General features: G+C 29.4%; 2 protein-coding genes across 2 annotated transcripts; one reads left to right on the plus strand and one right to left on the minus strand.

Moving 5' to 3' along the window:
• The first annotated feature begins 25,371 nt into the window (after positions 1–25,371).
• Positions 25,372–27,117, plus strand: LOC105138883 (transcription factor TCP14-like). Its single transcript, XM_011045106.1, has one exon. The coding sequence runs from the start codon at positions 25,613–25,615 to the stop codon at positions 26,798–26,800; it is 1,188 nt and encodes a 395-aa protein (XP_011043408.1). The 5' UTR covers positions 25,372–25,612; the 3' UTR covers positions 26,801–27,117.
• Positions 27,118–51,587: 24,470 nt separating this feature from the next.
• On the minus strand, positions 51,588–53,728 carry LOC105138884 (dof zinc finger protein DOF1.4-like). Its single transcript, XM_011045107.1, has 2 exons — positions 53,592–53,728; positions 51,588–53,397 (listed from the first exon to the last, which is right to left on the minus strand). Exons 1-2 carry the CDS (start codon positions 53,670–53,672, stop codon positions 52,402–52,404), a joined length of 1,077 nt encoding a protein of 358 aa, XP_011043409.1. The 5' UTR covers positions 53,673–53,728; the 3' UTR covers positions 51,588–52,401.
• Positions 53,729–58,821: the final 5,093 nt, after the last annotated feature.

Here is a 58,821-nt window from a genome sequence, read left to right on the forward strand (position 1 = left end):
AAGTCATCAATCAATCCTTTTATTTATGTGATAGGTCTGTATTTAAAATGAATATTTACCACAAATTAAAGGTATCTTAGGTTATTAGATATATTATTATAAAACATGTTTTAGTTAAGGAGTTATTGATACTTCAAGTGCAAAATGATGATATAAAACCATGATAAAAATGCACTTTTAAGTACTAATCAGTAGTGCTGTTATTTCACTGTTTTTACTAAGTTTGGGCACTGAAAGAAAAGTCAAGTGCTATAACGACTATTTTGTCAATTGATATGTCTTTCATATTGAAAAATATGGGTATGGTAGAAAGACATATAACAGTGGTGTTTATATTAAGGGATCGACTTCTAGGGAGTTTGAAGTTGACTGCTATGGAAAATTAGAAGATGTCATCAAACGGACGAGTTCCGTTGGTATTTTACTGGGAGTTGCAAAAAAATTACCACCACGCCATAATCATCAACGGCTATATTGACAGGCTTTGGTCATTAGTATTTTACTAAGAGTTACAAAAAATTACTTAGAAGATGTCATCAAACGGACGAGTTCCGTTGGTATTTTACTGGGAGTTGCAAAAAAATTACCACCACGCCATAATCATCAACGGCTATATTAACAGGCTTTGGCCGTTAGTATTTTACTAAGAGTTACAAAAAATTACTGCACATGCCATAATCACCACCTGTTCCTGACAAAAGGTGCAAATTCCAATACATGTGACTATCAGAGCGCTAGGTCAGTCAGACTTTTTATTGACGAAAGCTGTAAATTCAATGTGCGCGTACTCTGACACCTATTTATTGATGGACGTGCCGATAGACTTAAAAATGTTTAGAGGGATTTTGAAAATCTTGGTGCAAATTCAAAAAATACCAATGAAAATTACCAATGGAAATTTAATGTGCAGCCCAAGAAAATATTATTCTATGTTCCGTCGGTAAATTCATTGGTAATATTGCAATATAAAATGTAGCACCCCCCCTCGGTGGTTTATTTTTTCTCTGATCCTTCTCATTCATCTTCTCTTCTTAAATCGTGTTTCTCATTTTAATTGTAATTTTCAACATATTTAAAGGAATGATTCTCCTCTCTTCATCTTTGTATTTTTTTTTTACTTTTTTAAAATTGTGATTATTTTTGTTGTGTTTTTTTGTTGGGTGTATTGTTTGTAGATAAAATCTTGAAATTAACACACTACTAAGGCAAATGTTTTTCATTCCTAAAGCCTTTAATTTTTTCTTTTTATTTGGTCAATTTATTTTATTGTTTGTATTGACATAATAATTAAAAATTTTGTTAAATTTGAATTGTTATTGTTGAATTTACCTTTAAAATGTTAATTGAAATATAGAATTAAATTTAATTATTTTATCTTAATTTTATTAGATTATTGCTTGTTATGTTTTATATTATTTTCATTAATTTTAATTGTTATTTATGAATTTGTATAGATGTTAGTTGAAAATATATGGATGTTAAATTTTTATAAATGTTAGATTATATATGAGATTTTGCAATGGAGTTAATTGGCTTATGGATATTATCAATATTTGTAGGTATGAAAACTTTTAGTTGTCTCTAATATATAAGAGGTACTAGTGAATTTTTTTAAATTAATTGAATTTAATTATTTAATTATTCATATAAATTTATGTAGATGTGTACAATGAAAATTTAATTATTTTATTTTTGTATTATAATAATTATTTGAAAAGTTTACTGAATTTTAATTGTTATTATTGAATTGACCATGGAAATGGTAATTAAAAATCAAGAATTAAATTTTATTATTTTATTTCAATTTTATTCTATTATTGCTTATTTTGTTTTTCTATTATTTCTATTAATTTTAATTGTCATCTATGTATTTCTATAGATGTTAGTTAAAAATATATAGATGTTAAATTTCTATAGATGTTAAGTTATATATAATATTTTTCAATTAAGTCAATTGGTTTGTGGTTATTGTAAAGGTTTACAGGTCTGAAAATTGTGTGTAGTCTCTAGTATAGGGAAGGTGTTGCTAATTTTTTTGTAATTATATAATTATTCATATAAATTTATATAGATGCGTAGAATGAAATTAACAGCACGTCGTCAGGAGACGGTTGCTGCTAATTCTTCTAGCAGTGAGGATGACTTATTCTTAGATGCTGATTACAAAGAGGCACCGTGCCAATTTGTGATGCTGCCTCTTCTACCACGGATTCACAGCGTAGAGGCTATATGTCGTCAACAGATAGTTGCAGCTAATTTTTCTAGTAGCGAGGATGACTTATCCTTAGGTGTTGATTACGAAGAGGTACTTGTGCCAACTTGTGATGCTATCTCTTCTAGTGTGATTTCATAGTGTAGAGGCGGTGTGCCTTCACAGCGGGGTCAATTCACCTGCATGTTTCAGGCACAATGAAAGGATGACCTTTCAATGTTAGATTTGTTTCAGGCATAATGAAAGGATGACCTTTCAATGTTAGATTGTTTAGGTTTTAGTTTTTTTTAATACTTATAATATAATTTATTAACAACTAATTAATATTTTATTAATTTTATTTAATTTCAGGTTCACAAACATTAAGACTTCTTAAAAAATAACATCGTCATTTAAATCATTGATGGAGATTCTATTATTTCAATGGATTCAGGTTTCCAGAAATTCTGAGTGAAGACTGAATATCAATGCATTGTTTCAACGATTTCAGATGGGTGTTAACTTTTAACTTTCAACTTATTTTTAATATCAGATGGGTGATAACTTTTAACTTTCAACTTATTTTTAATAAATTATTTTTATAATTTTATATCTTGTACTATTTTTATTTTAAATACATTATTTATACACAACACAAATTTAAGAGGGATAACGCGGACAATAATGTTGTGAGTAGGGTATAAGAGAATGATACGACAACTAGGTAATATTGAAAATAATATAATTTTTTGTTTTATAATTTTATGTTCTAAATTCTAATTTGTTACTATAGAAGTAGGTTGCGTGATTTTTGGCTTGACACACAAAAAAAAGAAAGATATGTGAGAGATAACGATCTACAAGGCTTAAATGAGATAACGGTTTGGCGGGAATTCAAACTACCATTCATCTTGGGGGATAGATGGATGCAATATATTGAGCACGTAATATCTGAGTGGTTCACACGACACTTATAGTGTGGTGCCGACAACTAAAACCAGCAAATTCATAATTCGATGACCAAGCATACTAACAGCTCCATCCCGTTCAGTGCACATTCGAAGCGGATGGTAAGATTACTTTTAAAAAAAGTTAGGAGATCTATAATAGATGGTTGAAGGAGAGATATGAGGATGATCCTTCGACCCATCTGGATTTTGATCTAGATTTATGGATGGAGGTATGATTATCTAGTGGACTCGATAAAAATCAGGTATACAGGCTCTCCAATATTATGGTTGAAAACATGTTGGCATCTCGTAGTGTCTTAACCGTAGAGAGCTCTCCATCAATACCGAGTACCCAGTCTGAGGAGTTCATGGCTTTGAAACAACAATATGAATGAATCTCAATGAATTATGATCAGATCCATCAAATGAACATGGACATTAGATTAAGGATAGGTGATTATACATGTGCAGCCCTATTTTGGCAGTACGATCCCAGGAACAACCAGCCTCTTCCTCCTCCTACAGCTCTGCTGTTAATCTAGTTTAATTTTGTTTTTGAACACATTAAATTTGTAATGAATATTTTGATGAATATTATTTAACATTATTTTTATATTTTTAATGTTTAATACAATTTTATTTGGTTCATTATTTTTTTTACTATTAATAAATATTTTTTAAAATATTTTTAAATAAATACTAACGGCCTTACAGACAAAACAAAGCCATCAATATTTTACCAAGAATTGCACAAAAATTACTACCTATGCCACAATCACTGACAAAGTCATTCTGTAGGTCTTGATTGTTGACATTACTGACAATATATTTCGTTGGTATTTTATAGAGAGTTTTGAAAAATTTACTGTCTATGCCACAATCATCGACAGACAGTTTGTCGGTGATTTACCACTGGAAGTACAAACAGAATAAGTTTGTCAGTAAGGTTCTCATGAGAAATTTTTTTGGCACACTTTCCCTCTCTGTAAGACCATCGGTGTTTGGATTTTGTTTCTTTTGCCGACAAAAATAGTGACGAAAAATAAAAATTACCGATGATTAATATTCTGATAGACTAATTCCATCGGCAAAGTTATTAATAAAAATGTTATCAATGAATTGTGTTTTACATCGACAGAATAAATCTATTGATAAAACTGTTTAATAATGTAGTGCATATACAGTAACAATTCTTCTGATTATCAAATAAAAAGCATTTCTACTAATAAACAATCTTTGAGGAATTATCAAATATAAATGATAAAAATGTTACCAATGAATTGTGTTTTACATCGACAAAATGAATCTATTGATAAAACTGTTTAATAATATAGTGCATATACAGTAACAATTCTTCTGATTATCAAATAAAAAGCATTTATACTAATAAACAACCTTTGAGGAATTATCAAATATAAATAAATTCTTTTGTTGATTAAATTTAAAAATTGTAAAATAATAATATCACTATCAAAAAAAATTAATCTAGCCCTCCTATAGTTTAATTATTATATTTATTCTTTCATAAATTATAGTTCACATCCTATAATTTATAATTTGAGCACTTATATGCAAGTCAAAAAACATTAATAAAAAAATCAAATTATTTATCAGTTTGTCATTATATTTCAATTAATAATTAAAAAGCCTTTGTAGTGTTAAAATTACAAAATTTCCATGCAATTGAATTCACTAATTCTGAATTTTTTAGTTCTAGAACTTGTTGATTCTAGATTTCTAGATTCATAATATCTAATTGTAAATCCAAAAGCGAGAAATATTAAAAACAAAATAAATCTAAAAAAGAAAACCTAAAAAACCACAAGGAAAGAACGCAAGTCTCCAATCATCAACTGCTCCTTTTTCTAGTGCACCATAACAGTAATGTTATTCATATCCTATTAATCAATGATCCTGGAAATCAAAAACACCAAGAACAATATTGTCTCTTAACCATTCACCATCCACACCATGATCTCTTTCTCTAGTCAAGCAAACACAACCCTTTTTCCTCTCAAAACCAATCTTCTTCCTCAATTCATAGCCATCATCTTCATCAAACAACGTTAGCCTCCTTTTTCATTTTCCCTTCACCATGTTCAGCCTCAATTGTCTTTTCATAACACAATATGTGACCATTGTTAAGAGGAGACAAAAATCCACACAAAATTAAAAAAAAAATTCAATCTTCCATAATTTTGCACACCAAAAAAATAGCTCATCGACCTTCTCTCTTTAGTTTTCCCGCGCTTGTTTGCTTTGTTTTTCCTTTCAATTTTGAGCTTAAGATATGATGAAAGATTTTGAGTCATTGCACCTACAATTCATGGATTTTATTTAGTAGTGCAATTAATCAAATTGATGTTATTGAAATATGATTGATTGTAATTATTTTATTTGCACTAAAAGATGTGTAATTTAACTACTATAAATTTTTATTAAATTAGATTCTAAGTACTACAGTTATTAACTATTAGTAAGTGAGTCTTGCAACGTTCCTCTTTTCGGGTCTAAGTCAGCAAGAAGAAGAAAGGCAGACCCCATCAATCAAGGGGTGGGATTGAAAACCCGGAAAGATACGATCCACGAATAGATAGGTTCCCACGTCCCAGGTAGCGCTTAGAAGGCAGTGAAGGAAAGCGTTTCAATTCTTTCGGAGTCCCGCTCAGGGCGAAAAAGACCGAGGGAAAGGGAAATGGCTATCAGTTCTGACTCTATTCCCGAGGGGGAATCAATTGTTTCAGCTCGAGTGAATATGTCGAAAGGTAAATGCTTGTTTGTTGCAATTTCGTTAAGGCATAGGCATGCTCTTTTTTTAGTTAGACAAAACAAGCAACTAATCTGAATTAACAATAAATTCTATCATTTAGATCACGAAGTAATTCTATAACACATTGTCTATGATGCTTACCATCCAGTTGATGAACTTTAGCACAATTGATAATATTTCTGATGTTTGTTTTCTCTATTATTCACCTAATTATGGGCTTTAGTTTGAGCACTTGCTGCTCATGCTGGTCTTGCCTTTTCTTTTGATTTTTCTTTCATCATTCTATGTCTTTGTTTCTGCTTGTGGATGATGCCATACACTATCTAACATACCGCTTTTCTGTTTATTACTTACCAATTCAGTTATCGTCACGGAATCTTTCTTATTTTAGTAATCTGCATTGCTGCGATGATGACCACTTTAGAACTGTTAATTGGAATTGGGCTTGCTTGATTGTTCGCCTCAATTTGAGAGCTTTACACATATTGCTGGGTCTATCAGTGGTCTTTTGATGCCTGCAACAGGTCTGTTTACTGTTTTATTTCAGTCTTTGATCGCTCAGATAAATTCATGCACCATGATTTGTGCTCCCATCATTGATTTATTAAAGGAATGGACAGAATGCTGCTTTGAAGTCTACTTGAACGGAAATTTGAGTAAAAGTATGTGTGAAGTGGTGAAATGTAAGCGAAGAAGAGAAGGGGTAAGTGCTGCAATCAAGATAAAATCACTTTGGCAAATAGATGGATCAGGTTCAATAAGAATTTGTGCTACATGACCGGAAGAAAACAATTTAAATTTTGAGATTGGTAATTGAATGAAGATTATGAGGGCCCAATACACAGAAAATATAACATGAGAAAGATCAAGAAATTGAAAAATGCTATAAAAAAAACCATGATAGATTAGTTCAAGTGATCAAACTAAGGAGCTAATGTATGAAAGAGATGGGAATATAAAGAGTGAACTTTTACTGGAAAAGCAGGTTGGAATATAAAGAAGGTCATGGTTTAATGATTCCAAAAACCGATTGCTTTTTATTTTCCTTTATGTTCTGTCTATATCACCCTTCAAATTTTCTTCAGCTGTCAGCAATCCAGAGGCATATCTTTCGAGCAATACCGTTGTTATGACATTTTCTTTCTCGAATCTCTAGCATGCAGGTACTTTATGCATGATCCCTTGCCTTGTCAAAAGCTGGCGCCAGTTATGAAAGCTAGAGGATGCAAGTTGTGGAAAAACAACGACCATTCCTCTGGACATTTAGCTTTTGTCCATGTTGTCCATGGCTTTGGATATCGGTCCTTTCTAAAAAGAAAAGAATAATTGCATCTCTTGTTTTCTTCCCTCTGGGAGACCTCTCTCCCTGATTAGATTTTGGATTTTGGCCCGTTTGGTTTTGTCTGGATAAGTCATTAACTTCGTAATAAATTAGACTTGCTTTATGGCTGCTAGGCTGTTCTTGTGCTATGCACTTTGTATCATATGTTAACCAATAGTATTTAGCTTGGTTAATTTATTTTGCTACACAGAATCCCTGTTGGAACATGAGTACTTTTCGCAAGCGTTGATACTAGTTTACTACTAGTGATGATTGCGAGGGAGGGAGGGAAATTGTAGTGGTTCTTGGATGGCAACTACGCATGCACAAGTACCTGGTTTTACATCGTGTACATTAGTAGATCCTTAGAAGCCAAAAGCAGACACATTTAGTTCCCTCGCTCGACACCAGCCCTCTCTACAGTCTCGTTTCCTCAAAACCAAATGCATGCACTAAAAAACCAATATAACCCTTTCTATCACTCAATATGTTCATAGCGAAATCAACTAAGGATTACAATTTTACCGTTATGCAAAAAGAGATGCAGCAAGATAGAGGAGGGAGTGAAGATGTGAAGCCAAATGAAAGGAGATTGAAACCGGCGCAAGGACATGATCAACAGAAACACCACAAGAGGGCCACTCACACTCGCTGTGGCGGTAAGTTGTAGAAGGTACTGGACTCTTGGTGGTAACCTGAGGAATGTTCCTGTACGAGGTGATTGCCGCAGAGGGAAGCGCTCAAAAAGACCACTCCTAGTCCTGGTGAGAATTAACCGTTTTAGTGATGGCTGTAGCCACAACCATAACCTTTCGTACATAATTTGGCTACCTCTCAGATCGTTTAAGTTTTGCTTTGAGGACAAAAGAATCGAGGAATTTGGTTTGACCTCTTCTTGGGATGTCTTCGATGGAATTCTTGCGAGGAATGGAATTTGGATTCTTTTACGAAACTCACCCCATTGGACCTTCTCGTAACTATGGGCTCTGTTATAATAGTCTTATGGCCACTTGACTCCTCAACATGCTAAGGACATGGACAACATCACTACATTTCCCACTGTATAAAAGGGTTCTCTCCTTCATTTTACCATCTTCAGGAACTCCACCAACAGAAACAAACAAATACGGAGCCATCTCCCCTCTCCTCCTTTCTCATTCTCTGCATAATTTACCCATATATTTTACTCACATAACGTTCAAATATCACATACTAAATTGATCAATGAGGACACCTCTCGACTCCTCTAACCTCAGGTGTTTGAGCTTCATGTGTGCAGGTCTTAGGAGGACACCAATACTATTTTCCATACCTTTCAAGAATGTTTTATGTTGGAGAAAGCAGTGAGTTTTGAAAAACTTTAAATTGTAGCTTCTGAAAATAAAATATATAAAAAAAATTTAATATTAGCTTTTAAAGTATTTCGGAACACCTGAAAGTTGTAGCCACAATTAAAATTGCTTAATATTTTAATCATGGTTTTTTGTTACAAAAACCATTAATTCAAGATTTATTTTTAGAAAATAATTAGTATGAATTGAATAACAATTTATTATTAATCTTTAATTTGGTATTATTGTAGTTCTCGTGTACCTTTTAACTAGGCATGTCTTATTCAATAAATTTTTTACATTATATTATAAAAGTATTTGAAAATGTAGTAGTTGGTACTTTTTAAAATACTTCTTATTTAAAAGTTTATTAAAATAATATTTTTTATTTTTTAAAATTTATTTTTGATATCAATACATTAAATTAATTTAAAAATATTAAAAATATATTAATTTTTAAAAAATTTAAATTTTTTAAAATACTTTCCAACTACATTTTCAAATACCGCTTAGCTCTAGGAAGATGGGTCCAAATTTCCAACTTTTTCCATTCTGATTTTGTTTCATGTCGTTGATGGTATTTTATTATTTTATTTTATTTTATCTTTTTGCCCTTTCTCGTCGTGTCCTTTAATTAATATTAAATGCTAAGTGTTTTTTTCAGTCCTCGTTAGGTTACTGATAACATTACATGGCCTATCATATGAAGCAAGTGTTGTTATCAATAATCAAAGTGACTTGTAGAGTTGTGCTTTTTAAAAATTTTAGATTTTTATCTAAATTAATTTTTTAATTTTTTTTGAATTATTTTGATATACTAATATTAAAAATAAAATTAAAAAAAAATATTTATATATATTTTCAAATAAAAAATATTTTAAAAAATTAACCTAAATTCAAGTCTTGCTATTATGAACATTTAACGGGGCGTTAGAAGTTAGAATGGATTTAAAAGGAAAAAATGGATACCAAAAAGGAAAATTGTTCATTACTTTTTGGTATACATATCTAATACAAAAAAGCAATATTATCACTTCTCCGTGGAATATTTTAATTGGCTTAAAACTATGTTTGTTGACAAGGTATAACGTCCGACGCACCTAGTAAATAAGCAGAGTTCAAGTATGTGTGGAGGTATTATTCAGTTTGGAAAGTCTTACGACGCAAAATTTAACTAATATATTCCAAAAGTTTGATTACCAGCTATATGTTACATGCTTATTTTCACATTTACATGCATTTAATTTTTTATATATATATTTTTATTTCTCAAATTTGCAACCATATGCTTTGACTGTATCTGCACCTCATGTCCAAGTGTCATTTTACATATATATATATATAGAATATGTTGTATTATTTTGATATTTTGATTGAGTAGAAGTTTTTATATCATTAAATTATTTTTTTGGCACTATATAGTTTTTGTTTTTAAATTGATTTTTACCTGAAAAAAAATTAAATTAATGTATTTTTAGGTGTTTTTCAATTATTAAAATCTAAAAAAAATTATTTTAATATATTTTTTATTTGCAAAAACTTTTGAATTAAAAGCATCCCACATCATATTACCAAACAAATAATAACCTAAAAAAATCCATTTTTTTTTAATTGGAGACATAGATACAATTAAGACCCTAAAGAGAAAAACTAGATTTGCTTCATGCATGAGAAGAGTTCATTTATATTGACCTTATATTTGACTATCTTGCCTGTTTTACATTTAATGAATTAGTTATAAGCTTAAAATATATGTATGTAAAATAGTTACAAGTTGATGAGGTGCTATTGCTATGAGATCTTTTTTTTTTGTGATATTCTAACTTGTAACTTAGCTAAGAGGGTGTCATGTTTTCTTGTGACTTTCTAAGTGTAACTTGCATGTTAAAGTGTAAAGAATAGAGAGAGGTTTCATACATAACTTATACATGAACATTGAAAAGTGTATGTTAGAACCAAAAAAGCCATGCATTGACATTTCTATAAGTTGTTTAAATGTCATGAAGCAAACCAAAAAAGTTGGAGCATAACAAGTAGGAACAGAAGGTGGAGCATAGTTAGTATTTATGGTTTAACAGCGTATGCAAAAGAAATATTCATGTGAGATCAAAGTTCTTGATGCAAGAGATACCGGAAAGTAAGTGAGCCTACAAGTAGACAACAATGAAAAAAAGGTGTTAGAGAAATGAAGACATTGATAGTAGAAAAGGCCTTATAAGAAGGCAGATGAATAATTGTGAAGATAGAAGGACAGATCAATTTTTTTAAAAAGGTTAAGTCATAAGCTTGTAATGTCTAGAAAATTAAGCAAAGTTAAAGTAGACTGTTGTTAGCAACAATTTGTTTGCAAGTTAAAAGAAAAGATTTACAAGAACATCATAAAAAGCATGAATCATGAACCAATTAAAAATATAAATGAAAGAGTAATTCTTTGTAAGGATAAACAATAGTATAAGTAATATAATAAAGCTAAAAATAAGATGAACTTAAATGTTGGATGATTGAGAGTCTCGTTATCTTTTTTTGTAAGAAAAGATCATTCTTGAGTATATGGAGTTAAATCTTAGATGTTGATTTCTTCAACAATAATAGGCTCATTAGTGTGAGATGCACCAATTTAGCTATAAAAAGCAAAACAAACAACTTGGTGGAAAAAAGAATTATGACTGCAATTGAGAAACATCAAACCATATTAAAAATTTTAATGGTAACATGATGGAGTTGTGTTTGAGTGTGCAAACCTATATGGTGCTCTTAAGTTTAGAATTCAAGTTTTCTTTTAGTTCCAAGAGTAGAGATATGACCAATACTTGACAGTTTATATAAGAAAGTTTATAAAGAAACAAAAGTTATGATTACATGTGGTATGCTTTCTAGTGTAACACGAATGGGCTGTTGTTCTGCCAAAGAGTATGAAAAGCAAGAATGCAAATTAGTATCATTGATGTTGTTATTGTCGAAAACGTTTGTTGCAATTATGTCATAATGGTTAGTCCTAACTTTGAAAGCACCAAAAAATAGCTAGAAAATCTAGTTTTTGTCTAGTTTGGCTACCATTGGAGGCATAATGATGCTTAGGTCACTAAATTGCTTATTATAGACATAATTGTTTGCAAACTACCCAAATAAATTTTTAGCTATCTTACCAGCCAACATAAAATCAACAACATTTGCTCCATCAATAACAATGCAAATGACTTTAAATCTTTACATAAAAATAACATCTCAGCAAAGCAGAATGTAAGAAAAAACTCAAGAAACAAAAAGCCAATACACATGTTTAAATATAAGAGAAGAAAGTCTAATCAAGGATGGAGACCAAGCAAACAATATTAAAGAGCACTGTATATATAAGGGCATCAACTGACAAATGTGTTAACATTGTATAATATGCAAGTATAGGAACGAACATAGTGAAAGCATATGATAAAAGATATTTAAATGAGTACTAATGCTGAAGTAAAAAAAAAATATAGCAAGGAATTAATATTTTTCTAAGCAGAAGGGTGATGGCAACAAAAAGCCAAAAGCCATAGCAAAAATAGCAAAAACAAGGAGAAAAAAGAGAGACTGAGTACTCTCATATAATTAATTCTCTCAACGTAAATATACAGACCCCCCCAACACCATTGATGTAAGATCAAATCAGGAAGGAGTAATATACAAGAAACCTTAAAATAAGACAAAGCAACAATAACAAATAACACAAAATAGAATAGGAATGGTGCAACCTAAGTAAACAAAAAGCATAGCCCACATGACATAATAAAAAGACAACAAATATAGAGATAATTTGTAACTAATAATAACATAGAAGAAATAGAATATAGGCAGCAAAACAGGAAAAATCATAATAACATAACTAATAACTAGAAGCACAAAGGGAAAGCTGCGGAAAAAAAAAAGACACTGAAATAATAGTGTTAAGGCCTCAAATAAGACACAAAAATAAAAGAAAACAGTGCAAATAAGCCTAGACCCAAACCAAGCCCAAGCAAAGTCCATCAACCTTTTCTATCTCAAAATGCCAAAGCAAAATGAACAAAACAATATGCTAAAAAAAAAAAGCAATAAAAACTACCAAAGCAAATTGTTGTCATGATGAATATCGTCCAAAATAAACCTAACTACAACAGTTTCTATAGAGAAATAGCCAACAATCATAACCAAATACATATAGTCAAAAGAAAACAAAACCCAAACTCTAGAAAAGACATCAAACCTTGCAAAGTGTGGCTGTGTTTAATGCAACATCATTAGCAAAGTTAAAAGCTTCAGCAAAAAGGACATATATGCAGACTAGGAATTTAGTGATAAGGGGACCATACTTGTAAAACTAATGGAAGACCACACTAAACACCACACACTTCCAAGGATCAATTATTAGTATTTAAAAATGTATTTTTATCAAGGTTTTATATCATCATTTACACTTGAAGTATCAATAACTCCTTAATTGTAGCATGTTTTATAATAACAAATATGATAATATAAGATAACTTTAATTTATAGAAAATACTTATTTTAAATGCAGGCATATCTCACAATTTAAAGGATTAATTGATGTGATTAACTATTGAAAATGAAAGGACAAAGAAAAGGCTAAGTTTAGAAAAGAGATGCTGATTCAATTCAAATTGGAATACTATTCAGTCATTAGGTCATATATGGAGCTATAGATCTTGGATTTTTTTTTGGTTTATATAGCTAGAAAGTTAAGACATAGGCCTAAAACATTCATGAAAAGTCCAAGACTCATTTCTATCGTTTGGAAGTCCAAATCTTAGCATAAAAAAAAAGTCCAAATCTGTTCGACAACCCAAACATTATTCAGTTTTCAGCCCATATCACAAGTTCTAGAAGTTCAAATGCATCGATTCTTTTTTTTATTGGAAAACTGAGATAATTTTCCAGAACTTTCATAAAGACTATTTATTCAAATTTTGATGTTAGTAATGATGTTTTCTACATACAAGAAGATAAAAATTGTTACCAAGTCAAGAGGTGGTCACTTACTCAATAATTAGTCAAATTTTAGCCTATAAAATGAGACATTTGCCATACATTTATGCATCTTGGTTTTCAGATCAAGATCATATTTTTGTTCTTTTTTTTATATATATATATATTTTTGTAATGTTTAAGTTTTACTTTCATTAATATCTTGTTTATGCCTTTCATTTCATTTACTATACTTATATAATCATGTTCTCCTTTTGTTTATTTATGTTTCTCTTCTTCATTATGTTTAGCTAAGTTTATTATGTCAAAGTGAAAAGGTTTCACTAATAGTGTTAGGATAAATATAATATAAACTCAATATAGACTTTAATGATTGCACCCTAAAAAACTTGTTATTAATATATCTTATCATTTTTATCTTATTAATTCTTAATACCTTACTTGTTAAATGATTAATCTAAATTTGTATTGTATAATACTTGGTACAACAAATACTTGGTACTTTCACAGCTAATCGTATGGTATAACCTGCATCTGTGCTATGCAAAGAACTTGATTTGTTGTTAACATGAATTCCTGATAATATTTAAAATTTTAGAGTTACTTAAATAAGATAATTAATATGATCATATTAATAATTTATAATGAGTTATTAATGACAAATCATCCGATTGAAACCTTCTTTATGTGTGGTTTCTAGCTGAGTAATAAAAAGAGTTTATATTATACTTATTTGAAATATCATTAGTGAATCCTCTAAACTTGACAACTATTTTTATCATTGTTTAATTTTCACATTAATCTTACATCTCAAAATCCTCTTTAGCTCATCATCATCATCATTATTTATTTATATCATTAACCTCATTGCGGTTCGATCCTGGTTTTGCTGAGTTATTTATTACTTCGACACTCCTGCACTTGGTATAGGACATTAATTTTATGGTCGTGTCAAGTTTTTGATGTAGCTGCCGGGAGGTAAATTTTTGTATAAATTATAATATTTATTTCATTTTCTTTTTTCACTTTTATTGTATCTAACTTTTTTTTTCTTTTTTTTTCATCCTTTTATTCTCTTCCTAGATGTGCATGAGAGTTTGGTCACATACATGAAGTGGTGGACTTTGTGAGACATCCTTATTATTTTTAAAAAATATGATCGAAGATGATAACCAGTCACTTTATAATGAGAATAATCGAGTTAGCAAGCTATGGAAAGAGCCATTAAAGTCCAAGAGAAAACCAAACATTCAACCCGCCATCACAACACATATTCAATTGCCTTTGAAACTCCCATTGAAATCAATGTACATTAGAAAAAATGTCATGCAATCCCACTGTTACAATCCACAGTGGATTGTATCTGTGTGGTAGTAATTTCAATAACACCTTTAGGTTTTTTGTTCAAGCAATCCACATTTCAAAAGACACGAAGATGAAGAGGTGCCATAGACAGAGCCACTAAAGCCCAAGAGAAAACCAAACATTTTCAGCCCATCACCATATCACATATTTAATTATCTCTGTAGCTCCCATTGAAATCACTATGCATCAGAAAACATTACTCACAATCAATTATTACAATCCATAGTGGATTGTATTTATGTGCAAAATAATTTCAATAGGAACTTTAGTTTTTTTATTAATGATCACCAATTAAAAATTCATCAAAATTAATGATAATATACATGAACTTTTATGTGTAAAGGGCAATTTTGTCATACATGAATAATTAGTTGCATTACATATAGAAGTAATTATAAATTGTTAAGTCATGGTGGATTGACGAAGTCATTTAAACTTTAAATAAATTTTGGATTTTTTATTACTACATATAGGCTAAATTTAGACATGATTAATGGGCAAAGATATCTAGGCTTAATTGTTTTGTATTATTTTTCAAACAAATCTCTTATGCATTAGGAAATCTTTCAATGTTTAAGTTAGTAAAATGAAGAGAAGAGAATAGAGATAAACTAAAAAATTGATGAATAGAGAGTAAATTTAGAATAATATGTTAATTGATGAAGAATGATAATTTAACCAATAAAGAGTAAAGAGAGAACGAGAGTAAGAGAGTAAATTTAGAATAATATGTTAATTGATGAATAGAGAGTAAATTTAGAATAATATGTTAATTGATGAAGAATGATAATTTAACCAATAAAGAGTAAAGAGAGTGGCTTACTAGTATTTTTAGAGGAGAAATCATGATGAGAAGTTGTGTTGCCTTTATATTCCATTTTTCTAGCCAATAAAAATAACAAAGACCACTTAGCTTAAGTTAGAAAAGTGGAGATAAAAGAGGTTAACTAAAAAAAAAATAAGGGTAAAAGAGTAAATTTTGAATAATAGTTGTGTATGTATTTTTTTAGTGGATCTCTTGTGAGGGTGGCCTCGGGTATTTATACATTTTAGACATCAAGATCATATAGCTTACGTAATAAAAAGTAGGGTAGCTTACTTGACAAGGAATAGGGTGAGTGACTTACTTACAATTCTATGGATAAATCATGATGGGAAATTACATTATTGTTATGTACTGTTTTTCTAGCTTATAAAAATAACAAAGACCACATAAATTAATTATTAAAATAATTTAATTACATAAGTTATAACAGGTAACTAGAAGAATACTTTTATAATTGAGATGAAAACTAATAAAATGATTTGTACATAAGTTACCTAGTGAAAATTTTATAAACTCTAATGGCTTTTAAATCGGCAATGAGTTGCCGCCATTCTAACTTTTTAAAAGTTATAATAATTTATATATAAATATTGTTTTTCAAGTGAGTGATTCATTTGAGTTTGTTAGGCTTATGATCTAATATTGGATTTCATATTAGTATTGAGTTTTAACCCACCAATCTACTTAATAGATTTGTAGTAGGGTTGTGACTCAAACAAAACTATTTTAGGTTTAGCCAAGACCTAACACATGTGACTTGTTATATAGTCTTGTGATTTTTAATGGTATTATCACATGTTTTTTATTAAAAAAAAAGCATTTATAGTAAAGAAAAGAAAACACTTGTATTATTGTAATTCATGATCTTGAATCTATTGAATCCCATTAAAATAAGATTTGATATTTATAAAATCATTTCTTAAAAATTCATCAAATCTCAAAATATAAAATTTTATAGAAAAAATGCAACAATACATGGTATGCAAATTGTATAATGCAAATAAGAGAGTGAAAATGAGTTGAAAAATAAATTCATGACACATGAATAAAATAGAAATACAACCTCATAATTTAAATTATTAAAATATTTATTTTAAAATTTATATCAAATCATATCAAGTCAATATTGGACTCCATTACAGGAGTCCCATCATTTCAAGCGCAAGTTTATGAGGTGCATTAGAGTGCACAGTTTATAATTTTCATTATAAACATCATGTATTAATTATCAAATCACCTCAAGTTGATATCGGACTCCAATATAGAATTGATGTCATTTTAAGCACAGTTTGTTTTCTAGTTGCACTAAGCCACTCACCTTTAAACAAATAGTAGAATCCATTTTTATAATTTATAACATTAACATCATGTATGAGAGAAAAAATACCACAAGTGAAAATATTTAAATTTAAAGGAAAACTATATTTGTTAATATTAAATATGTATTTTATATTGTGATAGTTTTTATAATTACAATTTTAAAAAAATTGATATGAAAAAATATTCTTAATTGTAATTTTTTTAAAAATAGATTTAAAAAAATATATGATTTGTTAAAATTATTAGGAAATAAACTTATGAATGTGAAATAAATAAAAAAATAAGTATTTATAAGTAAAAAAATATATTATTTTAACTTATACAAAACTAAGATTTTTCTTTGTTATTGAATAAAAAAATAAAAACTACCAAAATAACAAACACCAAACACGGTCACAAAATAAGCATGGAAATCAAAGTGATAATTATTTTTGTGCGCCAATGCAAATTGCAAAGTTTAGCAGTCCAATCCATGCTGAAAGGCAAAACAGTAAAGCAGAGGTTCTTTCATCTTTGGAGAACAGGTGGTCATCTATGTAGGCATAAAGCACAAACAACATCAACAAGTGACAGATCCAACTAGACAGTGAAGGAATAAATTAACTTTGGCGAAGGCACTCTTCTCTCTCTCTCTCTCTCTCTCTATATATATATATATATAATTAACTAATTTGTTGCTTATACACAGTATTATTATATTTATATAATATATATTTATTATTAATAAAAACTTAATTTATCTTTATTATTCATAAACTATTGAATTAATTATTCATAATATATTTAATTAATGAATCTAATATTTAATTTATAAATTTAAAGTAAAAATAAAGTTCATAAGATAAAAATATTTTGTAAAAAAAATTATAAAATTATTATAATTATAAGATTTTTATTGCATCAAAATATTATTTTAAAAATATTATTTTTAAAATGTTTATTATTAAAATTCTCTTAAATACTGAATATTTATTAGAGTTGTAAAAACTAATATATATTATATTATTTCCTTTGTGAAAAAAAAAAAATAGTTGGTCTTAAAAGATAAGATATAATAGATACCTGAAACTAATATGCAGTGTTTTTCATAGTGTTTTTCATAAAATATGTATATTGAACTAATCTGTATGAGAATTTTATATAAATGGAATGATTAAAACCATTAATTAAAAATTAAAATGAAATAATTTAATTAAGTATAATTTGATTGCAATGTACTTTAGAAATTAAAAACTTAAATATAATTAATATATAAATTAAAATTGAGTTAATTTTTAAAATTATTCTGAATTAACATATATATTTTAGAAATTAAAAACTTAAATATAATTAATATATAGATTAAAATTGAGTTAATTTTTTAAATTATTTTGAATTAATATATATATTATTCAGATAATAAATTGATATTTTATTAATTTATAAAGTTTTTTAAATTTTCTTATAAATAATAAATTATATACCTTTTATTCTTTGTATTACCAATTAAATATTTAAGAAACTATATAAATCCATGTAGCGATTTTTGAACTGTTTTTGGGCCGCTCGGGAGACTCCCTTTTAGTCCCTTTGAATTTCTCGAGTGACCTCCTGTCAAAGATTACAGATGCCCCTCCCTAACCCTTTTACCATGCTCAAACTCTTGCCCTTTTCTCCTATCTTGCCCTCAGAGAAAGCTCTAGAAATTCACCATTGTCCCCTCGTTCTTTCCCTCAACTGGTCACCCTTCATTCATCTCGTTGAACAGCCTACAACTCACTTCGAGTTTGATTCGTGTAGTGTAGGACAAGGCACGTGGTTTTGTCCGAGCTTGGTAGATATCAGGGATATGTTGTTGGCGTGATGTGTTGCAGCAGAATACATACAGCTAGCTTGAGAGTACATCTCTATGAAGAGCTTGTCTCAATTGGTAGGAGCGGACTAGCATGAGAGTTTTACCCATCTGAGACAAGAGAGAGAGAAGTACTGGGTTGTCTGCTTCATTTTTCATTTGGGGAGGTAGCAGACGAATGGAGGAGAGAAAGAAGGGAGAATCAATTAATTAGGACTTGGATTAAACGACGAAGTTTCATCCGATCCCCTCTTGTCCTCAATTTTTTTTTTCATAAACACCCATAAAAAAATATAAATAAATTAGTAACAGATGGAAAAAATAAAATAAAGTTATAAAGTTTAATGAAATCAAAATAAATATTTAATATGTCATTGTATACTTATATCTATAATTGATTGCGGCTAAAATATCGTGTTGCCTTTGCAAACTAACTTCTTCTTCTTTTTTTTATCATATTTCACAACTTTTGAGATAATTATTTTATTAACTAATTATTTCTACAAAAAATTGGGAAGATTATTTTATCGTTGGTGGAGGTTTTTGACCTTTATTTTGCTTAAAGACATAGATTAAGGCTTGGGAAGATTCGTGATGTTAGGTTAATTTCTTGATTTTTGTCTATTTTAAGGATATAAATGGATTTATTAAGGTTTTTAGAGTGTTGCTTAGATGTTATTATGTAAAAAAATGTTTGAAATGAATTATTTAATCTAAAATAGGCAATTTGATTTCATGCCCAGTTTCCAGCAACTTTCACTATCAAAAATTGGGCAAATGGTCAATAAGTCATCTACATTAATTTTTTTTCAAGAAAATTAGTGGTAGATAATATATCATCTTTTCCCTTTATAAAAAAATAATTAAAGCTAGGCTTGGCCTCTATGCTTGGGTGCTAATAGGCCTAGCACTGGGCATGACTGCTTTCTTTCTTTCCCTTGCTCTTTGTTTTTTTTTTTTGTACTAAAACAATTAACATGTTAATTCATTTACTCTAAAATTTTAACAAGGTTTTTAAATAATATTATAAATTTTTATTTGTAAATGGACTTACTCTTTCCTTTCATCTAACCCTTGGTACTCTAAAAAGTATAATGAATTTTCTTGCAAGAAAGGATGGAGACTCTATGCATCAATGTGGGTCATGATTTTAACTTGTGTTGCATTTTGATCATGTTAAGACTAAGAGGTCACAATTCTTGAAAACAAACCTATCCCTATTAATCCATAACTTCCTTTGTTTGATATCGAGATCATCGATTAAGTTATAACTTGATTGGGATAGCCAAATTTCTAAACTAGAAGGAAAAGTTTATTCCCATCTGAAGGTCCATGTCTAAGAGAACATTTTTTTTTTTTTCGCTTAGTTATGAAAAGAGCTCTTAAACCTAATCTAAGAGAACATTTTTTTTTTTGCTTAGTTATGAAAAGAGCTCTTAAACCTAAGGGCATTCATCTTATGTTAACCTCTTATTGAGTGAAAATGCTTATTGAGACAATTGCTTTTAGCTTTTATTATGATTTTTCTTATCCCACAAATGATTGATAGAGATTGAGATAAGTATCAAAACTTTTTTTTTTTTATTCTTTGACATTGTTATTCTCCATATCTGATTCTATACTTAATTTTATAGCACCTACCTGAATAGATAGATCGTCAAATCGTAATATATATAAAGAAGTTGACAATTCCTTGTAAATTGTATTCCTTTCTTAAGAATAATTTGATAACATTTATGATTTTTTTAATCTTCCAATCACATCTAAAATATGGACATGCTATTTTAATATTTTTTAACTTCCTTTAACAATCATGATTTTTTTAACAAAAATAATGATTCAAGTTAAAAACAAAAATGCTTTTGCTAAGATAAAGAAGAGATATATTAATAAGAAAATTGATTTTAGACTTGTGAAATTTATGTTATGTACTTATTTGAAAAAGCTTACATTTTTACCTAAAAGAAAAAAACTATTGTTCCATAATTAAATAAAAGAGTTTGAAGAGTTACACACCACAAAAGGTCATATATTATATACATCTTTATCTCAAATTTCTTAATCAATTTTTATTTAAATAAATAGATTTATTATCATTTGTTGATACATTTAATTCTTGATTGATTTTATTAAATCCACATATAATTTTTTAATTTTTGTCTTGATGAGAAAAAAAATTTACCGATCGTGTTTTTAGTTTTAATAAACAATACCAAAAAACTCCCCATGACCTAAACCATTTTTTTTTTAAATTAAAAAGCCTTTTGTTCAACTACGCTAGCAATGGTTGGGTAGCCGAGTTCAAAGCTTTATTGAATGAGTTATACTATGGAAGCCGTGCACTTGTAGAGAAAGATTTCAATTGAACAAATGGGCGGATCACTGCACTCTCGCAGAGTAGAGCGAACATGCAAAGTAGTGTAATGTATACATATAGTCCCTTTAACCTCATAGGTTTGGTACTGTTTATTAATGTTTATATTGAGTAAAACGCAACATTAAATAATAAAATAAATTAAATTAAATTAAAATAAAATAAATTCAATTAAATAAAAATTAAATATAAAAAAGACCTAAATTAACCCGTCAAACTAACGATCTAGATCATAAGATTAAGATAATCTTATAGAAAAAAAATAAATTATAAAGTTTAATCCCTAATAAACTTAATGTAGAAAGATGAAGTTGAAAAACATAAAAAAAAAAATCTCAATTAACTCAATGTTCAAGAATGAAATTGAAAGGAAAATCAATTAAAAAACAAAAACAAAAAAATACATGAGTGAATCCAAATTAACTCATCAACTTAGAAACCTTGGTCTTGAGATCGAGATAACCCAATAAAAAATAAATTAAAATAAGTTATAAAGCTTAATCTCCAGTAAATACAATTTAAAAATTTAAAATTGAAAAATAGTAAAAATAACCAAAACAATGATGTAGTGAATTCCACTCCTTGAAATTAAAAATAAATTAGAACTCAAAAAAACAAAGCATTGTTCAAGTAAATAATATTTTGTGAAGAAGGAACATAGAATTTCACTCCCCGTTCAATATAATAATAATTTGGATTGTAAATAGAAAAAAGATATGAGTATATGTTTTTATAGAAAAAATTATATTTTCTATTAAAATTCTTGTTAGATGACAACATAAAACAATAAAAGAAAAAGAGAAAGGAGATTTTCAATTACATGGTAAAAAAAAAAACTTTATTGACATGAAAAAAAATAATAATAAAAAAGGAGATCTCAAGGGGGCACAATATATCATGCATTCATTTATTGTGGTGGCCTACCATTTAAATTGGATGAATTGTTCTTGTTTTAGTTTTAACCATTAAAATTTGTTATTAACCACTTTAAAATATCATTTTATTTACTAAACAATTCCACTAAATCACTAAAATTATCCTTAAAACAAATTTAATAAAAAAACAGCTTAACATCAACAAACCATCAATTTAAACACAAAATTAAATTCAAAATTTAAAAATTAAAGTTTTAAGATAGTAAAAAACCAACAATTTTAACAGTAAATAATAAAAATGTCTAAGAAATGATAAAGAACAATTCTTTATAACTTCTTGTATTTTTTAATAATACTTTGTCCAGTCACAAAGAATAAATTTTGATGACGCATTTTATATTTTCATTTTCTTTTTTTTTTCTTTTGTTTAATATCCTAGGGACATGAAAGATAGAGACAATAAAAATAAAAACATGTTTAGATCAAAATATAAAAATATAAATATAAATATATCTCTAGAATAATTTAAGAGTGAATTTTTATCTTCAGAGATATAAAAAAGAACATAAACAATAGGTACTAAGAAAATATGTCTTTAGAGACAATATTTATTACTTTTTACTTCTAAAATATTATTGTAAAAAATTCTCAACTAAAAAATTATCCAACCAAAACATATAAGAAAAAAAAGAATTATTACCATAATTTTAAAAACCAACTCAAGGTTCAATACGAGGTAAAGCCCAAATCATTAGTTGAGACCAGAGTCATGAGTTAATTAGGTTAACCTAAATTGATCTAATAACAAAAATAATTTATTATCATAGTCTTAAAATTTGATTTGGGGGTTAAGTTAGGTAAGGCCTAGGTCAAGAGTGGGGTTGAATGTTGATTCAAGTCATTACAAGAATAAAAATGATTATTATTATATGTTTAAAATTCAACTTTAAAATCGACATAGACTAAGAAAATGTCAACTTGGATCAACATAAAATAAAACTGGTTATTATTATAGTCTTAAAACTTGATTCAAGGGTCATTTTGGGGCAAGACTTATTATTATAGTTTTAAAACTTGATTCAGGGGTCATTTTGGGGCAAGGCCCAAGTCAAGGGTAAAGAGGGTCAATATATAAATAAAAATAGTTATTATTATAGTTTTAAAATTCTATTAAGAAGTTAGCGTGGGGAAAGGATCATGACACAAGTCCTTCGGCTAACCTAAAACATTTTTACAAAATGAAAAGAATTTTTTTAAAAAATAAATGGGTTTTTTATCTATTTTTTTTTTTATCATGGGTTGAACTAGGTTTTTGATTCGGTCAAGTCAATTTAATCATTTCTCTATTTTTTTTTTTTAAATTCAGACAAGTTCAACCTCAAGTCAATCTATCAAGTCGGCTTTGATTTTATAACTAATGTTATTATAGTATTATTAATTTTAACACTTAATATAAACTAAAATAAAAAATATCTAATTAGTATTTTAAAAATATAAGTTAGATAACAATACATATTAATACATATTAAGAGTAAAATAAATTTTTCATTTTTTAATTTATTTTATTCTCTATAACCAAATAACCAAATAAGATACATCCATAAATAACTATTTTATCTTATCATTACTGCTAAATATAATTTTATCTTCATTTTCTTTTCTAACTTGTCTTTGTTACCTTTGTTTTTCATCTTGGTACAATAATCAAACATTACCTTATATTCTGAATGATTTTCAAGATTGTTTCCTGAAACAAGAAAAAGAGTAGGTTCATATGAGAAAAAACATATTCTAAAATCAATAATTGAAAATGTTAGTTGAGTATTTTTTATAAACGGCCACAGCTGATCTAAAATTTTTATGTGAATTATGATGCTAGCGACCGCAGTAGATCATGCATTGTGATCTCACGCCACGTGTCAGAATCCTAATGTAGAGTCCACCTATCAGGGTCCTCGGTTGAATGTTATGGGACCCACCTAATAATAAGTCTCTCAAATTTTTGACTTGGGATTGGACCCACCTCTGGCCACCATTGTCTTTAAAAATTGAATGATAAAAAGAGCACCTCACGTGGAGTCTGAACCAAAGGGGCTGTCCAACCACAATAAAAAGGGACCTCGCTGCCTTGATTCACAAAAATAAAATAAAAATTAACTACAAATCAGTCCCCAACTTACATTTTATTTCCCATATCACTCTTCGATTTTCAAAACCTTACTAAACATTGACTCAGCGTTTCAACAATAAAAGTGATTGATCCTATATTTTCATTAAGAATTCTTAAAAATAATGTTTTTTTAACTAATAATAAAACATGTTATATATATATATATATATATAACAAATATCTATTTCACAAGTTTGACAGGATTTTGGTATACTACAATACATGTTTTTAAAATAATATATTTAAGATTTCTATTAAATTTAAATAAGAATTGACTCAAATTTGATCACCAAATTAAACTTAAAAAATAAAATCAAATTACTTAAAAATCTTTTTTATTACTGTGAAAATTCAAATCCATGAGACATAATGTTAAAAACGAACGTAAGCAACAAAATCAAAGACATCTTTTTTTTTCTTTAAAAAACCAAAAAAGAGATTTAAAATTACTGCAAAGCATCTAGAAAAATCTTATTCTTCATCACAAGATGATGTGCAATAAGTCCATTAATGCAAAGCTCTAGCCATTACAAACTACAAGCAAACACATCAAAACTTTCCTCCATGCTCCCTTTCTTTTATCATTGAATCCTGGAATTTAAAGAAACATCTTTTTTTTTTTAAGAAAAATCTTATCGAGGGTTTTTGCATGCATAATTAACTAACGCCATCTTTCGAATGAATATCAATCAAAGCAATAAGCACTTGTCTTTAATCGAGTGAAGTAAGAATCCAAATTACACAGTCGATACAAAATAGTCACTATAAAATCAAATTAGGAAACTAATGGAGCTTGTTGCACAACGATACAACAGTTTCAACGTTGGTGGAGACTAAAAAGGAAGGCGATACACGGTAGGAACCCATAATTTATAACTTTTATTGTGAAAGGTTGAGCCATATTTGTCCAAGTTCTGAAGAATGGTGATTGATATGGGAAGAACATCGTAGGCTGGGGCCTGAATTTTTTTCCCAAAAAAAATAAAGAAAACAAAAAGCTTCTCGACACATCAACAAAGCAATTTTTTCTTTTTGTTAAAAAAATTGCTTTTTAAAGCTTACCCCATATAATTCCCACTCATTATGTTTGTTGCTTAAAGCTCGTCCAGCTCTTCCTCTATTATCCTCTCTCTAACATTAATTCTCGAGGGAGGGAATTCCAGGCACCCAAAAGAGACGCGAGGAATCAAAAAAGGGTCTCTCTCTCTCTCTCTCCACCTCTCTTAATACAGACTCTTCTAGTAAAAATTCAATCTTTTCTCATAGAAAATAAAGAGGGGGGAAAGAAAAGCCATTGGAGAAATTCCCACATATTTTCATGCCATCATGGAAGGAGGTGATGATCAGTTCCACCATCAGCACCACCACCAGCACCACCACCGTCCAACCTTCCCATTCCAATTGCTGGAAAAGAAAGAAGACGAGCCTTGCTCTTCCTCTTCTCCTTACCCTTCTCTTCCCATCTCCACTACCGAACCTAACAGCAACAGCAACAGTACGAACACAAATCACTCTTCCTCGAATCTCCAAATTGAGGTTGCTGAACCATCAAAGAAACCCCCTCCAAAACGAACATCAACAAAAGACAGACACACGAAGGTGGATGGACGTGGTCGTAGAATTCGCATGCCAGCTCTCTGCGCTGCTAGGGTTTTCCAGCTCACTCGAGAACTTGGCCACAAATCAGATGGTGAAACCATCGAGTGGTTACTTCAACAAGCTGAACCAGCGGTGATCGCTGCCACAGGCACGGGCACAATCCCTGCTAATTTCACTTCACTCAACATATCCTTGCGTAGCTCAGGTTCAAGCATGTCAATTCCTTCTCACCTAAGATCAGGGAGTTTCAATCCAAACTTTTCACTGCAGCAACGTAGTCGGAGTTTGTTCCCTGGAATTGGGCTAGAAACCCCACAACCACCGACATTCCTAAGTTTTCAATCTAGTAACAATCTGAATGCAGTGCTTCAAGCGAAGCAAGAATTGCGAGACAATTCTTCACTGGAATTATCAACGGAGACAGAAGAGAGTTTAAGCAGGAAACGAAGGTCCGAGCAAGATTTATCACCATCGCAACAGCATCAGGTGGGGAATTACTTGTTACAATCCAGTACAGGGGCAATCCCAGCTAGTCATGGTCAAATTCCAGCAAATTTTTGGATGCTGGCTAATTCCAATAACAATCAAGTCATGAGCGGAGACCCTATATGGACATTTCCTTCTGCCAACAACAGTAGTGTGTACAGAGGCAGCATGTCAAGTGGGTTGCATTTTATGAATTTTCCTGCTCCTGTTACCTTATTGCCTAGCCAGCAACTGGGGTCTACTAGCATTGGTGGTGCCAGTGCTGGTAATAGTGGGATAAGTGAAGGGCATTTGAACATGCTAGCTGGATTGAATCCCTACCGACCTTCAGGTCTATCAGAATCACAGGCGAGTGGGTCTCACTCACATCATGGTGGCGGTGGTGGAGGAAGCGATGATCGGCATGATACAACGAGTCATCACTCATAAAGATGGAGCAAGCAAAGCAAGAGCATCATCATGATCATCATCCCTCCACTTGTGTAGTTTTTATGTGTAACACACGTGAGGTTTGATTGTTCTTGAAATACTGGAGTTTTGTTTCCCTTTTCCTTTGCGTTTCTTTTCCCTAATTATTATTCCAATTTTTTTTTGAGTGTGATTAAAATGGGGTTTTAGCTAGGGTTTGAAGGAAAGACAGTACTATTTTAACGGGTGTTGGGTGGTTTTGATAAAGGACCTCATTTAGGTTTTTCATTTCATTATTGCTCAGTCCTACGGAACATCTCATCATCATTGTTTGTGCAGTTTCTTCTTTCTGGCCAAAGCTGCTGCTGCCTGTAATTTACATATATATATATATATAAACACACACATACACATGTGCGCGCGCGCGCTGATATATGGATGGTAGTTTCCCACCTTACTGGCAATTGAAATCCCTCTCCCTCTCTCTCTCTCTCCCCATCTAGTCTCTATGGATTGGTGATGAAAAGCGGACATGAATTAATAAACTTTGTCAAAGTTAAAGCAAGAGATAAAACAATGTTACTGCATTGCAGTGTTGCTTTTCTCACATTCTGATTCTAAATCTCTGCCATGAATCTCAAGGTTTACTGCGTCAATGATTAAGATATTTTTTTCAGAGAAATGGGGGAGGGACCCAGACCTTATCAGTTCCAGCTGTTGGTTCAGGTGGTGGGCCTAGATGCTGGTCATTGCCCGAACCAATGTACAATGTCACGAACACGAACAAAGAGGTGGATCATTCCTCTCTCTTTTTTTGTGGCAAATTCTACAATGCCGCAGGCCATCAAGAACTTGACGCGTGCTCTTTGGTTTTAAAATACACAGCACGCAACATATCAGTTGGCCAAATAGGTAGAGTCCACCCAACACCGGTGGTGCTCCCCAGCTAGTTGGCATGCATGCATGCCTGCCTCCCTGCCTTCATAATTAGTGACTGGGCTTCCACGTGGTTGCAGAAAATTCTACAATAACCTTGATCATCTTTCAAAGAAAGAAAAATCATCTCCAAATCTAAAACATGACTGATTTAACTCTATAGATCAATTTTCAAAACTTCAACTGATAGTTATAACATGTAGCCTGAACTCATCTTGACACAAAAACACACACACATCTCTAGTCATGAAATACAAGCAGTCTTTACCCTAATCTGCAAGCATGTGAAGGAGAAGGACCGCCCAAGAGAACCTAGACGAGAAGCAAATGTAATGCGAGGTAAATAATTGCCAGTAATTCCTTGTGTGCTAACCATGTGTTTGTTTTATTATCTTGTAGTATGTTTAAGTAAGTTTGAATCGTGAGGCTACAGTTTGTTTTCCTAATTAAAAGCAAATGTTGTGGTCTTGCAGTGGTGGTGGCGAAGGAAAACCGGCCAAAGGCAAAAGAATTGTCGAAGTTGGCAAAGGTTTAGGTTGTCGAAATTAAGAGGTAACAGGTTGCTTTGTTTTCTTTTGACTGTATACGATGAAATGATAAGTTGTGAAAGATGGAGTTGATTTCTATGTTTTGAAATCCAAGTTTATGCATCTGGACACATGAATAGAGTTGATAGATGGGACGGTTGGATTGAGAAATAAAATTAATGGTTATTCGAACTAGATGGAATTTTATATCTGTAAATGAATGAATTAGTTTTATCTTAATTAATTCGTAGTTAATTGGGAAGAATTTAGCCTCTTGTACCTAGCTATTGTGTTGAGGGAATGTCTCTGAATATTAAGGAAACTAGGAAGATACATGGATGTTAGAAAATAAACCAAGCTTACTTGGAATCAAGTCAATGGCAACCTAGGATATCTAAGTAGCTTTAATCATAATTAACTTGTTGCTTTGTGAATCGTTATGTCCTTAGTCTTTTAGGACTCAAGTTTTCGGCTATCAACTTTTATAAATAAATACAAGGGATTGGGTCTTCATTTGTGTGTGATTGAAAAAAACTCAAGGCAAGTGCATGGTGAGTGATGAAAATAACCAGGGTCATGGCCATTGCTATTAATAAATTATAAAGGATATCTGGGGTTGCTATGGTGATTTATAACCACAGGTTGTTATAGCGTTTGAAAATGTTCTTAGATGAGTTTTATAAGCAAATTTGATATTAAAAAATATAAAATTAATTTTTTAAATATTTTATAATAATTTTGATATGTTGATATAAAAAATAAAAAAATTTCTAAAAAATACTTGCTTTGTGTAGTAACTTGCTTTGCGTTGGTCTACATTTGATGAAATGATTGTTTGTGTTTGGAAGTTGTCTATGACATATTTATGGAATCATACATTGTGATATACTATATGTGATGGCGAAAAATGGGTCTTCCAATTATGTGCATAAAACGGTGGCTATGGGTGAAAACAAGGCCATTAATTGTCAAAGATTAGAATTTGTAAAGTTTCTATCCGTTTTCTATTAATGTGGTGTGTTCAATAATTCTTACCACAAATCCCCATGAAATCAACATAATTTTCTAGCACCTATACAACACATTCAAAATCAACATGAAATTTTCAACAAAGGATCATCTAGATGTGTAGAAATTTGTGAGAGCTCTTGACAAGCTACATGCGGCAGTTCGTGGCTTCCATACAGGTTTCCACTCTATGCATATTGATGCAGACAATAAAGAGGGGAAGTGTTTGATGGATTTTAAGATAGATTTTTGTTGACTTATACTTCATTTTGGGAACGCGGTTGAAACGTCCATCCTTTAAATTTTAATTTTTTTATTAAAAATTATTTTTTTATATTTTCAAATTATTTTGATATGTCATTTTTTAAAAATTAAAAAAATATTATTTTAATATATTTATAAATAAAAAGTAATTTAAGTTGTAACTACTGCTAAAATTCCAAACAATCACTTATTATATTAAGAACTTGAAAAAAGGTTTCAGTTGGCTGAAGAATGTTGAATGGATGATTAACACATAAGAAGAGGTCGAAATGCTTGAAATGGACTAATGTAGGGATCAACAGAAACGTATCAATTGATGATGGGTTTGGTATGTAGAGATTGTGTATGGTTAACAATGTATCTGCGTCTAGTTTCTATGTGATGTAGGAGTTTTTAAGAATGAATATATATATATATATATATGGTTTAATTAGAAAATTAAATAATATGCTTAATAATTTTATTTTTTCTAGTTTGTTTAGGTTAATTTTAGGTTTGTTTAAGGAATTGCAAACAAAAGACATGCTACTTTATTATAAATATTCAATAATAAAATTAAAAATTAAAATTTCTGTAATTTCTTCGATTAAATTTTTTGTATTTTTAACTCTAACTAAATCTGATGCATCATATAGATAGTTGTATGATGAGATATGAAGAAATTGGTGGAAAGTGGACTGACTGCCAAACATGCAGCAACACTGAGGGTTAGTTTCAAAATTAATTAAGAAACACGAGGAGAGAATTAATGAACGAGCCTTATGTGGTTGGAAAGATGGTGAAGGCTAAGAAAAAGAAATATAGTATTATTATTGCCCATCGTAATATGGTGTTATTTATTTTTACAATTGAAATTATATTTTATGATTATAATTATTTTTTTATCTTTAAATTATTTTGATGTGCTAATATTAAAAACACTTTTTTGAAATAAAAAATATTATTTTTATATATTTCTAAATGAAAAGGCACTTTAAAAATTAAACAATAACTACTACACACATTTAAACACTATCCTAATTTCTCCATCACAGCCACATCTACCACCTTTACCGACATTTATATCATTTTTCTTCTCCCACCATTTTTTTTCAACTATCACCTCCTTTGATGGTGGTATTAAATTTTTTAAATATATTATTATTATTACTATACTACTATACTTCTTCTTCATTGCTACTATCATCACAATCACATTTATATTTTTCCTATCACCATTTATTATAATCTTATTTTTGTAATTATTATTTCTTTTCATTCCAATTTCTTGTTACTATTTCAAACAATTTTTTTTTAATTTTTTATTTCAATTTTTCATCTTGTTACTATTTCAAACAATTTTTTTTTTTCAATTTTTTATTTCAATTTTTCCTTTCTCATTTCGGATCCTTGGTTCCCCGTGGTAGTAGTAAAAAAAAAACTCATACACTAACATTGTGAATTTTCTTTGGTAAAGAACAAAGAACATGTAAGGATAAAACAAAGTAGATAACAAAAGTAGAATAGAAGTAGGTAACCAAAAAATAAAAATTAAAGTTCTTATAATGGACTGAGAAAGTGTCATCACCACATATGAAAATACCATGTAAAATATAAATGTAAATGTAACTTTGTTATGTAGTCTACAAGCAAGGGTTTTTAAGATATGGGTTTGCACTGTGGAACTTGAAAAGATTTCTCGTGTCCGTATACTAATTAATGGGGATTGTTTTATGGATTATGAATAATGATTGCAAATACGTGTAAATAACTTTTCTATTCTTAAAAAAAAAAAATCTATCAATTAATTAAAATTAATTTTTTTATTTTAGAATATATAAAAAAGAACCCCTTATATTGATCTCGTTATTCCTCCATCAAAATTATTTTCTATTCTTGAGCGAAAACCGTGGTTGCCTTCGTTTTTCTTTCTTTCTTGGGATCCAATGGACCTATCAACATATAGAATGCAACCACCAACACATCAGCCCAGCGCCTTATGAACACACACCCATGCTAACTAGTGAAATCCATAACGATGACGACTAATGCAAATATATAGTCTTTAGCAACAATTAAGTCTCGAAATTATAAATTGATCATTAGGAAGATGATGAGGAATGCTAATTAACCAGGGTTGTCAAATTAAGACAGTTGTTTCCCTTTCATTCCTTTCCATGTATAAAACTCAAAGAATTCAAATTGTAATCTCTTAATAGATATCAAGAGGTCCAATAAGCTATAGATTCATTAATATAATCTTAAGAGTTTGGTAGTGGTCATAAGGAGATCTCTTATTTTATTTGGAAGTTAATATATAGAAGATTTGGTCTTCTTAAATGCAAGACCGATACTAGAGGACAGGACAAAAATGCCAAAAAAAGAAAGATATGTAATATATTTTTTTATTTTTATATCATTTTAATTTATTAATATTAGAAATAATTTTTTTAAATAAAACAAAATATTATTTTAATATATTTCTAAATAAAAAATATTTTAAAAAACAATCACTACTATATTTTTTACCACCCTCTTCGTATTAATATTAGTTGATGCATATTCGGTTATAGCTTTTATTACTGGAAGAAACTTGCATTAAAGGATTCTTTGGTAAACCATTAATTTGCTAACTGTTTCTATATTAATGAAGAAATGACATCTCGGTGGGCAACGACAAAGTTCACGGCAGCCATTAAAGCTAGTATGAATTACATCAACTTAATCATACTTCCAAACTAACAAGATAGGGCCCAATAAAATGCATGCATTAGATTATTTGGACGTTAGTAAATTGTAGCTGCTGCATCTAGTTGGTAAGATGTTTTCTCTCATGATTATTCGTCATGAAGTTCTTTGAGCAAAGGCATTGTTCCTAGTCCCATATCACCGAAAGTTTCTCTCGAATAGGCATTACAAATCACCGGCTTTTGTAAATATGATCTCCGAAGAAAATAATACTTAAATACTTGCATAGAATTCTGTGGCAGGAACGTTGGAAATGGTATTCAATATAGCCTTGAATTTAAAATATAGTTTAACGTCTATTAGGTTATCGTTGACGAATGGATTACAAGCATGGTATTTTATAATTTGAATTAATGGGGGTAAACTATATATTAGCTTAATTGAAATTAATTTTATCATGTTTTTAATTTGATTTTGGCGTTACATTCTAAAACATACGCATTGGAACCATGGAAAGCTATATAGCATGCCTCAAATATAAACCTGGGGTTATATAAAATGCTTTTAGGCCTATTATTTGGGATAGTTTTATTTCTTAACCTAACAGGGATCCAATAAAATATCATCTTGCGATGAAGGTAGGTACGTAAGACATTTTTTTTTCATTCCAGGGATATGAATGAAAACGAGGAACATGGTCTCTGTATAAGATAAGAAAGTTATGTGTGAGTGTACTTGTTTACAAAAGGTTGTCTGATATAGTTGTGTGCCTTGTCTTCCATCATTAGAATTTTCTGTTGTATTTGCAAATGAAGGAAAACTTGTTTTCTTGTTCTCACAGAAATTTTTGGATTAAAAGTATAAAGGGTCCGGAGAAGATGAACCTAGATGGACATGCTACAAAGGCCTAGAAAGATAGGCCTAATAAAAAAAGAATAAAACTAAAAATGAGCCATAAATATTTTGTTTTTAAAAACTCTTTTTTTTTACACACACATGTATATAAGCAAAAATATTTAGGGTTTTTGTACAGGAGAGAGAAAGTTAAAACAATCATTTATTTATTTTTTTATTTTTTACGCCTATTATAAATTCTAAAGATAAAAAGGAAATATAGTCATTTCACTTTAAATCACTTTCTAAGAACTACTTGATGATTTCAAAATACTCAACTTTGGATTTTGTTACAACAATAAAGGCTAAAGCATGGGATTTTTTGGCTAAGAACCCAATTTGAGGATTTTAGTCATTAATCTTAGCTTTTTGATTTTATTTTAACCATTGTAACATTGCAGGTTTGAGTTTTTATATTCTATTGCAAATTAGTTTTACTATTTAACTTTGAATTTTTTGATGAGAATCGGGAATTCTTGTTAAGTATTCTTGTTAAGTATTGTAATGAGAATCGGGAATTCTTGTTAAGTATTGTAATCAAAATATCATAAAAAGATCCATGAAACAAAGAATTTTGAACACAAGTGGAGAAGTGGTAGAAATCTTTTTCCACTTTATGTGGATTTATAATTTTATTTAAAAAAGATGTAATTATCTTCACCATAAGATGAGGTTGAAAAAAATCATATAAATGATCAAAATACTCCCAACATAGACAACACTATTTTGATAAGTTTTAAGTGATTATAGAGTTGTTGAAGTAGAATAACCAAGAATGACTATACTTGGAGTTTTGAGAAGGAAAGTATTAAACTATGTATATTAGTAATTCCAATAGGTATAAGAGTGGCAATGGTTATGTGGTTTGGCTTGGAAACTGACTGGAAAAGAAATTTATTTGTGAAGAGCTTGATTCCAATAAAAAAAAAGTGATGGATTTTTTTGGATAACACACACATGTAGAATAAACACGCTCAGGATAATTTTGTTGAAGTTCGAAGTGTTTAAATATGGTTAAACCTATCATTTCAAGGATTACCATAAAATAAGGCTGGGGTTTTGTAAAATCTCATGCTTTAAAATTCCAACCCATTCCAACCCGAAGAAAAAATCTTTAAAACTGCTATTAAAGGATCAAGATTAAAAAATCCATCTTCAATAAACAAAACATTTTGAAACTTTTTTTTATAATATATTTATATTTTTTTTTAATTTTGTTTTTGTTTTGAGATAAATCAATTTGAAAGTTTTGTAAAGATTAAAGTAAATATTTTTTAAAGGAAAAATATGCTTTAGTTTAGAAATTGACCGAGAAGATATATACCTTTCTAAGAGGATTTTTGGCTTATAGTTATAAAACTAGATGTAGTTCTTAAGAATTAGAAATTGATTTGTTTCTTCATATTTAGTAATCATATTAATCCATGATTTTATTTGTTTTGAAGAAGAAATTGATATATATATAAAAAAGTTTTGAAGGATTTAGGGGTTTTGGACATTTTGATTTTTGTTGTGGGGCTTTACCCATGTCTCTGGATTTTAGTGACATCAAGACGTATTTTGAAGAAATTATTTGGTTAAAAAACATGGTATAGAATTAGTATCTCCTTTTACACACACACTAATTATTGTTTGTCATAGGACATAAATCTATTTTCATGCAATATTATGAACATTTTTTTATAAAACCTCTTTAACTGATTTAAAATCAATACGCAAGAGAAACTTTAGTTTTAACAAATCACTTTGAAATTTTATAATATGAGTGACAATCAAAAGATTTACTTTTTGGATGGTTGGATAATTCTTTTGCCAATTATTTCGAAGTATAGATGTAAATTAAAGAATAAGTTCTTTGAAATCTTGAACTTACTTAATGATATCACCATAAACTAACTCTAAAGCATTTGTTTCAACTATTTTGGAGCTAGGAGATCTACTATGTGTAAGAAAATGATTTCTTTTACTTGTTTTTTTCCTTTCTTTTTAATAATGCTACAATGTTCATCAAACCATGATAAAAAGATTTTTTCTTAACCTGTTATGCAATGATTTTTCAAGATAGCTAATGTTTGGATATAAATCTAAAATATAATTAATACTTCTTAAAAATTTTGCAACTAGTTTTTGTTAAGGATTTTGTGAGGAAATTTACTAGAAAAGATAAGGCATCTCTCTTTGTAGGTGATTGTGCCTTGAAAAACAAAGTAACCAAGAAAACAAGTGTGAATTTAGAAAAGAGAAATCTTATAGGTTGGTTGTCTTCATGCTAGGTTAGACTCGAGAGCCACATGGTGCTGGGGTTGGCTTGCCCTTTCCTTAGGGAGAGCTAGCTCACGCCCTTACGTGTGGACACCTTGCACGTGGGCTGTTTGCCCTAGCGCTAGGATGACCTGAGCGCCACGTGGTGCTAGGGCTGGCTTGCTAAGGCGCACAACCAGACTCGTGTGCCACGTGGCAAGACCTGACACTTGGACTGCCCTAGTTGTGCACCTACATCAGGACTTAATGGTGATAGGTCGTTGTTAAGATCCAATTCGCTTAGGTCTTATTCTAAGATCTAATGGTAATGGGTCGTGAGCTGGATCCAAAGAAGTGGTCATGGGTCCTGTGCAGGACCTAAGTCTAATGGGTCCTATTTTAGGATCTAATTCACTTGGGTCCTCGCCAAGACCCAAATAATTTGTGTTATAAATATTTTTTAGTTTTTTTTAATATAATAATATTTATTATAAATTTTATTATTTCTCTTATAATTTAAAGTGTATATATCAAAAATATTATTATTTGTGTTATAATCATCCTTGAAATTCTTAATACAATTATTTATGTTATAAATATTATTATAATTAATATTATTAATAAAATAATTAATAAATTTGAAGCCAAAATTATTAGTAATATTAAAAAATATTAATTTTTTGTTATAATTTTTTATATTTTTTAATGAAAATAAAAAGTGAATCCAATGCATAACTCAGGTATCGAACTAGTGTCTAATTATAACCTATCCAAAATGATATGCAATGTATTTAAATATTCTAAATGATTAATCAAAGTCAAATATAAGTTCATTATAGAAGTTTAATCCAAGATTTTTCAATTATTATACCTGAACTTCTTCGACATGAAGGTTTCCATGTCTTGTATAAAAGATCTTTAATTTTGAAAACTCCAAGACTTTTCTTTAACACTTTGAACTTGATTTCGTATTTTCTAATTAAGCTATTCAATTCCACGTTTCACATATTGGATAAAAATATTTTTAGTGCATGCTTAATCCAATACTTATTATTTAGTGCATTTATAAAAAATTTAAGCATAAGTTGCATATTTTGTTATGATTAAACATAAAGGTCATGAACCCTTAGAGCTAATAAGAATGGTTTTGGATTAGAATCTCAATGCTATTGAATTACTTGGTTAAATTACTTAGCAATCTTAAGTGTTTGACTCTTCATCAAACTTCATCACAAAACTTATCACAAAATTTATAACTTATAATTTGTTTGTTCTTTGTGTTTAAAAAGTATTTTTGAAAACAAATTAAAATTATTTATTTTTTTCTTTGCTTCAATATTTTCTTTTGTGTTTTGAAATTATTTTTATTTTTTTATGTTTTGAAATTATTTTAATGTCCTAATATCAAAAATAACTTTTTTTAAAAAAATTATTTTATTGTATTTTCAAACAAAAAATATTTTAAAAAATAACCACTATCATAATTTTAAATAAAATTATAGTGATTCATGCTTCTGACGTACCATTAAAGAGTAAAGGTTCATATACACAAAGTGTGTGTTGAATCAATTTGTTTTTGTTTTTTAAAATATTACTAATTTAAAAACCTAACATAGAATTTTTTGTATTTGTTTGCAACTTATAATCTTAAATAAAGAAAGTAAAAAATTTTCAATCTCATTAATCATAACAAAGGAAAAACTCCATTAATCATTTTGTACTTCCTGTTGTTAAATAAAATCACATATACTAATCGTCAATCATTTTAAAATTGATATGACTTAAGTGATATGGAAAAATGAAAATAATATAAAATAATAAAATTAAAAATGATATCAAAATTAATATGATATATTAGTTAATATATATATATATATATATTAATCTAAATAAATAAGATACATGCGCGTGTGAATGATATATATATGCTTTTGAAGAACTAAAAGTTTTCATCTATAAAAAAAAATAAAAATTAGAAACACATTTCAAAAGTATAATTTGAACATTTTTAATAATGATGTTTTTTTCATAGCACTGTACACTATTATAAAACAATTTATTATTAAAAAACAATTTTTCAAAATTTGTTTTCCCATTACCAATTCAGAATTAATTTACGTTCGAAATTCCATTATAATTGAGTCATCAAAAGCAGATAAACCTTCCGTTCTCGTTATGTGACTTGTCTAAAATCTGTCGGACAATGTTGAAACATAATTACAGACGTGCTGCTGTGGATTAAACATGGATTAAACAAATCTCCTTTGTCGATGAACATGTAGCTTAAATGACAATAGAGTTTTAAAAGATCTTACCTCCTCTCTGTAATAATAATAATACAAAAAAAAAAAAAACCTGGTTTGGGGAATTAGAACCCATCAATCCCTTAAAAGTGTTACTTGTTTGTTGGGCTAGCTTAGGAAGATCCAATGGAAACTTTAAGCAACAATCATGGCAGAACCTAATGGATACCTGGGCCTGTGATACAAATTATACATACACACTCGATGCGAACCCATTAATGGTTTCTAATTTCTTCAGGTCTCTTCTGTTCATCGTTTCCAAAACCACCTGGAACCTTTTTAACCTGTGAATGTGGCACATATGTAAGTTAACAACATGGTAGAGTCTTGGTAATGGGGTACCTTCCTAGATAACCTTTCAATGGATTAAAGAAGAAGAAAAACAAGATTGTTTTAGTTGATGTGGAAGTAAACTTGTCATCATTGTGCATAATAGCTTTTGTTTTACAGCTCGGTGGAATCCTGATGATGGGTTATCTTATCATGTAGCCCAAAACTCATTGGACCTTTCAATGAATATTAAAAAACAACAACAAAAAATTTAGTTCACGTTGAAGTCTAACTTGTCATGATTAATGCATTTTAGATTAATGAATATCTCCCAACCAGGTGCAAAGTTATTATATGCGTGTGGTATGCTCTTCTTTTTTCAATATTCTTAGATAGTTTTTTGCATACCAAAACTAACATAGTTTCCAGATGTATGGTAGTTTGTATTTTTACATGCATTTAACTTTTTAAAAAATATTAAAATGATGATTTTCTTAGTGTTTTTTTTTTTATAATTTGATGTTGTTGTATGAAAAAAAAACTAAAAAAATTATTTTAATATATTTTTAAGTAAAAAATATTAGAAATAACGTATCAAGAAATTTACAAATCCAACTACCTAACATTACATGCTATGAATGTTATAGTCTAATAATTTGCTGGGGGACCAGCCATCAACACCAGCCCTCCTTGTAGCCTTTTGGTTTGTGTTTGACACATTATGTAGGAGGTTTGAGTGTTCAAGCAAGGCTCAAGAGAGGAATAATATCAAGTATCTCATGGAAAAAAATCCAAGTAAGAAGAATTGTTTTACCCCTCCACATTAATCAGGCCTCGCGCATGCTACAAGTGAAGCGTCCTTGCTAGCTAGTGAAAAGATGCGCATAGATATGCATGGAGGTTAGGAAGCACTTGCGCTGCTGCTGATTCCTTTGTTGGGTTAGGTGGCTCAGCAGTACATATCAATATAGTATAGGCATAGCCCATGAATTATTAACCCAATGATTTTGACAGCTTCTCCTGGATTCTCTGCACATGACAAGGACTCTAGTACATATCAATCCAGTTGTGGCACACGAGCACATCACGCTACAGTCTACAGGCCACTCCATGCTTAGCTCATTACCATTGTGACTCTTAGCACCACAGACCTGTAACTAGGAGAAACCAAACTCAAATCATAGAGGGTATAGACAATCAACAGTGCCACAAGTGATTTCCTCAGTTGCAGTATCAACTAAACCAGGTCATTATTTGCTGGTTGAGCACTACTATATACTGCTACAAATAAAGTATTGCCTTTGTCCCCAACCCATTACCAACTTTCCATCTCTCTCCATGCATGGCCATCCTCCATGTCACATGGCTACTGTGTGTTGAAATTATCATCTTTCACCACCATGGTGGCTTTGTCAATGTATTTTTTAGGCATTGCGTATATTAGTATATTTTTTTTCCTTCTCAACTTTAGATATACAATTAAATTATTAGAATTCACTTCACATTAAAAAAAAAATTTAGCTTCCATTAAGGATTTATTTTATCATTTTTAGCCAGATTTTTTTTTGTTATTTTTAAATAAGGTCAAAAACAGATTAGTACTTTAGTATTTGATAAATATTAAAAAAAAGAAGCATGTGTTCAAGCCAGCGCGTTAAGAGTTGTTGTGGTCTTGAGACAGTATGTGTGGTGTTTAGGAGAGACCGAACGACAACTTTCAAGGTGGAGCTTGATTTCTCTCGTTGTCTCCTGTATGACTCAACAACGCGTGTTCTTCATGAACCTCTGGTTTGGTGCTAGATTGCCTTTTTTTCTTTTTTCATTGTTCTTTCTCTTTTTAGTTTTCACATCTAGCATTTCAAATTTTCATAACTTCCCTTCAATTTGTTTGCCTTCAAATTTGATGCGTGTTCTTTTTCTTTTTAATTTTTTTTCCTTGATTTTTTTGTAAAATTTTGAATTTCATTTTACAATTTTATTCTTCATCAAGCTCAATTTGCCATGTTTTTTTTTTATTTTAATTCTCATTCTTTTGATTTTTTTCTCTTTGCTTTTGTAAAATTTTTATTTATTTTCAATTTTATCTATCAATCCAAATTATGGTGTATTAGTTTTTGCAATTTAGTCCCCATTATTTTTTTGTCATTTTGTTAAAGTTTTTTATTTTCAATTTCACCCTTCAATCAATAATTTTTTGTTGTCCTCTAATTTATTTTTTATTTTTATCTTTATTCTTCTAGTTGATATTTTTTTATTGGATATTTTTGTATAATTGATTAATTGATTAATTTTATCCTTCAACATTTTGGTTTGCTAAAGATTGTGTTTCGTGATTTTTTCACGTGGTGTTTTTAGTCTAATTACCTGGGTCTTGGGTTTGAAAAGATAATATGGGTTAATATTCTTTTTTTAGCTTATTTTCTTTTATGATTTTATCATTTAACATTTTAAAAAATTTATTTTTTCTTAAAAGTTGTTTTGTGGTTTTCTTCAATTTGTTTTATTAGGTTATCCCAATGTCATAAAATGGGCCATGGATTTTATAGGTTAATTCAAATTGACTTGTTTCTTATTATCTAGATTACATGTTTTTCATGTTGTGATAGACTATTTTTTTTATTGTTTTTTCATCCAATTTTGTACTTTTAATTTTTTTCTAAGTCATCATGTGTTTTTTTTTTTTTCATTTTGTCTCTTTGCTATCATCATCTATTTTTTGCAATTTAGTCCCCATTATTTTTTTGTCATTTTGTTAAAGTTTTTTCTTTTCAATTTCACCCTTCAATCAGTAATTTTTTGTTGTCCTCTAATTTATTTTTTTATTTTTATCTTCTTTCTTCTAATTGATATTTTTTATTGTATCTTTTTGTATAATTGATTAATTTATTAATTTCATCCTTCAATGTTTTGGTTTGCTAAGGATTGTGTTTCATGATTTTTTCACGTGGTGTTTTTAGTCTAATTACCTGGGTTATGGGTTTGAAAAGGTAATGTGGGTTAATATTTTTTTTAGCTTATTTTTTTTATGATTTTATTATTTAACATTTTAAAAAATTTATTTTTTCTTAAAAGTTGTTTTGTGGTTTTCTTTAATTTTTTTATTAGGTTATCCCAATATCATGAAATGGACCATGAATTTTATAGGTTAATTCAAATTGATCTTATTACCTAGATTATATGTTTTTCACGTTGTGATAGACTATTTTTTTATTGTTTTTTCATCCAATTTTGTATTTTCAATTTTTTTCTAAGTCATCATGTGTTTTTTTTTTCATTTTGTCTCTTTGCTATTATCATCTATTTTTTTTCATCTCATAAAAAAAAACAAATTTATTAGAATTAGTCAAGAATATAATCCAAGTCATTGATTGTTTTTAATTATTTCTTTGAAACACGCTAACATCATCTGTACATTGTTTTTTTATGAAGAAAAAAAATACAAACACCCAATGTAATGCAGACATGCGGCACAGCACAAGCCCAACTCTAGTTATTAAAATATAGTCTATGGAATAATCTACTTCCATTGTTTTCATGTACCATATTATTAATTTCCATTCTACTGATTTTTTTATGGGATAAATAAAATCTAGTGACTAAATGGTAACAACCTCACCAAAATATAACATACACAATAAATTATGCAATAAATTTTAATTATAATATGTGCAGAATTTAAATTGAGGGTTGGTTAGTTTAAGAAACTGGCAAAAAGTGCCCAATTTCCATTGGAAGCTTTGATTTTTCCTTTTCTTTTTTCAAGAATGAATTTCAATATGTAGCTAGCTGTAATAGTCAATAATATAGATAAAGTTAAAATATCAGATTTTATTCTTAAAAATATAAAAATAAAATAATATTAAGTTAAGTTGTTGTTTGTGAAAACACAATATTGTTTGTTTATCAATAAATATAATAATATATATCAATCTAAACCGAATATTTTATCTCAATAAACACTACAATCATTTTAGAAGGAAAAAGAAATAAGGAGGAAGTTGGTTTTCTCCCCTTGCAAACTATTAGTCAAAAGCAGCTATGTATATCTTATGATTATATCATGTATTCTAATTAAGAAGATGTGAAGTCTTTACTAACATTTTCTAAGTTGCAATTGGAATATAAAATTGCTTTTAATTGATTTCATTTTCCATTGTATTAAGTATAGAGCTAAAAGGTGTTGGCAAAATATTGTTGTCCGCACCCATTAGCAATGTGGATTACAATAATAATCCACACACACACACACACACATACCCTTTTTTTCTTTTGGTTATTGATGTTTTTTTTTCAATTTAGTCTTTATATAATGTGTTTATGGAAATTTAGAGTTGATAATTTACTTAAATTATATTTTTATATGGTGATCGAAGTATCAAAAACATATTTATTCATTAGGTTGGTATAAAAAAATCACAACATTGCGGTATGATATTTTTTTTTCAAGTTTAGTTAAATAAAAAATTATTTCTAAAAAAACTTGGTTATTAAACTTTATGGAGTAATGACCCGATTTATAAGTTTGGAGAGGTAACCCGTCTTGGTTTACAGGTTTAGCAGGTTTTCTTTTTTTTTTATGTTTGGAGAGGTAACCCGTCTTGGTTTACGGGTTTAGCAGGTTTTCTTTTTTTTTTTTTAATTAAAATTGATTATGTGATAATCTATTTTTCTTTCTATTATATATTTTAAAAAATAGTTTTAAAAGAAAAAATCATGTTATTAAATTTTAGAAAGTCTATAGGCTTGTTGATGGGTTTGGCAAATTTAACTTTTCTTTTCTTTTTAATTTTTTTATTTCATTGTTTGATATATGGCTGATCAAGAATTGAGTTTCATAAATTATTTTGTTTTTCTTTCTATGAGGTTATCATAGTCTTAAAAAAAAATCTTGGTATTGATTTAACTCTTGATTTTGTAATTGTTTATTTTTGTTACTATATAGTTAAATAAATAATAGTTTAGAAAGAAAAAAAAAACAAGCTATTAATCTTAATGGAGTCCATCATCTTATTTGCAGGTTTAGTGTGTTAACTTGAGTTATTAGATTCATGGGTTTAACAGGTTTACCAATCAAACCTAATATTATTTTTTTTAGTTTTCGGTCCTTTAATTTTTCTAATTATTTTTTTTTCACTCTTCTTCAATATTGTATTGGTTGAGAATTGAAATTCATGATTTTATTTCTTTCTATATAGTTATCACGATATCAAATAAACATCTTTTTTAAAGTTTATGCTCAATTTTACAAGCAATTGATTTTGATAGAATTAAATAAAAAAAATTTATAAAAATAAAAAAAATTATTAAACCCACTAAAGTCCATGATATAGGTTGTAAGGTGATTGAGGTCGATTTAGTCTATCATCATCTTAATATTAAAAAGCAAATTATCATCTTAATTTTTTTAAAATATATGTTATGTTTTTACCGGTCATTCAAGTTGTCTTTGGACCCATTAAATTGAATTATCCACCTTAGGTCAGTTCTCACGCGGTTTAATTTAAAATTTAAGCTAAGTGAGGAGTTGGGTTGTCATGTTTCAAAATCAAACTGTTTGATTCGATTATTGATACTACCAAAAAAATCTACATATTCTTTTTTTTTTTTAACCAAAAAAATCTACATATTCTTTTTTTTAAAAAAAGTTTAGAAAACAATAGTCTAACTAGCAATACAGCACAAACAAATAGACTAATGTGTTTTAATTGAGATGTTGTCACGAGGTAGTTTTGAAAATAAATTTTTATTTAAATCTTTTATAATGAAAAAAGATACCTGTAAGAATGAAAATGATTTAAATTATAAAAAGAAAATAGATGAATTTTTATTTTTTTCATTAATGTATATATTTTTTTGTTTTTACACAAACATGTCTTCTTTTTATTAATAACATGTTTTTTGAATAAAAAGTTAAGGGTTATTAAAATAACTATTCATGTTAATCTTAATTATAGAAAAAAAAATGTATGGATGCAACAAAAACCTTTTTCATTTTTCACTATCAGAATTTTGCATATTACTAACAAATTATTTTGTATATATTAAGACATTGATTCTATCATAAATATTTTTACTGATGGAATTATGGATGGTTATTGTTTGTCAAGAAACTTTTCATTAATGATTTTTATTTGGTTGTTCATTTTGTAGGTAGTAAAATCACTAATGAATTTATAGACAGCAAAAGCACACCTAACCAAAAAAAAAAAACTTATCGGTATAATTTTGTTGGTAATACCACCGATGACTATGACACATCACCAATAGAAAAAAATGTTTATAATTGTAGCGGTGATTTATTTTCATATTATTGATGGATTGAACCTGTCAATGATTTACCTATTATCAATAGCATTTTGTGTAATTTTTTTAAATTCTTGAAACTCTTTAAGGGATTTAGTTTGCTCGTGATTTCGTTTGAAATAATGAACGACATTTCATGTAATGTTTTTCAAATCTTTAGAACTCTCCAAAGGATTTAGTTTATTAGGAATTACATTAATATTTTGTTTTAATTATTTTTTATAAAAATTCAAATAAATAGACTAGCAAAAAAATTAAATAAAAAAACAAATATTTATTTCAAAATATTAGTTTGAATATAGTTCATTTAGAGGACATGAGCCGAAGGAGGAGACAGATCTTTGTTGGGACTAATGGGCAAGTAAGGAGGACCACATGTACCACTCATGTCTGATAATAACTCCATATATAATCGCCTAACTTCGATCATCTCAACACCAAGTCATTTTGTCTCAATACTGAATCAGGTTGATAGAGCTTGAACTTATAGTTGTACAATCACTTGGAACTCTAAAGATTGAGAGCTCGAACCTAATTTTGAGGAACTAATGGTCAATACACTGTAACTCGTCCATAAATCCTCAGTTGTAGTATTTGAGATACTGTAAACCTGATTTCTATCAAGTCAACCAGATGATCCAGCCTCCAACCATAAATTCAAATTAATTGTTAGATGGGTCAAATTATCATCCCCTTATCTCACTTGTAATTGAATGATATATGTTTCATGAAAAAAATCTAGTCGCCTAAATTAAAAATTATTAACTTAACAAAAAAATTGTTTAAATCCAACTTACTATGAACTTCTAAGCTTAGCTATCCAGGAGTTGTTGCACCCTGTTCCGATGACCAACATTTCATATATGAGTTAATATATAAAGTTCTATCGGTCTTAATTCATGTCTAAGAGTCATTGCCTATAAAAAAAAACTACTATTAGTTAAATATTTTCAAATAAAACAACAATTTTAAAAAATAAATGTAATATAAAAAAATCTTATCATTTGCATCACATGCGAAACAAATGGAATGGATCCGCTAGTGGCATAGTAATTGAACTATCCTTTTGTTTTGGTTCTCCGTACTAGACTATGATAACCACACGAAATACTCAGATATCATACGCTGGATATAAGCTTCTTATATAGCCTTCAAGATATGCAAATGTTTGGAATGTCTCCAAACCGTAACATTTCCCCAGTTCGCAAAGCATATTTCTTTAGCATATATATTGTTTTTACATCTCATATAAAAAATCACGCAATATATATGGTAGAAATAAATTATTGATTAAGATAATAAAAAATAAAATTTTAACATTGAAATAAAAAATATAACATTTTAAATTAAATCTTATTCAGTTACATTGTGATTCTCCCAAATCCTCCTAGTAATAATGTTGTCAACCCTATCCCAGTAAAAGTTTTTCTTGCACTTTAAAATTATAAAAGAATTAATTCATTAAAATTTTAAAACTAACCAAATGAAAATAAAAAAACAAATTGTTTAAGTATATATTAACTTTGAACTTTTCGAACTATGCATCAATCATCGGTTTCCATTCAGGATTTTTAAAAACTTAATTTTACTGAAACAATGACACTTCCATTAATGATTTAATTGTCAATGTTGTTGTGTGATGAACCTTCACATTTGTAAACTTGACATTCCTTTTATTAATTGAAATGAATTATTCAAAAAATATTTATTATTGTTAGACTTTCATTAAGCAATCTATTTCCTGGTATATACATATTGCTTAAAACAGACACCCTTCTAGAAGGTGGTATCAGACTCAATGAGTATGCATAGAGAAAGAGAGAGAGAGAGTGTGTGCATATACATCAGATGCCTAATCATGGTCAGCACCAAGTGACTCATGGTTATTAGAAGCGCTGCTAGAAAAACTAGGAGTGCTCTTATCCGTATTATAGACTAATAACTTTTTTTTGGTATCTACACTAATACCACTCCTAACAAAAAAATATAATAAATTAAATTTTTAGCTAACTTTTACCACAAAAAAACTAAAAAATCCAAATCTAAATACTTAGTTCCCTTACCTTTATTAGATTTAATATACAACAAGAAGCAAACGAATTCAACAATTAATAGTAGCTTGGGAGAAACAAATAAAGCCCACTTTTTTTAATCTTTAAAGAACAATTCCTAGCATTCAAAGAAGTAAAAACATAAATAAAAAAAGAGTGGTCCACGAAAATCCAAGCTTGATGTAATTTTATAATTAAAAAACAACCTCAAACAATAATCCATATAAACAAAATAAAATAAAAATTAAAGATAAAAAAGGAAGAAGGAGATTTACTTGGCTGAAGACCTTGTTGACATTAAAAAAAGAGAAAGACTTAATGAATAGAGAGGGGAAGAGAGTGAGAGTGAAAAAAAAAAAAGAATTAATTAACTTGTATACCTCAAACATAATGGGAATAAAACAAATTGGAAGAGTTTGAGATTCACCCGGTATGGAGGATTCTAGCATTAAGGATGGAGTTAGAGAGGAAGAGAATGCGAGGAAAGAAAGCGAGAAAAATATGATTGAAAGAGAAAAAAATAAGAAAACATAGAGAGAAAGAGACAGAAGAAAGTGGAGAGAGAGTAGAGGAAAAAAGAGAAAGAAGACAATGTTATTCTTCTAAAGTTAGGGATTTTGATATTTTATTAAGTCTTTTCACCAATAAAATTACTAATGGAAATTTAAAGAATTATTAATTTTTAAATTCTTTCAGTAAGTTTGTTTGTAACTAAAAATTGAAATTTTCAATGGAACCTGAAATATTATAAAACCCTCCTAAAATGAACTGATAAAATTCCAGTTCATCGATGACTCTATTTGTAATCTCTAAAATGTTTTTATAGAATCAGTCTGTCTGTGATTTTGTCTATAATGGTTAATGGCATGGTTGTGTTATTTTTTTGTCCATCTGCGATTCTATTTGTAATTCACAATCATTAGTGCCTCCATTGGTATCAAATAATTGCTTTTTCCCTGACATTTTATATTCAATATATATTTGACTTGTAAATATAATGAAATCACAACACAGTAATACCATTTTTGTTTATAATAATAAAATCAAAAAAATAAATGTTTCATTCATGTCATTGTAAAGGAACAACCAGAAATATTACATTAAATTCTAATTTTGTTACACATTGATGTTTTAAAAATTAATCAAAATTATCTTCTTCTTCTTCTTCTTCTTTAATTTTATCATTTTTATGTCCACTATAATCTTCTATATTGAATTTTTCCTTATCGATATCATCATCTTTATCAACTTCTGTATGTTCATCAGTTCTCATTATATCATTTAATTCCTTAATATCAATATTAATAAAAGTATTTTCAATGACATAAAAATTTAAATTTTCTTCTGAGTTGATAGATGGGCAACTCAATATAGTGACTTCATTATTTCTATCTTGAACAACTTGAACATGACCCTCAGGATTGGTCAGTTCTCATTATATCATTTAATTCCTTAACATCAATATTAATAAAAGTATTTTCAATGACATAAAAATTTAAATTTTCTTCTGAGTTGATAGATGGGCAACTCAATATAGTGACTTCATTATTTCTATCTTGAACAACTTGAACATGACCCTCAGGGTTGGTTTTTTACTATGAATAACCAATTAACCCTATAGCTATCTTTTCTAAAAGAAGCAGTGTATATGTAATAAATTTATTAGCATTACTTAAAAAAATAAAGACATCATTAATGTTATGAAGTCTTGTCTTTGTATTAATTTTGATCGAGTATGATAGAGATATACTCTAATTCCTCTATTAGTGGTATTATACCAATAACATTTGAATAAAAAAAACTTTATTCAACTCAATATAATATTGTAATTTAATCACATCTTCTAATTTCTCATAATAATCAATTCAAACTCATTAAAAGTCAATTACTTAACACAAACTCTAATGTTATATATCTTTTTTCCCTGACCATACTCTTTAGTAAGAAAAACATATTCATTGATGAAATACCTATTATAGCATTTTACTTTTCTTTTACACTTCTTACATAAACATCTAATATCAACTTCACTAATATTTTTTGAATTAGATAATATGTAATTAATAAACCTTTAACCCTATTATAATAATTTATCCTATACAACCCTTCAAGTAATACTCGATACATCCAAGAACTATAATTCATTACTTATATGAAACCTATATAGAATATTGATAACAAGATGTATTATTAATTATATGAACTAATCAAATAATCGATACCTAACTAATTAGCTATCATTAGTTTAACTCAAACTTATTCAATCTATTTTAGTAGTGCCCTTATATCATTATGATTTTTTTATAGAAATTCTCAACTTAAAAAGCTATTATTTATTTCATTACAAAACACCTAAGTTACAAAATCAAACTCAATTTTATCAAATTATAAATAAATATAATTTATTAAAATCTCAAACAAACATTAACATGTGTAAATCATACATTCATTTAACTACATATACTATATTAAAATGCCAAGAAATAAGATTTAAAAAATGAGTAAAAAAAAAAGATAGTTTTGATCACTTGATGCAGTGAATTTGTTTTTTTAAAAAATTGATCCAGAACAGTGATACTGAAAAAATGATATAATAATTCACAAAGTAATAGTTAATATCATTATAAAACAATATAATCTTTTGTGAGAAATCAAGGAAAAACTGGATAATATTTTAAACATAATTAAAATTTTTTCTATTCATAATGAATTTGACTCAAAATTAAAAGAAAAAAAATAAATGTTATTTAATATAAAAAGTCATAGGCCTAGAAGGATTAGGTTGCACACCTGGCCTAAAACATTATCTTAGGGGTGCGATGCTTAGCCCTTTCTTCTTCTTTTTTAAATGGGTGGAATACATATTTGCTATCTTTATTTAAAAAAAAAATAGACTATATGTTGTTTGCCTTGGTTGACATCACGTTATCACCTAGTTCAAATTTTTTTACCATAAAAAAAATTAAATTTTGGATATTTAAACCCAAAAATTCTCATTTTTAGCTTGTTTTCGTATACAAACACCTAAAACAACACCATACAAGCCCAAGAAAACCTATTTGTAACCTGTAATAATTATAAAATTGGTCAAAAAATAAAATATTTGACCAATAAAAAAAAACCTTCCTGATCTAGGATCTATCTTTTTCATTATTGACAGTGAAAAAGTGTCAAATTACCTGCAATTAATAAAACTTCACTCTTTAAGATAAACTCATTGATACAAAAATTAATCTTTTCAGATCTAGGATCTATCTTTTTCATTATTGATAGTGAAAAAGTGTCAAATTACCTACAATTAATAAATCGTTGGCATATGGACAACCATATATTTTTCTTCATTTTTTTTCCTAGTGACTTTCTCTCCTTCCTTGACATAGAGACCACATCACAAATAAAATGAATTTTAAAACCCAAACATTAAATTCTCAAATAATAAGGACTAAAAATGTAAAATTTAAAATTTAGTTGACCAAGCTGTAATTTTTCACATCTCTTAAATAATGAAAACAAAATGCATGTTTTCTCTCTCTTAATTTTGATTCTAGTTCTTTGTTAAACAAGCTTTAAGAATTCCTTCTAAGTTAGCATCAAGCATGAAGTTGAGTTCGAAGGAGGATGAAGGGTTAATCAATGTGATCCAAGCAAAATATAAAGTTATGTAACGTGTATTAGAGCTTGGCTACATAACTTTATGTTAATAGCCATAACTTTGAATAAAACTGCTAAAAGCTATAATTTTACTAAAAGATTTTAAAAACTTTATTTTCAATAGAGTTAAAATATCATAGCAATGAGAAATTGAAAGGGCTTTTTGATAAGGTCTAAGAGTTATTATATGGGAATATATGAATTAAGCTTTTATTTATACAAGACCCAAGCTTTGTATTTTATTTTAAGTTAATTAGTTATTTGGATTTGATTTTCATTCAATTATTAATTATAGTTTATTACTATTTAAGTCAGACATATAAATACTTTTAATGTGAAAAACAAATGATTGATATTAAATTAAAACTTATGCTAGCACTCTTGCTTTTGGTTTTTCATTGAAATTTTAATATTTTTTTTAAAATTATCTTCATAATATTCTAATTATATACCTTCAATTCTTGATTCAAGTAATTTATGGGTTAGGGTTTTATAATTTATTTTAGCTTTTTCAAGAAAGTTTTTCAATTATTAACAGTAGGTTTTAAGATTTTGTCCTTTAGATTCACATCGTTTTTCATAGCAAGAAATTAAATTCTTTTTTCATAAAATTAATGTTAAATTAACCAAGGGAACATCCTTAATTTTTCATAATATTTACCTGTTTCGAAATGGATTTGTTCATGGGTTAGGCAGCAGGCCAATATTGTCCATGACGTTTATGGATAGAAGCAGAGTTCTCTCAAATTTGACAGATCTAAAAGCCTAGGCCCAGCCTATGAACACCTCAAATTCAAAGCGAACTTTTGATGTTACCTTTGCTAGCACATATACTAGATATACGGTCAAATAGCCCTCCTAAATGAAGACATAAACACATGGAGATTATCAAACTTCCTTAATGGCAATACCTTTCCGAGAAGGTCATTTTCTAATTATTAATTGGACCAAACAGTCAGTCACTACTATCACTTCATCTCCCAACTACTGCCACTTAAAATTGACATTAGAATAGTAAATATACAAAAAGCTGAGTGAAAATGTAGAATGATGGAGCAATCTTAATCAGAGGATGGGCTAGATAAGTTAATGTTGTATATAATTCTGCTTTCGGGCATGATGTTATGAACGCCATGCCTAACCTAGAGCTAGCATTAGCTTATCAATTATACAATTGACAAAACTTGATCCTTTGCATCTAAATTTTAGCAGCCGAATTCCTTTATATAATAACTGCACCAAACTCTCATCATTAGCAACAATATAATTAGGATTGTATATAATTCTGAGAATAACCTCCTCATATTTGATTTTGCAAAAGATTTCTGTGTCGAGAGATTCGAAGTTGGAACTGTAGTCAGGCACTGCAGCCAATGTACTAAAATCCAAGTCATCATGAAGCTGAAATCTATTCTAGTTTCAGTTCTTGTCAGGGACATGTCTTAATTTTCATTATATCTAGAGATCCCTCAGATCTCTCTGAGGAACTAAACAAAATCAGGATGTAAAATTGGAGCAAGCCATATATATCATACCAAATGTAACATCTAGTCCTGGTACATTACTCCTGTTTAAAGAAAATCTGTATTCATATTTTCATTTAATATCATCGTGCCTACATTTCTAACATTATGCAGGCATATGAACTATCTGCAACAGTGAACGATCTGCAATTATTTGACAATGTGTAGTGTATCCAGAAGTTTAGTGTATCACTGAATGCATTTCAAACATCAGCAATGGAAATTCCCAAACCCACAGATCCTTCATTACATGAAACACTTCAAAGTCAACAAACATATAACCCAAAAGACCAATCACATAAACAAAATCCCAACATTAAAATAGCAAAAATCCCCCCCTTTTCCTATACCATTGTGCCCAACGCCCCCCAGCAAATTTTTTCCCCTTAAAAAGAAAGTATAAAAGACAAAAAATGAAAAAGAAGTGCCTCTGATATTGATTATCGACTGAAACATATACCCCCTAACCCCAACCTAATAACAAGGACTCGTACAACAGGAGAAAATAAAAGGAAAAGGAAAAGAGACTTGTCATGCATATATACATACAGATTAAGGAAAGTCCAGTCCAGCAATAGCTGGAAAGTTGCACCAAATAGTAGTGGATATTCTTAATTTCTTCAACACTGTGTAGTGTACATGATAATGATCGTGGTTATGGTGGCTGTATTGATGAGAGGGAAGAGGATCCGAGGTTCCTCTCAGTGCAAATGGGATTTCTCAACCTTGAAAATAAAACCAATAGGCTGATCTTGCAGCTGACATGATCTCTCTGATCCAAGCTCCTCTCATCTCTAATTTCCTTCCACACCTGTCTTATACCCTTGTTAAGAGAAATCCATCCTCAATTTGAGTACCATGAACCGCACTAGAAACAGAAGTAAAACGAAAAAAAATCAAGTAGTTTAAATAAGATCATACCAAGATCACTAACCAAGAGGGAGATATCTAAAATGAAAGAAATGGATTTTTGGTAGAGCTAGATCAAAGAAGTACTGAAGACCCCATAGTAGCTGGATCATGCCATGAACCGACACTTGTGGTGGTGTTCCAATACATTGAAGGATCTGACAAGCCAACTTGTTCTATCTGATTCTGGCATGGCACATTCCAGTCCAACCTATTTTGATCATGCTCAGTTTTCACCCCTTTCATATCAATCCCAGATTGACTATTGCCATTCATTTGCAACTCCTCGAAGGGTACTGTCAAGCTTTGAAAGTAGTTGGGAGCTCTAGTACTCTCTTTGATACCACCATTGGTGAACTTTTGTTGGTTAAAGCTAGAGGCAAGCAAAGAAGCTATAATAGGAGAAGTTGTGTTGGTGGAAGTTGTGGAGGAGCCAAAGAGATTGGAATAACTTGAAAGAAGTGAATTTGAAGTGACCACATCTTGTATTTGCTTCGTAGGGTTAAACCCATTAGCATCATTAGTACTCATGATTCCTGATGAAAACCCTAAAGCAAGAGCATTTAACTGTGGCTGGGGATCATGATACCCAGAAACAGCTGAATCCATCCTTGGATTGAACCTACCAGGAAATGGAAGGTTCATCTCTGATGGGTTACTGCCAGATAACCCATAAAACAAAGGATTAGTATGATTTGAAGTTGAAGAAATATGGTCAATTGGGGTTTGAGGGTTTGGGTTTGCACTAGGAACTGAATTACTAGCTCCTTCAGCGGCTGAGGCTGGTCTCTTGACGCGCTTGTTCTTTCTACATCCACCACCAACAGGAACATTCCTTAAAGTGCCACCTCTTGTCCAGTATCTCTTACAAGCCTTGCAAAAGTGTCTTGGCTGAGATAAGCTGTAGTTGTTATAGTAACAGAACTTGGTGTTTGAGGAGTCACAACGAGGACATTTAAGAGCTTGCTGCAGCTGCTGCTGCTGCTGCTGTGGTTGCGAAAGTACTTCTTGGCTTGGTCTCTCCATTAGTTTACTTGTTGATGCCATCAGGCTTTTCTCATCTATCTGATTCTGCACCAAAGAGAGAAGGAAAGAAAAAAAAAAGAAAAAAAAGAAAGACATCAAGAGTGGTGTTCTTATTAGAGTAAAAATAACAACACAAGATAGATATTCTCTTCCAAAAGCTAAGAAACAAAAATATGGGTCATGTTTTGTCTAATAATTGAGAGAGAAAGAGAGAGAGGAGAAGGAGGGGGGTAAAGAACCTGTGGCCATGCGTTAGTAGTTGAAGAGATGACAACCATCTTCTCACAGTTGCCTAGCATTTCTTCTCTCAAAGGAATCATTGAAACAAAGAGTAAACAGACAAAGACCAGGTGGGGACGCGAGTCTCTCTTGATGGGGGTACAAATGTTGTCATATACATAGAGAGAAAGAGAGTATGTGTGTTAGATTAATTAGCATAACATGAGAATTTGTGTGATTTAACTAGTGAGACTTTCACGTGATGGGGTCTGGCCTGAAATCGAATTTGGCTATATGATTTTTCTAATGAAACTATTAATTTTTTTAAAAAAAAAAAACAAGAAAGGAAGAAAGAATGTGAAAGAATATATGGAGGGACATACAATTTATTCAAAATCCAAGAAAAAGACAGGGAGGTATAGTAGAGCTAGAGATGAATCTTTGAGTTGTTCAAGAAAGAACATTAACATATGCGACTGAGAGACTACACATTCCACGTCACTACGTAACATTCCTTTGTTTTAGATAGATATCCATAGATACATAGAGGGAATCCCTAGAGCCCAAGACCCAATGCAGTCACTAGCCAAGTCACAAAGCAAATCCCACTTCCACTTTATTTTCTTGTATTTATTCAAGATATATTGTGTAGTATGTGAACGCATCCGCCATAAAAATTATGTTCGACGTCGACTTTGACAAGTACTTGTTATGTTGCTCCTAAAAGAAAAAACACATCCCCTCCATAACTAGATCCAATGATGCATAACAATGTTCACTTGCTTTCGATGGATATCAATATACAGCAAAATGAAACGTTCCGATCAAGCACAATGTGACTATTTATTTAAAGAGTGTCTTGCTCTTGTTTTCTTCCCCCTTCTGGAAGAATGATGAAACACCGTCATCTTTGACAAGTATAAGCACATAAGCTGTTGTAGGACTATCAATTATGTATGGCCTTAATATTTCTTACACGTGAGTGTGTATTTACCATATTAGCAGCAACAATAATACTAATATTGTCAAGAATCACCTTGGAGACATCAAAAGTTGTGAGGTAGTGAGCTATTGGATGCTACTGCCTTTTCTTCTTTTTAATGGGTATGAGACTGACTATTCAATTTTTGTGGAGAAAGTGAAAATTTCAAGAGAAACAGGACAACAGGACTCCATGTGGGGGAGTCCAAGTTACATCTCAGCCTCAAAGCATAGAAATGACCATTCTTTATTCCCGAGGGCTTCATCTTGCATGCAGTGCTTCTTGTTCTCTCACCATATTTATGTCTTTAAAAATAAATAAATAAAGAGAGAAACCGTTAACAGGGTTAGTCAGAGAGAGGGAGAGAGAGAGGGAGGAGCCATGTGGTGAGCAGCTCAGCTACAAGGAAAAAAAGAAGGGAAAAGCAAGGCATAAGCAGCTCAGCTACAAGGAAAAAAAGAAGGCATTGGTTGGGGAACATACGGATTTTGTAGTCTTTCAAGGGATCTTCTCCTCCTCCCTACCATCCCATCATTATTCTTCCGCAGTCCTGACCCTAATTAACTTTTGATCTTTGGTTAATTAAAATATAAAGTACTAATCACAAAATATAAAGTACTAATCACATTGCTTAATGTTCACTAGCTAGGGCTGCTACTTGCACATAATCTTATCATGCTTTAAAGTACTGTGGCTGGAGGCACTGTGTAAATTTAGACGTTAAAAATAGGAAATTAATTAACATGTCAAGGCAGTTTTACAGATTCGGTTGTCAGTTTAGTCTTTTTATTTGTTGGAGAATAATTAGACAAGTAGTTTAACTACTAGATGTGCGTAATCCAGTGTTATTTCTACGAAGCAAAATTAAGTGCGGAATTCAAGTTCAAGATCTTGTTTGGATAAATTAATTATTACACCTTCTCTATTTATGCATCAACTAAACCAATCACATTGCATTGCATATATTAAAGAGGAAGGATAATTTTGGTCTAATTGTTTTTTTTCTCTCTAAACACGTCTAATTCAATTAAATACTAATTAAGTGTTAGCAATTTTTGGGGTAATCTGTAATTTACACATATATGTATCTTTATATGTTAAGCATGTTCTCTTGTATATTTGTTAAAAAAAAATGAATTAAAGTTATGTTTTTCAATTCTACCTTAATGGACCACTTTTTCCATCTTTTGTGATGAAAATACTCTTAAAACACCATAAGAAATATGGTTTAAAAAAATAATAAGAAAAGCTTGAAAACCTAACAAATTAAAAGTAGAAAATTGAAAAACTTGAAAACTCAAAAAACTTGAAATCCCAACAAATTAAAATTAAAAGTAGAAAAGTGAAAAAGTTGAAAACTTCCTCGCAAATTAAATTAAAAATTTCAAAAATATTGAAAATGGATAAAGTACATACTTGAAAGAGTACACATGATATCACAAGCTATATAGGTGTATTAATATGTTTGAGTACCAAAAATTCAACAAATACAAATAGAATTACCAACAATTTTTTTTTTGGTATTTATAGTGATATTTACTAACATAACTTTTTTCATTGTCAAAGCCGTCGGTATTTATCGACATAAACAATTCATCAATATATACCGAGAGAATCCCAAATAAAATAAATAGAATTAAAAAAACAAGTTATACGATAATATATAAGTTTTTGTGAACAATTTTACCAATGAAATTATAGTCGGATTCAAACTGGGTTGTCCATATAGTGACGTGTCAAAAACATTGATAGAATTTCTGATGGAGTGCCAGATGAAATAATTCTATCTGTAATTTTATAGGTAAGATTTACTATATGACTAAGCATTGACTCTCCCCTCCCATATTTCTCCTTATTTATCCCCTTACATATAAACAACCCCCTTAGCATTAACAACGAGCCCCTCACCCCCCCCACCCTAAACATCCTTCCTCATCTTAAAATAAAATTTTCTAGTCTCAGTATCCGTGTTCTGATTTAGTGCATATTTTTTATTTTTTATAAATAAATCTATCTTTTTTTATTAATTTTAATACAATTTTAAAATGTCAATTTTATAATTGATTATTTTTTAGTATATGTATTTTGTTTATGTATTTACTTGTTTTATTGTTTTTTCTCAAACATGTAATATGAATTTATAATTTTGTACTTGTTTGTTTTAGATTTTAAAAAAATTAGTTGTTTGTAATTGTTGAAACTTATGTCAAATTACCGACTTAAGTGTGTTGTAATGAAATAAATAATGACTTATTTAACGGGTTTGTTTTAATTTTTATCAATTTTATTGTTGATTTGTAATTTTCATAAGTTAATGCGTATAAATTTACACGTACGTGAATAATTGATAATGAATATTTAAGAGAAATTTGATATTAAGTTTGATAATCTTCAGCTAAACCAATATTTTTAGAAAATTTATTTACTTAATATAGTTAATTAATACATGTTGTCATCATTATTTTATAGAGGTTCGATAGAAGTCATCGATAATTGTTCATAGATATATTGAGAGTTACCCCAAGAATTATAAAGGATGGATTATTAATGGGCTTTAGAGTTTTTATTTCATAACATCTATTCTGAGAAATATTAGTGGAGGCAGTATTAAGTGTCCATGCAAGAGGTATAAAAATAAAAAGTTTCTTCATTCAAATTTTATAACAATATATCTTTTGTACAAAGGGTTGATGAAGGATTATCTGTGTTGGTATACATATGGAGAACTATTTCTTTATAACGAGAGCATGGTAAAAAGGATGATTAGGTTAATTTCTAAGGCTAGCAACGTGCATGGAGTTGTAAATGGCAACAATAATCTTTATAGGAATATGGTTATAGATGTAATGAGAATGAATCAAGGTAATGATAATCAATATCCAATCATAGAAGAAGAACCTAATGCAAATACGGCCAGGTTTTTTGATCTTTTAAGAGATTATGATGAACCATTATAAGATGACTGTACAAATCATACTAAATTATAGATCGTTACACAGGTTTTTATCATCAAGTCAGTTAATGGGTTGAGTGAGGCCGGTTATGATAAAATTATAGAATGAAAGAAAATCATTTTACTTAAAAGGAACAGGCTTAAAGAGAACTTTTATATTGCCAAGTCCAAGATGAAACTCATCGGTTAGGATACCAAAAAATTAACATGTGTCTAAATTCCTGCATGATGTATTACCTTGAAAATGTTGAGCTAACCAACTACATGACATGTAGGCATTCCCGTCACAAATCCAGAACTAATATAGGAAAGACTTTTGTAGCATATATAAAAACCTTAGATATTTCTCAATCACATCTAGACTACAGAGGTTATTTATGTCATCAAAGACTGTTAAGAACATAACATGACACCAATCACATGATGCGGTGGATGGAGTAATGGTGCATCTTTTTTATAGTGAAGCATGGAAATACTTTAATAGTTTGTATTCTCACTTTTCAGCTAAATTAATGATAGTGAGTTTTGGGCTATGTATAGACGGATTCAACTCATTCGGGTCATTTACTCCTCCTTATTCTCATTGGTAGGTTATACTCACAGTTTATAACTTGCCACCAGGGATGTGTATGAGATTGGATTTCATATTTTTATCTATGACTATACCTGATCCTAATAGTCCAGGTTGTAATATATATATTTGTCTTTAATCATAGATTGATAAGTCGACACAGTTGTGGTCTTTCAGGTCTTTGACTTATAATGTATCGAGAAAATAAAATTTTCTTATTAGGATAGCTTTAATGTGGACTATTAATGATTTTTTAAATTATAGAATGGGTTCTAGTTAAGGTACTTATGGAAAACTAGCATGTCCATACTACATAAAAAATAGCAAGACATTCACGCTAATAAATAAAGGTAAATTGACACGACCAAAAGATTGATGTCTTCTCCCAAGTAAAGGAGTATTGAAGTCATAAATAACCCAGCAAGACCGGGGTCGAACCATATGGAGGTTAACTGTATACACTACAAATAAAGAAATAGATAATAACAGAAAAGGCATTGAAAAAAGCTTTGAGATGTGATATTAATGTAAGGATTTAAACAAATATAAAACAATTATCAAGGTTAGAGGATCCACTAATGGTATTTCAAATAAGTATAATATAATTTTTTTTTATTATTCAACTAGAAACCACACACAAAGAAGGTTTCGATCGAATTATAATTTATTAACATGATTATATTAATTATCTTATTTGAGTAATGTCAATACTTGTAAATGTTGTCAAGTATTCATGTTGATAAC

Source organism: Populus euphratica, unplaced genomic scaffold (genome assembly GCF_000495115.2).
Source record: "Populus euphratica unplaced genomic scaffold, PopEup_1.0 scaffold84.1, whole genome shotgun sequence".
Taxonomy (NCBI): domain Eukaryota; kingdom Viridiplantae; phylum Streptophyta; class Magnoliopsida; order Malpighiales; family Salicaceae; genus Populus; species Populus euphratica.

Excerpts from the sequence above, each read along its gene's own strand:
- LOC105138883 (XM_011045106.1), top strand. The coding sequence starts at position 25,613 with ATGGAAGGAGGTGATGATCAGTTCCACCATCAGCACCACCACCAGCAC.
- LOC105138884 (XM_011045107.1), bottom strand. The coding sequence starts at position 53,672 with ATGATTCCTTTGAGAGAAGAAATGCTAGGCAACTGTGAGAAGATGGTT. Across the intron at positions 53,398-53,591 it reads CTACTAACGCATGGCCACAG|AATCAGATAGATGAGAAAAG; the intron begins GTTCTTTACCCC and ends TCTTTGGTGCAG.